This window comes from Lepidochelys kempii, chromosome 24 (assembly GCF_965140265.1).
Source record: "Lepidochelys kempii isolate rLepKem1 chromosome 24, rLepKem1.hap2, whole genome shotgun sequence".
Taxonomy (NCBI): domain Eukaryota; kingdom Metazoa; phylum Chordata; order Testudines; family Cheloniidae; genus Lepidochelys; species Lepidochelys kempii.
The window spans coordinates 5,870,737-5,933,891 of NC_133279.1; the positions used below are offsets into that span (position 1 = coordinate 5,870,737).

Genomic DNA, 63,155 nt, shown 5'->3' on the forward strand with positions numbered 1-63,155 from the left:
TGTGTCTTCTACAGTCTGGGGGGGGTGAGTGGGAACACATTTGCGAGTGTGCATGGATGGGAATAGTGACCATGTGTGTGAGCGTTTGGAATCAGAGCAATGTCGGGCTGGACGGGACCTCGAGAGGTCCGGTCCATCCCCCCCCCCCGTGCTCAGACAGGACCAGGTAAACCTAGCGCCTCCCAGACAGGTGTTTCTCCAGCCTGTTCTTAAAACCCTCCGGTGACGGGGATTCCTCAACCTCCCTTGGAAGCCAGTTCCAGAGCTGAACTCACCTGAGAGTTGGAAAGTTTTTCCTAACATCAAACCAAAATCACCCTTGCTGCAGATTGAGCCCATTGCTTCTTGTCCTGCCTTCAGTGGCCAAGGAGAACAACTGATCGTGGTCCTCCCTTAACACGTTGGAAGACTGTCATTAGGTCCTTCCTCAGTCTTCTTTTCTCAAGACTAAACATACCTGGTTTTTTAAACTTCTCCTCATTGGTCAGGTTCTCTAAACCTTTGGTCACTTTTGTTGTTCTCCTCTGATTTGTCCTCATCATTCCTAATGATCTCCTGTCTCTTACACACGACGCTCCTGTCAATACGCCCCAGAATGCTTTTCATCGGTTTTGCAACGGCATCACCTCGTTGACTCTAGTGATCCACTAGAACCCCCAGATCCTTTTTGCCCAGCCAGTTATCCCCCCTTTTTGAAGCTGTGCACTTGATTTTTTCCTTATAGAATCATAGAATATCAGGGTTGGAAAGGGAACTCAGGAGGTCATCTAGTCCAACCCCCTGCTCAAAGCAGGACCAACCCCCAACTAAGTCATCCCAGCCAGGGCTTTGTCAAGCCTGACCTTAAAAATATCTAAGGAAGGAGATTCCACCACCTCCCTAGGTAACGCATTCCAGTGTTTCACCACCCTCCGAGTGAAAAAGTTTTTCCTAATATCCAACCTAAACCGCCCCCACTGCAACTTGAGACCATTACTCCTTGTTCTGTCATCAGCTACCATTGAGAACAGTCTAGATCCATCCTCTTTGGAACCCCCTTTCAGGTAGTTGAAAGCAGCTATCAAATCCCCCCTCATTCTTCTCTTCCGCAGACTAAACCATCCCAGTTCCCTCAGCCTCTCCTCATAAGTCATGTGTCCCAGTCCTCTAATCATTTTTGTTGCCCTCCGATGGACGTTTTCCAATTTTTCCACATCCTTCTTGTAGTGTGGGGCCCAAAACTGGACACCGTACTCCAGATGAGGCCTCCCCAATGTCGAATAGAGGGGAACGATCCCGTCCCTCGATCTGCTGGCAATGCCCCTACGTATACATCCCAAAATGCCATTGGCCTTCTTGGCAACAAGGGCACACTGCTGACTCATATTCTCATATCAAAGTAGTACTTTGCACTGAGGAAGGAAAGTCTTGGTTGTGAACACGTAGGTGTGAGCATGGGAGCGAGCACGAATCGGCATGAGCGCACGAATAAGTGTGAACATGCGGGCATGAGCGTGTGTCTGCGATTATGTTAGCCTGTGGGGGCGGGAGCTCCCAAGTGTGTAGGTGTGTTTGTGGGGGGGGTGTATGTGTCTGTGCACTGTGTGGGGGGGGAGGAATGGGATTCCAACCGGATTCCATTGGGCACTAGGAGTCCTGGAATATCACCGAGGCTGATGCAACGTCCTGCTACTGTGAGCTCGCACGGGGGTCATGGCCTTATGATACCGTGGCACTGCGGCACGACGGGTCTGCATCCTGATGGGATCGTGCTGGCTCTGCGGCGTGGCACGACACCGATGCAAAACCTCATAGTGCAAAGGCTGCTGACTTCGTGACACCTGCCACGTATAGGCCACTCCCGGGGAAACCTCTTGTGACATGATCAGTGGTGGCAGCAGGGGGTGTGTGGGAGGGGGTGTGTACGCACAGGGTTAGACCATGAGGTGCTGCTGACCCTCCAGCCAGTCTGCAGCATATTAACAGTGTGGCCCACAGCTTCCCCACAGAGAGGTGGCAGGGGTGGGTCAGCAGGGCCCCACTGGAAACCCAAACAGCTCAGCCATCCAGCCCCATAGCGATTCCACTTATGGAACCTTTTAGGGATGAAATAGGATTTCCTTGCGGGAAGGCGTGGGGTGAGCTTGGAGCCCGCCATGGCAGGGGCCCCATGCTGCCCTATCCTGTTTCTGTTCAGTTTGGGTCTTTAAGATTCTTTGAAACCATTTAAAGAGGCTCCTTAGGGATGGTGAAAGGGGCCTTCATATATCTCACAATGCACAGTATGGGGCTGTACTGCCTTCAGAATAGGGGCAGGGAACGTGCAGTGCTTCCTAGAGTACCCTGTGATTTTCACCTGATCCCAGGTACCAGCAACCCATATCAGACCTGCTACTTAATGAACTACAGGAGCTAAAAATTCCTGCTCAACACCAGCAGCAAGGCCAGCATCCCAGCTTTCCAACGCTGCCAGGTGGCACCTTCTACCGCAGATGGTTCATGAGAAGTCAGACACCTCATTATACAGACTATGCTCCCACGCTGCATTTGTATAATGATACCACCACCTAGCTCTTACCTAGTGCTTTGCATGAGTCGATCTCAAAGCACTTTACCAAAGAGGTCAGTAATTATTATTTCCATTGTACAGATGGGGAAACTGAGGCACAGGGTCAGTCAGTGACTTGCCCAAGGTCACCCGCCAGCAGAGAAGGGTGTGAGGTCTCGTGAGTCCAGGTCTCGTGAGTCCACATCCAGTGCTCTGCCCACTAGATCACACTGCTCTGAAGACGAACCAACCATCCTACAAACCAGAGAAATATAGCTTTGCAGGAACTGTTTACAAGCAGGTGGCTGCATCTCAGTGCTGGGGGAATGATCTTTGTATAAAAACCAGCTGCCACCTCCCACCCCAGAGGTGACTGCATTGTAGCTTCAGAGGCATTGGTGCTGGAACTAGGTTGTGCAGCCACACCCCTCGTTGAAATGGTTTCCGTCATAGACAGGGGTTTACAGTTTGGTTCATTGGCTCTCAGCACCTCCACTACACACATTGTTCCAGCCCCTCTTGCTCAGGGACGCAATCCCTATGTAAACACCTGCCACATCCCACCCCAGAGGTGACTACATTTCAGCAAAGCGTTGACTGATCCTGTATCCCAAGGGTTTCTTTGGGATACAAAGCCCTACAGAAATGTGAGAGGGTTTCCAGAATCCCAATATTTCTGACCCCTCTTCTGAGCAGTACAAACATCTACTCCCTTGCTTAAAAACAACAACAAGCAACCCCACACAAACGATTCATCTGCACTCAAGTGCATCTACTTCTGGCCTGGAGCATGACCTGCTCGTTAAAATCCATCCAACCTAGCTGAAGACTAATTGTCAAGCAGTCCAGGTGTCAAGTGGGAGTGCAAATGGAAAGCTTGTTTGCAGAGCTCTCTGGAGAAGGAGTGAGAGGGGGGAGAAGAATCAAATTCCTAATTAAGAAGGAAGTAAAGTCAACAAATCAAAGGAAGTGTTTCAAGGGGAACTGAGGTTCCTCTAGCAGGACCGGCACAGGCGAATGCAGCTAGGTTGATAGGAAGCACCTGTGGGGTGGCAAAGCCAGGCATGCCCCTCTGACTTCCAGCACTTGTCTTTGCTTTGCTACTGTAATAGGACCGAGGAGGCATTTCACGAGGGATGAGGCCCAACGCGGACAATGGTTTTGGTGGAAGGGAATGATGGTCTTTCTGGCTGATGCACTGGAATGGGAGTTGGGATGTCTGGGGTCTGGGCCCAGCTTCGGGTGTGGGAATGGGGGTTAGACTAGTAGCCTGGAAGTCAGGAATCTTGGGTGCTAGAGGGAATGTGGGGCTAGTGGTTAGAGCGGGGAGGGCTGGGAGTCGAGACACCTGGATGCTGCTCTGGACTTGGTGAGGGAGTGTGGTTTAGTGACTGGAGTCAGACTCAGGGGGTATGTTTACACTGCATGCTAAGCCCAGGCTCTGACTCAGGTTTGAGCCCAAACCCTGTTTCGGTCCACACACAAATCAGTCTGACTTGGGTCAACAACCACTCAGGACTTGGGTCTTAGCGTCTTAGTAGGGGGTGAGTTAGAGCCCTTGTCCCACTGTGACTCGGGTCCAAGCCCTGTCAGTTTGCAGTGTGGACGCAGCTCAAGCCAAAGACCCAAGTCAGTAGGTCTACGTAGTGCCATTTGGATGTGTTAGCACGGCTGGGAAACAAAGGTCCAGCAATTGTAGCCCAGGTTTACAATGCAGTGTAGACCTCCCCATAGCGTCTAGGGAAAGCAGTCTACTGATCAAAGAAGGGACTAGGGAATCAGGACTTCTGGGTTCTACCACAGATTTGCATGCCTTGGTTTTCCCATCCATAAAATGGGAACAGGAACATGGCCCTATCCCACTGGGGGGTATGTGTGTGTGTGATGAATTTATACAATTAGACAAGCTGGAATTGGACAGGACACCCAAGCTAACAACCCTGACTCAGGCAAAAAAATGCCCTGGGATCTTTAGTGACCTACAAGCAGTTAGCGGCTTGTGTTTATGTCTCCGTCAGTGGTGCAGCCCCATAACTTCATTCTCAGAGGGAAGAGCGCCCTCCCCCCCCGCACCTTACCACCATCACCACTCCCCACAGCCACCAAGAGGTTGCAAAACGCTGGTGGATTGCAGCATATGGCTCCAACCTCTCCCGCTTTCTGTTTTCACTCCCCCTCCCCACCACCACACAACCAGCCAACCGTGCGTCACCGTGAGCGCGTCTTCATTCTGCATCAGCCGTTCTCATGGAAATGATCGCAGGGCCACAACCTCAGGGTGAGGAATTGTGTGCCTGAAAGAGAAACGTAGCAGATGGACTTTGAAGGGGGAACGGTTCCATTTAGCCCTGCATATGTTCAGCAATTAGTCCCAATTGCAGGGGGAATTCAAAAACCCCACAAATTATGTTACAAAGAGGCAGCCACCTCGCTTTGCTTTTCTTTCTCTCTTTCCACAAAGTTATTTTCTGTCTTACGAGCTTTGGATTGGTGCAAAAGTTTCCTCAGCTACAGGGCTTTCTCTTTCGCCATCACCAGGTGCTTTTACAATAGGGAAGGATTTAAGCCTTCTGGCTTCTGTGGCGAGGTGGTGGTTGGTGAGTCAATATTGTTATCCCCATTTTACAGCTGGGTAAACTGAGGCACCGAGACTTGGCCAAGATCAGTGGCAAGGGTGAGGAAGAGAACCCAGGAGTCCTGAGGACCGGCACTTGGATGTAGTGGTGTTAGAAGTATTAGAATTCCTGATTCCATGATTCCATCTCCTGTGCTAACCCATCAAATCACACATCCCTCCCAGCTGCAGGAACAAAACCCAGGGATCTCTGACTCCCACCCTATCCTCTGCTCTAGCCACTGGAAAAGACTTCCATCCTAGAGCTGGAAATGGAACCCAGGAGTCCTGACCTGCTCTAACCAGTAGAGCACACTCCCCTCCCAGAGCTAGGAACATAACCCAGGAATCTTGACTCCCAGTCCTCTGTTCTAGCCCACTAGATCCCCAAAGCTGGATGCAGAACCCGGGTGTCCCAACTCCCAATCCTTTCTTCTAACCAGTACATAGCCCTTCTACCAGGCCTGAAAGTCTTGGTTTTAACCAAGCCCAGTTTAACAGGTTGCTTTCCAGTTTGGTGGGTGGCACTTGGCAAACGTTCCTCCGCTAGAGACGATCTTATGCCAGAAACAGTTGAACAACAAAGTTAATGGAGAGGTGGGAGAGGTCACCCTCTATCTGCATAGCCCCCTCTCCCCCCGCCTTAATGTAGGACATGACATGGTGTAATTTATAAACTGCATTATGGAGTCACTAATCTGCTAATGGAGAAGAGCCTCCCCCGGCTAATCCTTCGCTCACACATTAAGAGAGCTAATACCATCGCAGGTCATAAATATGAGACCCTCCCATCCCATTGCTCTCTGCTTTCCTTAGAAAGCTGGATCCGAAACAGAGCTGGTTTCAAATTTTCCATCAAAGCATTTCCCCCCCCCACTGGAAAACGCCATTTTGAGAAAACCTGACATTTTGTGGGGAAGGGGCAAAATCGGATCGCTTTTGACAATTCCTGGTGGAAAATAAGAGTTTTGAAAACATCCTATTTCAACGTTCTCGGAAGGGGGAGCGCAGATTTTTCATTTCCAAACGACTTTTTGTTTCGCAATCGACTTCATAGATATGAGGATCAACGTCAAAAGGAAATATTGGGAATGGATCAAAAAAGCAATGTTTTGATTGAAAAATTTCAAATTTTTGGCTTTTCGCCTCAACTTGGGACCAAAAAAAACCCTTTGAAATCTCAATATTTTTTGGGGGGAGGGAGGAAGAGCCATTTTCCAGCCAGCTCTAAGCCAACCCTAAAAAGGGCCCAATCCTGTGTTGTCTCCTTATGGAAATGCAGCCCAGAAGGTTCAGCCCAGGGGGAGCTGTGGATTCTGAGCAGCAAACAGCCTCCAGTGTAAAGTTAGAGCAGCCACGGGGCTGCTCTAACTTGCATCAGCCTCCCTTTGCCTAAATATGGACCCAGAACAACCCCACACAGTGTGCTGCCCCTTGCACCCACACTAGCATGCCCCCAACGCTAGGGCTATGAAGTGGGGTAGCATTGCGCCATTTACATCAGCCCTACACTGCTCCTACACCAGGGGAATTCTCCCAAGGCCCCTTGCAACTCATTTATAACCTTTAGATAGCACAGGAACATGATGGGATGCCCTTAAAGGGCCAGGATCTTTGACTCAGTTTGGATCAGCACCTGATGTTCAGCTGCCTCTCTGCCCCCCCTCCCACCCCTGTGTTCTTGGATCTACCCGAACGAGAATCCTGCAGGACAAGCCTTTCCTCTGAGATTTTCCCCTTCCAGATCCCAGCAGCTGCAAGGAAGAAAAATGAGGGTAGGGGGAAAAAATTCTCAAGTGACGTCAAACTTTTTCAAACCTCAGGAAAAGTTTTGGGGGCTGGGTGAAGATTTGCCAGCTGGTTCTTTATGTATTTGGCTGCTTTGACCTGGCCTAGTGTTATTTTCAGTGTTGTGGTTGCCTGAAGAGGCCTGAATTGAGATCAACGCTGGGCAGAGTTCTGCACAGACACCCTGGGTATGTCTACACTACAGTGGTCGCACTGCAGCTGGGCCCCTGTCGTAACAGGTGTAGCGTAGTCTAGTGAGCTGTAGGTGCTTCTTACATCAGTGGGAGGAGTTTTTTTCCATCAATGTCATGAATCCACCTCTGCATCTACACTGGGGATTAGGTCGAGCTAACTACATTGCACAGGGCAGGTATTAGCAAGAGCATTGGAAGCAAGATACGAGCAGTCATTTGCTTCCGCTCTACTCAGCACTGATCAGGCTGAGGAGGACTGTGTGTAGTTCTGGGCACCACGCTTCCGGAGAGACGTGGACAAATGGGAGAAAGTCCAGAGAAGAGCAACAAAAAGGATTAAAGGTCTGGAAAACGTGAACTTATGAGGAAAGATTGAAAAAGAATTGGGCTTGTTTAGTATGGAGCAGAGGAGACTGAGAAGGGACGTGACAACAGTCTTCAAGTAAGTAGCGAGTAAGTATTATAAAGAGGAGGGTGATAAATTGTTCTCCTTAACCTCGGAGGACAGGACAAGAAATAACAGGCTTAAATTGCAGCAAGGGAGATTTAGGTTGGACATTAGAAAAAACTTCCTAATTGTCAGGGGGGTTAAGCACTAGAACGAATTAGCTAGGGAGGTTGTGGAATCTGTGTCATTGGAGGCTTTTAGGAACAGGTTAGACAAGCACCTGTCAGCAATGATCTAGATAATACTTAGTCCTGTCTCAATGCAGGGGACTGGACTAGATGACCTCTCAAGGTCTCTTCCAGCCCGGCATTTGATGTAGCTATGTCAGCCTAAGTGTTAGGTGTGGACCAGGCCCTACAGAGAGACAGCCCCAGCCCTGAAGAGCTTGCCATCTAAATAGACAAAGTGTGGGGAAGGGAAACTGAGTCACAGAGTGGCAAAGTAAGCTGCCTGAAGTCACCCAGAAGATCAGCAGCAAAGGTAGAACCCCGATCTCCTGAAGCCTAGTGCAGCACGCTACCCACTGGGCCGGGCTGCCTCTGCTAACAGCACCGAGCAAAACCAGTGAGACTAGTCAGCGGCAAAGCTGGACGCGAGCAGAACAGACACGGCGGGAGACAACAAAGGAAGGGCGAAAAGGCATGCTACCGCCCGCATCTCAAAGGTGGGGAATGGAGGCGCAGACATTTTAAGTGACTCATGTAGAGTGAACCCAGCTGTGTGTGCTCACCGCATGGCCCCTCAAGCTCATCTTTATTCTGTATTAAAACACACCCCAGAGCTGGGATTCCCCCATCCCATGGAACAAGGAAATGAATCAAACAGGCTCTCCCCAGTGATGGGCAGCTCACCTCAAGGTCAGCTCTGCCTCTGGAAGAATCCATTTAGCCTGGGTGTCTCTAAGCACTCACAGCTATCCGCCGTCCCCACTTCCCTAGCAGTGACAAGCCGCTCTTAAACCTGACCCCAATTAAAAGCTGGGGTGACTCAGGTTCCAACCTCCAGCCCTGGCCCATTTGGCTAATGGGAGACTCAGGCTCTTTCTTCTCCTACCTCCCTGGGCATTCAGTCAGGGTGGGGCTGACATGGCTGGTCTCCCCGAGCAGCGGATGATAAATTCTAGTGTAATCTATAAGCCGCCTGGCACGCAGTTGCCAGATTTTGTCTGGTTCTTTAATGTCAGGACTGTAAATTAGCGGCTGGCAAAGAGGTGACCTTGGAGAATCCTCGGCGGGCCGGGTTTTAGTTTAGAATGAGGAGTCGGCCGTTGTTCCCACTCCTGTGATAGCAACAGAAGAGCACGACTACTTAATACTGGCAGTGTAGCTGGGTAGGTAGCATGCTGGCCTGGCCACCAGAAGAGCTGGATTCTAGTCCCAGCTCTGCTATTGGGGGATGCTGAGCAAATCACCGCCCCTTTCTGTGCCTCAGTTTCCCCAGCTGTAGCGCAGGGCCGGTGACGCTTGCCTGCTTGGATAACGTGTGCTGGATAAGATGAACTAAGCTGAGTTATTAATGGGCTGGGGAGATCACTGCAGAGTAGCTGCCTGGCTCAGGTGGGGCAAAATCCTGAGATGATTCCTGGCAACAAAGATGGCTCATGCTGGATGCTGTCACTGTGGTCTGAACAGCAGTTATCTCAGGTACTTGTCTGGGCCCCGTTACCACAGTGGCTGAGCACCTCAATATCTTAAATGCCATTATTCTCCCAACCCCTACCCCTGCCGGTGGGGCAGAGCACGGTTATTATCCCCATTGTAGAGATGGGGAAACTGAGGCACAGAGCGGCTAAGTGAGTTGACCAAGGTCTGACCCTCAGGTCGGTATGTCCTAGGCTGGTACCTAACCAGTAGGCTATCCTTCCTCAATGGAGCACCTGCTTTCTGCTCCCAAAGCGTGTGCTCTAGTGGTTAGCTCATTCAGGACTCCTGGGCTGTCTTTTGGTGCCTTGCTTTAGACAGATTTTCCAAAGCCCCGAAAAAACATAGAAGCGGGAGCCCGCTGGGTGGCCGGTGGGCCAGATTCTACTGGCGCTTTTGAGAATCTCCCCTTGGGGATGAACATGGCAGCCTCAGCCTCTCTGCGTCCCATCTGTAAGGTGGGGGAGTCAATAGAGACCCTCCCTTTGGGGCAGTACGCTGGGATCAGCTGGGAAAGGTGCTCAAAGTCATGCTGTTGGCACTGAAAGCAGGCCGGTGCCGCAGGCCTGCATGCTGAAGGCTCCATCAGACGGTCCCTGTAGCGAGCCAAGCGTTAGAGGAACTGACAAGGATTCAGTGGCTGGCACCGGTAGTTACCACAGATTTAGCTGAGCTGGAATGCACCAGACGGCACCTCTGACTCCTCTGACCTCTGCCGGCGGGGGATTTCCTCACTCCCCGTGGCGGCAGGTAAACACCGCGGCTGGCACGGGCTTCAGAGTGCAGCAGAGGAAGGATTGCCTGGCTCGAAGCATCATCCAGACGAATGGGCGAACACCATGGTCTCCGATTAAAGGCCGTCAGGTGCATACTTCCACAGAGACCGGCAATGGAGGGCTCAGGATCAACTGCAGTTATTGTGCGGTGGTTGATATTTTGGGGGAACAGGGATGGTGAGGGGGAGACCTGCCTGGGAAGTTCAGATTGAGGTTAGGATCCAGATCAAGGCTTGGATCCAGGTCCAGATCCAGATCGATACTTGGATCGTAGACTCATAGAATATCTGGTTTGGAAGGGACCTCAGGAGGTCATCTAGTCCAACCCCCTGCTCAAAGCAGGACCAATCCCCAATTTTTGCCCCAGATCCCTAAATGGCCCCCTCAAGGATTGAACTCACAACCCTGGGTTTAGCAGGCCAATGCTCAAACCACTGAGCTATCCCTCCTCTGGTGCCAGGGAGAGCACGGAGGACCAGAGAGGACCAAAAATGTTTTTCACTAGAATTGCAAATCTGTTGAAACCAGACCCCGTTGGTGGGAAAAGGCCAGGTTTGACAAATTTTCCAACATGAAAAAATATTGGAAAAAAAAAAAGGTTTTGGAATCGTCAAAAGGTCCTGTTTTGACATTCTCAAAAGGGAACATTTCGCTTTTCTGGGTCAAACTGACTTTTTGTTTGGAAATTGAACTTAGTTGATAGGAAAAGAAAGATTCAGAAAAGAATCCAAAGTGAAACAAAAGATCTCAGTTGACCCAAACTGGACTCTTTTGGTTGGTTGGTTGGTTGGTTGGCTGGTTGGTGACATTTTTTGAGATTTTGATATCTGTCTTGATTCAGGATGGGAATTTTTTTTGGAAATCTCAAAAATTTTTGCAGGACAGGAAAACCATCCCCCACCCAGCCCTGCTCAGGCCCCAGTAAATACGGGGGGTCGGATTCATCCCCAGTTCCGGCGGCAATCACTACATTGCTCTGTTAGTCGAGTCACTCACACTTTCGACAAGCTGTCCCAACCGTGACTGGAACGCATTTCCCCTCTGTTGCTTCTCTCAGCCCTGGCTCACAAAGAGTTAAGGGTCTTAGCTTTGATACCCTGGCGGTAGAAGAACCTTTCACATAGCATCTAGCTACTGACCGCAAACTTACCCCCAAATTATCGATTGTCTTCCAACACCCCGTGTAGCAACACCCTCACTCGCATTGCAACTGGCTCATTAAGACACAGAATCCCATTATCCAGCCGGTGCTGACACAAAGGAACCTTTGCATGGAGCTTATTCGATTTGTGTGTTATGAGTGTGTGTGTTGCATTGTGTGTCTGTGTGGGGTGCCAGTGGTGGTGTTGTGTGCATAAGTTTGGAGGGCTGTGACGGGTGGGGGAGTTGTGTGTCTGTGTGCGTTGTGAGTGAGTGTGTTGTGCGCACAAGGGAAAGGGGGTGTTGTGGGTGGGAGGGTGCGTGGTGAGTGGATGTGTTGTGTCCATGAGTATGGAGGGCTGTTGTAGGCGAGGGATGTTGTGTGTTGTGTGCACGAGGGTAGAGGGGTGTTGTGGGTGTCTGTGTTGTGAGTGGGTGTGTTGTGTGCATGAGTATGGAGGACTGTTACGGGCAGGGGGTTGTGAGTCTGCGTGTGTTGTGAATGAGGGTTTTGTGGGCATGAGTGTGGAGGGGTATTGTGGGTGGGTATAATGCTTGTTTGTGTGAGTGTGTCATGTCAGTGAATATGGTGTGTATATGAGTGGGAGGTTTTGTGTGTGTACATGTGGAGTATTCGTTGCCCCTGTGAGTCTGTGCTGTGCGTTGGTGTGATGGGTATATGGACTGTCCCATGCCAATCCAGGCTGTGAGGCCCTGCATGAGGTGCAGCTATCATGTGCGAACATCAGGAGTCCATTGACAGTATCCTTGCCAGGACCCTGTATTACACAATCAGAGCTGACTCGATGCTTGCCCTCTCAGTGCCGAATCTGCGCAGAATCTCAGCTGGAGACACAGGGAATTTTATTTTTAAACTCTCTGAAACTTTGTCCAGCCAACACTGGGTCTCTCCTTTTCCTCCCCCAGTGCATCCTTCTCTAAAAAATGCCGTCATTTAGTTTTCCAGTGGGCTGCTTTCCACTTTTGCAGATGGCACTGTTAATTGTCCGCCCAAGCACGCCAGGACTCCCAAAATAAACTAGTAGGCCAGCATTTAAATGGCTGCATGGGCCAGCGATAGAGGTATTAAAGCGGTGATGAAATCCGCCAACAGTGGCCACAGACAGCTAGCCCTGGCTCGTGAAACAGAACATCCCCTTGCTGAGTTGACAAACCTGGAATCCACCAGGTTGCAAGATGCTCCCTCCTGGTCAATTTCTTGTGGGAAGAAGTAATGGGACTTGACAGTTCGTTGCTGATATCAGTGTCTTTACTGATTCCCTTTTGAAAATCTGGATGAGGGGGCCGGGAGAGAAGGGAAGATAACAATCTCATTAGGGAATCTTGCCATTTTCTTTTTTTTTTTTTTATACTGACATATAAATTTATTTTTAACAGATTTTACTGACAGGCAATTTTCACTCTCCCCCCACCCCTTAATTCCACTGACAGTAAACTTGCTGACAGATGGAAACCAGTCATCATGGGATGGGATAAATCAGTAAGGACTGGCGAGACGCTGGCTCTGGACAGAACTCTCTAATGTAATCGAACGGTCTAGCTAATCTATCGATCTAGATACTTTTCTGCCCTCCGCCCCATCAGCAAATTGTCGGAGCGACTCTCGAGTATCTAAAATTAGAAGTATCAACGATATGCTTCCTGCATCGCTTTCTTACTTGCCTGGAGGAGCAAAAGCTCCATGGTTTATAGGCTGTTTGTTTATGTTTGCATATGTGAGGGAGTGTTTTGTATGTCTGTGTGCGCGTGAGCTTTGTGAGTGGGAGTGTTGTGGGCGGGTGTGGATGTCTGTGTGGGTGTGTTTTGTGCGTGGAATTGTTGTGGGTGGATATGGATGTCTCTGTGTGTGTTCTGTGAGTGGTAGTGTTGTGGGTGGGTGTGGATGTCTGTGTGTGAGTGTGTTGGGTGGGCGTGGATGTCTGTGTGTATGTGTTTTGTGAGTGGGCATGTTGTGGGTGGGTGTGGGTGTCTGTGTGAGTGGGCTTGGCAATGGGGGAGCATTGTGTGTCTATATTGAACCTGTTTTGGGAGGAGGGGGTTGCTGTGGGTCTGCGAGTGTGTTTTGTGAGGGGGTGGGGTGTGTCTGTGTGAATTTATTTTGTAAATGGGTGGGCTGTGCCTTTCTCCAGATGTGTGTGTGTGAATCTGGGTTTGCTGTGTGAGGGAGTAAGCGAAGGGGCACCGTGTGTAGGAATCACTGATGGGAAGCTAACTCAGCCGCTTTAGTGGCAGGGCCCAGGCGAATGTGACACCTGGTCATGATTTGTGTCGTTTGAACCTTGGCGTTTTGCCCAGGATCACAGATTCTGCACCCGGAATCACAGATTCTCACAACTAGAGAAAGCCCCACACCAAACCCCTGAACCTGACTCCTTGCAACTTCAGGGAGTCAAAGCCCTGATCGAAGAGAGATGCCACGCCAGGGTTGTCTGGGAGAGCAGAGTACTGGACTCCATGACCCAGGCAGTCCTTCCCAGTCCTCTGCTCCTATGTAGCTGTGGCTCGGGCTCATCTCTCTGTGCCAAGCTCCTAAATCTTAATTTTGCAGCAAAAGCGGGGCCTCGGTTAATGGTCCCTGCTGGTTTTACAATCTGTTAGATCATCTGGTCTGACCTCCTGGATAACACAGGCCAGAGAAAGTCACCTGATTACCCTGGGCCCCGTGTAGAGCCCAGTATTTGTGTTTGACTAGAGCATCTTCCAGAGAGGTGTCTACTCTGGAATTCATCCACACTTCCGTCCTTTCCGTGTGCTGGCACCGGTAACCCCACTGAGTTATAGAAATCATATAAATGTAGGCCTGGAAGGGACCTTGAGAGATCATCTAGTCCAGTCCTCTGCCCTGAGGCCGGGCTAAGTATTATTTAGACCAGTGGTTCTCAACCAGGGATCTGGGACCCCCGGGCGGGCCACAAACAGGTGTCAGGGGGGTCCACCACGCAGGGCCAGCATCAGACTCCCTGGGGCCCAGGGTAGAAAGCCGAGGCTCTACTGCATGGGGCTGAAGCCCAGGGCCCTGAGCCCTGCCGCTGGGGGCTAAAGCCAAGGCCTGAGCACTGTACCTTTGTGAGGGCCCCTGTGGCATGGGGCCCCTGGCAATTGCTCTGCTTGCTACCCCCTAACGCCGGCCCTGGCTTTTATATGCAGAAACCCAGCTATTGTGGCACAGGGGGGCTGTGGAGTTTTTATAGCAGGGGCGGAGTGGGGGGGTGGGGGTTAGAAAGGAAAAGCTTGAGAACCCCAGATCTAGACCATCCCTGACAGGTGCTTGTCTGTTCTTAAAAACCTCCAGGGGAGAGCCCACAACCTCTTTAGCTAATTTGTTCCAGTGCTTCACCACCCTGACAGTTAGGGAGTTTTTCCTAATGTCCAACCTAACCCTCCCTTGCTGCAATTTAGGCCCATTGCTTCTTGTCCTGTCCTCAGGTGGTTAAGGAGAACAATTTATCGCCCTCCTTTTTATAACAACCTTGGACGTACTTGAAGACCGTTAGCATGTCCCCCATCAGTCTTTTCTCCAGACTGAACAAACCCAGTTTTTTCAATCTGTCCTAGGAGGCCATGGTTTCTGGACCTCTAATCCATTTTGTTGCTCTCCTCCGGACTCTCGCCAATTTGTTCACATGTCTACCAAAGTGTGGTGCCCAGAATTGGACACAGTCCTCCCGTTGAGGCCTTGTCAATGCTGAGGGGAGTGGAAGAATTACTTCTTGATTTATTGGGTCTCAGTCCAATTCCCAATCCACATGGGAATGTGTTGCATCCTGCAGAAGGCACTAGCAGGCACACACTCTAGGCAGGATAGTAATCTCAGGTGTAGGTCAAGACTACCTAGTTGGACTACATATGCCTTTATGCAGGATAGTCTACCATCTTGGATATGGGAGGTGGTGCCTCATGGGCGTTGTTGGTCATGGGCATCATGGGAGATGTAGTTTGGCCCCCAGGGGACATGAGACAACAGAACTACAGTTCCCATGAGGCACTGTAGCCACATTTCCAAACCAAACTATGCAGCTTTTAAGGCATTTTTGGTGTCTGATGAAAAATCAGAATCTCCATGTACATCTTCGTTTGATGAAAAACCCAATTCCCCATCAAAAAAGCAGTTTCTGTGGAAAAATTCCAATCAGCCCTAATCAGCTTTCATTTTTTTTAAAAATAGGAGTACATTTCTAGCCCTTGCATTTGCAGGGGAAAGCCCAAAAATGGAGCCCCTCAAGGCAACGACACCAGGAGACAAAGATCCCCAAATTACCTTTTTTTTTTTTTTTAAAAATCTCATGATCTTTAAGCCAATCTCATGATTTTGGCAGCAACACTGAATAAAGGCAATGCCAGCTAATCCCCCTCTTTTGGGGAAGGTTCTGCTGAGGCATCTCTGGACACTCACAGACCAAACCGAGCGTAACCTTCATCTAGGTCCTGAACCAGAGCTCAAGGAAGTTTGCAGGTCCCAGATCCACTGAAGCTCCAAAGTTCCATTCATGCATAATCACCTCTGAGGATCTGGTCTGTTGTGACTTGGTTCTCACTGTTTTTTCCACATTCTCTCTCTTGCTGTCCTTCTCTTGTTCCTCCCCCTGATCTAAGCTTCCCATGTCCCTGACTTTCCAGATTTAGAAACTCCCTCTCACTGCCCCAATATACTCCTGACCCCACATACATGGTGGCTGCTGCCGCTCAAGGGGGACTTTGGCATTTAAATCCCTTCAAAGATCTGAGCCTAGGAGCCGTTCTCTTTATTTCTAGCTAGCTTTTAGGGTTTGGATCAGGCCCTTAGGACTTTGAGGAAATCCCCTGATGTCCTTTGCTTAGCCGCACTCTGCTGTTCTCTCTCAGGGAATTGCTTCACCTGTGATCTTTAGCTCATCAGGGCAAACACTTCCCAGCCCAGGTGCACCTGGAGGTCTCCCCTCTGCCTCTTTGTCTCTCTCTCTCTGCTGAGCCCTGGAAATGCAACAGGTGTGAATGGCAGCCAGCAGCAGTGTTGTCCTCCTCTTGTAGCTGCAGTTTGAGAATGGGATTTCGGCTGAAGATCCAGAGAGCTGGGGCTGTAAAGTTCTGGCTGCCACGGGTCTGGGGGTTTGCTATTGTAGGGTTGCTCATGTGCTGTGCCAGCTCCCAGCAAGGGACAGTCAGTGCAGTCGTCCCAGGAAGCCCAGCCAATGTCCGCTCTCGCTGTTGCAGAGGCAGGTCTAGACAACACCTGCTGCTGCAGATGCCAATGGGGCTAAGTGTAGCCAGGCTTGCGACACCAGTGGCCGTGAATGGAGCAGCTCGGGAGCTTGGAGCATCAGCAGGAAGGGAAGCACCCATGGTGACCTGACCTAGCCAGAGCTGGTAAGTGTGGGGAGGAAAGCCCCATGGCAGGGGGCAGCTGTAAGAGGGGTGGGAATGGCCATGCAGGGGTGGTTCTGCTTTTACCTCTTTCTCTGGGCCCTGCAAAACTTGACTGCAGACCTGGGCTGCACCTAAGGGTTTGTTGTTGTAGCTGGGGCTCCCCCCACGGCATTGTTGTTGTAGGGTTGCTTGTGTGCACTGGGGTGCTGGGCTCTGGATTGTTGCTCCTGAGCGCTGGGGCTGCATGCGCTGGTCGAGCTGCTCATATCGCTTTGCTGTTGTACAGTTTGTGTGGATGCTAAGTTTTCTGACCTAGTTTGTTATTTTAGGGTTGCACATGGGTACAGGGCTCCATGCCCTGGTTCATTATTGTAGGTTTGCTCAGAGATGCTGGGACTGCTCATGTGAGTTTCTTGTTTTACAGTTGTCTGGAGGGGGCTGGGTTTGCTGACCTAGTTCGTTATGGTAGGGTTGCACTTGGGTGCCATGCACTGGTTTGTCATTGTAGCGTCACTCATGAACACTGGAGCTGCTTGTGAGTTCTGACCTTTTCTGTGGCCCACGGCAAATTTCTTCCCTGCCTTGTGCCTCAGTTTCCCCTTCTACCTTTTATCTATCTTACCTGGTTAGCTTTTAAGCTCTTTTGTGGGGGTGGGGGAGTCTCTCTCACTATGTATCTATGTAACAGCTGGCTGTGTGGACCTCTTGGCTTTACGTTAATACAAATACATATGTAGAGAAATGGGAGAGGATTCAGAGATGAGCCAGAAGAATGATTAAAGGATTAGAAAACCTGCCTTAGAATGAGAGACTTCAGGAGTTCAATCTGTTCCACTTACCAAAGAGAAGGTTCAGAGATGGTTTGATCACAGTTATAAGTACGCTCATGAGGAAGAACAGGATAATAATAGCGGGCTCTTCAATCTAGCAGCCAAAAGTCTAACTAGACCGTATGGAAGGTAAAGCTAGAAAAACTCAGACTTGGAAATAAGATGCAAATTTTTAACAGTGAGGGTAGTTGACCATTGAGACAACTTACCCAGGATTGTGCTTGAGTCTCCATCGCTGGAGTTTTTTAATCAAGACTGGATGCGTTTCTACGAGATCTTCTGTAGTGGAACCCTAGCTATTGGACTTGAAGCAGGAATTAATTCAAAAGTTGTGTTCTGCATAAAATCAGACTAGATTCTCATAATGATCCCTCCTGGCCTTAGCCATCTTTGAATCTGTGGGGATAAACATCCCTTGCACCTCCCCAAGCTCCTGTCTCAGTGAGTAACTCAGTCAGCAAAATGATTTCTCTCCCCAATCAGATTTCCTTTTTCCTCTTGACGGCATCCCGTTAAGGTGCGCAAGCGATCCGGATCCCGAAAGACATTGATGGGAAAATGTACAGTGGCAACGTGGCAACGTTATAAGAACTAAATGGTTGCTCTCGATTATGACTGAGTTAAAATAAAAGATACACTAATGGATTTAAAGCTGCCTCAAATTGATGTTGGAAATATTGTCACGTCTGTATTTACTGGATAAAGTGTTGCTTTAAAACCCGCTGAATTCCCAATGTAATGATTAGATAAAACCTTAAGTAACTTGGAATGTTGGAAGGGCTTTTACGGAATTGTGTGGTTTTTTTTTGTGTTCCCCTCTGCTGTAAACAACACGCAGGAGGAACTAGTGATAAAAGGAAGTAAGATGCTCAGGCCACTCACAGAGTGGGGTCAATACATTTCTAAGGCCTCATCTACACTTTTCATCTACACTTGAAAATTAATTTGGCTGTGAATTTTAAAGCACATTAGCTATTCGGGAATAACTCTGTACATAGACTCTCTAATTCTGCAGTAAAAGTGTCTTGAACACGGTTAGCTTAATCCACAGTCAAAGAGTAGCTCCATGGGTAGATGTAACCTACTGGTGATCGTGTATGAGAGAGTCTCCTGTGCTGATCTACGGAAGGTACGAGTTGGTACAGCCCCTTAGCTACAGCGTTCTGGCTCTTTGTCTCAAGCTATAGCAGCTCACACTTTGAGTTTTTCAATACTCGTCCTCCAAGGTACACAGATTTTTCCATTGTTCTAGTTCTTTGTCTCTGAGTTTGAGCTTTACCTCTTTCTCTTGTCCTCCAATCGCTGTAATTTTTTGTCTTCTCCGTGCTAATTTTCAATCGGAATGTTCCGCTTTCTCAGTCTACCAGGTCAGTTATTCTCTGTACAACCTCCTTGCCCAGTGCAGTGAGCTCGATAGCGTCCACAAATCTAAGGTCATGCACTTCCTGCCACATAACATGACACCTCCCATTTCATCTCTCAATGCTGCAGCCATTGTTGCTTCCGGGACCGAGCTGAACCAATCTGGTGACAGCGTGCGTCTTTGTCTCCCTCCTGCAGGCGTCCTGGGCCATCTTGTCAGCGTCTTCTCCACTCTCCCGGCACTTGCTACCAATATTTTCTATCAGCTTGATCGGGTTTTCGGGAATGCCAGATTGCCTCGCAGCTTGCCACAATTCTTTCTGCCGAATGCTATCAAAAGCCTGTAAAGTGGTCGTAACAGGGTCAGTTATGTTCTGTGCTCTTCTCTGAGACTTGTCTTATTACCAATAAACCTGATCTATTGTCCTTCATCCTCATCTAGATCTGGCCTGTTCCTCTGCAAATCCTGCTTCCACGTATCTCTTCATTCTCCTCTGCAACCTCTCGGGGAATGCTTTCCCCGGCACGCTCAATAAGCTGCGTCCTCTGGAGTCCTTTCCTTATCTCCTTTTTCTAGATCGGTGCTGTCAGTGTTTCCCCCTAGTTCTCTCGGCACTTGCTCTTGTTTCTAAATCTGGTCAAATAGCTTGCGCATCCCCTTTGGCATGCGTTCCCCGCCCGCTTGCAGCAGCTCCGCACATACGTGGTTACTTTCTGGCGCCTTGTTCCTTTTAAAACTTTCGATTGAGATGTTTATGTCTTCTGCTAAGAAGCCCGGCATTGCCTCTCCCTCATTTGTGGCCGGGAAGCTTCTCTGGAATCGTTTACTCGCCTGTGTTCTGCGCTTTGTACAGCTCTTCAAAATAGTCTTTCCATTTCTTAGTCTTTCTTTTTCATCTTCAATCATTTGCGCGCGCTTGTCTTTCACTGCTGACCTCTCCAGCTCATCTGTGCCATTCAGTTCTATTGTCTTGCCAAGGAACCCCTGTGTTGCATTGTTCTGCTTCTTTACGTTCTCAACTTATCCAGTTGTTTCTGTCTCTCTTCACTTTCTGTTTTATCTCTCTGGTCAGCCTATCGCCCAGCTTGTAGACTTATGTCTTCCTTTTTATTCTCCTTCAGCTTCCACACTCGTCATTCAGCTACAGCACTTATCCACCTTGACAACTTCGCTTTGGCCTTGTTCAGCCTCTCTCATAATCTCTCCTTTTTTTTACACCATTCCCCGTCTCATCAACATTCATTTCTTCTTCCAACAGAGACATGACGTTTTCCCACACGGCTTCTTTGTCTTCTTTGCTGATATCTGGCTCTTTCAGTTTGTCTGTGTCCTAGATATTAGTTATTGGCACTTTTTCTTAATTGCTTTCAGGCTCAACATCATTGATGCTGGCACTAACTTATGAGCTGCACGGCAACACATTTGATTTCCACCCGAGATTCACAAGCATAAAGTCTATTAGGTTAAATCCATGTCCACTTCCTCTGCTGACATAGCGTGTTCGTTATCACCAGGTTGTTGCTTAGGCTGCTAAATTTCTGACTTTCTCCTCTTTCGTTTTCTTCATCTCATCCAGATTTGCCTATTGCTCCAGCCCAGGAATTCCAGCCCAATCCTGCTTTTGCATTAAAATCTTCCACCACTCATTAACACTTCTTGCCTTGAAACATCTCACATTGTTCACTGTATAGAGTTGTAAAATTCATCCATTTCTTCCTTGGGCGCTACTGACATATGCTGTTGTAACTGCACTGGATTTGAATCTGGATTTGAGTCTGGCTCAGACCCACTCTCCACACGAATCCTATGATCCAGGTCCTGAGTGCTTCCACACCTGAATTGGACAGGTTTGTGCGTGTACAGAGGGCGGGGAGTGAAGGGGGTTGAGTTCAAACCTGAATCTGAGCTTGGGTTTACAATGCAGTGTAAATATACCCCCTCTGGCCTGCTGGGTCACCTTGGGCAAGTCACGGCCCCACTCTGTACCTCAGTTTCCCCATCTGTAAAATGGGGATGGTGATACCGACCTTCATTGTAAAGCACTTTGAGGTTGACCAATTAAAAAGCTCTATATAAGAGCTAGGGATTATTACTGGTATTGCAGTATCACATAGAGATCGCAACTGAAATCAGGGCCGCATGCACTGGGCACTAGGTATAGGGTGACCAGATGTCCTGATTGTTATTAGGGGCTTTGCCTTATATATGCAAGTGTACCCCCCCCCCAGAAAAAAACGTGTACTGATCTTTCACCCTAAGTAGATAGGCCCATATAAGGCCTGGTCTTTTATTCAAAGTTGCATTGGTTTAACTTTTATTGTTGCTATTATTATTATTATTTATTCATGTGTACTCCGGTACCACATAGAAACCCTAGTCAGGGCCCAGCACCCATTGTGTTAGGGGCTGTACAGACAAAGAACAAATAATGGCCCCTGCCTGAAAAAATTGACAACCCAAGTATCAGCTTCAAAACTGACTTAGCTAAATGAGTGCCAAGCTCTGTGTAGACACTTGGAATTCAATTTAAAATCAGCTTATATCAATGTATCTGAACTTGATATAGATAGACGTTAATTGGCTCCTTTTTATCCGAAGGCCCCGCTTTGGGGCCTGATCCCATTCCCTAATTCTCTACAGGGCTAGGTCACTACGGAAGAGATTCCCCCTCATAAATTACACAACCTTGTGCCTGAGTGAGATGGATAATGCAGCTTTAACACACACTTATTTGTCACCTAAGCAACTGGGGAAATCAAATCAAGGCTTTTTAAGCTCCTTCAAATTGCACACATTTATTATTGTCTCTCTCTCCCCGCTTCCCTTCTCTTCCTTTCTGATGTCCTGAAGATGTGCTAATTACAAGCTCAGGTTAGTCTATTATCATTTGGCACTGCGAGCCGGCTCCATAAAAGCATGACAGCGAACATTAGAACTAAGGGATGCAAAGTTTTGAGTTGACAACACCACGGGGAGAGTTTCGTTGCTTTTAGATGAGGCACGAGGGAGCTGACAATTCAAAATAGCCCCAGGTGGATAGCAAAAGACGGCAATTTTACACTTTTTCTGGACATATTATCGACTATTAAGGAAAAAAAATGTATTTTTATGTGCACTAAAGGGGGGGAGGGACATGTATTTTACTAATAGGTGCTTGAATATTTAAAAGTAGCATTCTTTTTATTTATTTTAATTTCTTTTCTGTTTGGTTCCCCATTTTTGTTTTGAAGGCCATCTCTCCGCTCCACTGTTTGACACTGATTGACAGCTGTACTGATCATTTTAAATGATGCATTCGTTGAAGTAACTTTTTTATTTAATATATATAATAATTATCATAAAGACTCTCTTTATGCACAATAATTATTATAAAGACTCTCTTTATGCACAGCCACCCCTTGATGGAAAGAAAGTTCTGATTTTAAATGGCAGGCACAGATAAATGCAGGCACAGGTAAATACGAAAACAGAAAACTCAGTAATAATGGGAAATTTCAACTATCCCCATATTTCAGAGTAGCAGCCGTGTTAGTCTGTATCCGCAAAAAGAAAAGGAGGACTTGTGGCACCTTAGAGACGAACCAATTTATTTGAGCATGAGCTTTCGTGAGCTACAGCTCACTTCATCAGATCATGAAGTGAGCTGTAGCTCACAAAAGCTTTTGCTCAAATAAATTGGTTTGTCTCTAAGGTGCCACTAGTCCTCCTTTTATCCCCATGTCACTTCTGGACAGGATGCAGAGATAAAATTTCGAGACACCCTTAATGACTTCTTGGAGCAGCTAGTCCTGGAAACCTCATGGGGAGAGACAATTCTTGATTCAGTCCTAAGTAGTGCACAGAATCTGGTCCAAGAGGTGAATATAGCTGAACCGCTTGGTAACATAATACATTTAAACATCCTTGTAAGGGGCAAAAAATACCAAAGAAACCCACCACTGTAGCATATAACTTTAGAAAGGGGAATGACACAAAAATGAGGAGGCTAGTTAAATGGAAATGAAAAGCAACAGTCACAAGAGTGAAATGCCTGCAAGCTGCATGGAAACTTTTTTAAAAAAATACTATAATAGAGGCTGAAGCTATATGTATATCCCAAATAATAAATAAAAACAGTACGAAGACCCCCCCCCAAAAAAAATGCCACCATAGCTAAACAACAGAGTAAAAGAGGCAGTTGGAGACAAAAAGACATCATCTAAAAATTGGAAGTAAAACCGTACTGAGGAAAATAGAACGGAACGTAAGCTCTGGCAAGTCAAATATAAAAGTATAATTTGGCAGGCCAAAAAAGAATTTGAAAAGCAACTAGCAAAAGACAGAGCAAAAATGTTTAGAAGCACCAGAAGCAGGAAGCCTGTCAAACATTCAGGGGGGCCACAGGACGATCGAGGTGCTAAAGGCACACTCAAGGAAGATAAGGCCATGGCAGAGAAGTTAAATGGATTCTTTACATTGGTCTTCGCTGCTGAGGATGGGAGGGAGATTCCCACACCTGAGCCATTCTTTTTTGTGACAAATCTGAGGAACTGTCCCAGACTGAGGTCAATAGGGGAGGTTTAGGAACAAATTGGTAAATTAATCTGTAATAAGGCACCAGGGCCAGATGGAATTCACCCAGAAGTTCTGAAGGAACTCCAGTGCGAAATTGCAGAACTAACTGTGGTATGTAACCTACCATTGAAATCAGGCTCTGTACCAGATGACTGGAGGATAGCTCTGTAACACCAATTTAAAAAAAGCTCAAGAGGCAATCCTTGCCGTTTCAGACCTGTAAGCCTAACTTCAGTACCAGGCAAATTGGTTAAAACTATAGTAAAGAACAGAAAGATCAGACACACAGATGAACACGATATGTTGGGGAAGAATCAACACGGGCTTTTGTAAAGGGAAATCATGCCTCACCAATCTACTAGAATTCTTTAGGGATGTCAGCAAACATGTGGACAAGGGTAATCTAGTGGTCATAGTGTACTTGAACTTTCAGAAAGCCTTTGACAAGCTCCCTCACCAACGGCTCTTCAGCAAAGTAAGCAGTCATGGGATAAGAGGGAAGGTCCTCTCATGGATCAGTAACTGGTTAAAAGATAGGAAATAAAGGGTAGGAATAAACAGCCAGTTTTTACAGTGGAGAAAGGTAAATAGCGGGGTCCCCCAGGGATCTGTACTGCGATCAGTGGTGTTCAACATGTTCATAAATGATCTGGAAAAAGGGGTAAACAATGAAGTGGCAAAGTTTACAGATGATAGAAAATTACTCAAGGTAGCAAAGTCCAAAGCAGACTGGGAAGAGTTACAAAGGGATCTCACAAAACTGCGTGACTGGGCAACAAAATGGCAGATGAAATTCAGTCTTGATAAATGCTAAGTGAGGCACATGGGAGAATATAATCCCAACTATCCATACAAAATGGTGGGGTCTAATTAGCACTCAAGAAAGAGTCGTTGTGGATAGTTCACTGAAAACATCTGTTCAGTGTGCAGCAGCCGTCAGAAAAGAGAACAGCATGTTGGGAACCATTAGGAAAGGGATAGGTAGGTAATAAGACATAAAATACCATCATGCCTCTCTATAAAGCCATGGTGCGCCCACACCTTGAATACTGCAGGCAGTTCTGGTCATGCCAGCTCAAAAATATATATTAGAACTTGAAAAAACAGAGAAAAGGGCAACAAAAATGATTAGGGGTATGGAACAGCTTCCGTATGCGGCGAGATTAATAAAACTGGGGCTGGTCAGCTTAGAAAAGAGACATCTCTCCCCTTAGTCAACACAGAGATCTATACAGTCATGAACGGTGTGGGGAAAGTGACGAGGGAAGTGTTATTTACCCCTTCACGTAACACAAGAACTAGGGATCACCCAATGAAATTAATAGGCAGTAAATTGAAAACAAAGAGAAGGAAGTACTTCTTCGCACAACGCACAGTCAACCTGTGGACAGAGGCGGATTAAGCTTTTGTGGGGTCCTGAGCCAGAGCAAGTGGGGGCCCCTCCCCATCCCTTCCACCTGCAGTTCCACCCGCCCCTCCCGTGCTCCTGCCAGGGAGCGTGGTCGAGGCGCAGGGGCTTCCCCCGCCTGCCTGGCGCTCTGCCAGGGAGCAGGGGAAGCCTCTGTGCCCCGACCCTGCTTCCCGGCAGGAGCACTGGGTGGGTGGGTCCCCCCAATTGACCGGGGCCCCTGGGCACAGGCCCTGTTGGCCCAGTGGCTAATCCACCACTGCCTGTGGAACTCATTATCAGGGGATGTTGCGAAGGCCAAAAGTATAATTGGATTTTAAAAAAGAATTAGACAAGCTCATTGAGGAAGATCCATCAATGGCTATTAACCAAGATAGGCAGGGCCACAACCCCATGCTCTGGGTGTTTCTAAACCTCTGACTGCCAGAAGCTGGGACTGGACGACAGGGGATGGATCACTTGATAAATTGCCCTGGTCTGGTCATTCCCTTGAAGCATCGGGCACGGACCACTCTCAGAAGGCAGGATGCTGGGCTAGATGGACCATTGGTCTGACCCAATATGGCCGTTCTTATGTCTTATGTTCTTAAATCATTATTGGAACTAGGTAGAAACTTTCTAGCTCTTGATTCTTTGCGTCTGATGCTCATTTACACTAAGGACTCCTCTGCACGGCTCAAAGGGGCCTTTGAGTAGGCGTATATAGCTAGAGAGGTGTAAGAGCCTGAGCATGAAGCCTTTTTCTTTCTTTTCTTCTTTCATGCAGATAGGTTTGATTATTGAGTATCATCTCCCCAAGTGCTAACTTTTCTCGTGGCCTTTCCAGATTGTCCTTGAATTAATTCCAGAGGACGCCCTCCTGTTGATGTGTGTAACATATGTAATTCAACTTCCCGAATGTTTGTTTAAAATATTTCCCCTAGACGTTATTTATAGAAGGGTCAAACGAAGCCGCACCAATGTCCTTTGGTTTGAAAAGGCCATTTTTGACTTTTCTCTAATGGGCTCTTAAAAACCTGTAATAAAACATCGCTGCCTTCTGTGTGGCGATTTCCCCCCGCCTGCTCCTCCCAGCCTTTGATTTCTAAGAAGGCTGTGGGTCCTTTCTGCTCGAAACATAGTCTGGGCAGACAGGCTGTGGAGGGGAAGGATGGTCCAGTGGTTATCGCCTACTGGAGACAGTGAGAGCTTGATCTATCCCAAAGCTATCTATACTTCTAAGGCAGGGAGTGCCAGACTGGCTCAGACCTAGGGTCCATCTGACGGAGTGTCCCATCCCCACCATCTGCTTCAGAGGATTGCGCAATAGCCTCTGCAGTGATGGGATAATCTGCACCCAGGGGATGTCTTCCTCCTGACCCCATCAATTCGAGGTTGGCTTTATGCCCTGAAGCATGAGGGTTTACAGCCTTTGGGGGCTTTTTAAATCCCTGTGATCATACCCCTGGATCGTCCTGTGTGTCCTAACACTGTCCCATCACTCTGGAGTTCAGGCTGCTCAGCATCTTGCTAAATTAGGTCCTAACAGAACAGCCCGAGGCCTATATTGGCCGATAATTGTTTGGTGGGGCGTGGGTGTGTCATCAGTTCCCTGGCTCTCGGTCCAGCCAGTACCTAGTAGCACAGTAGGTCTGAATTACTGCAGAGACGACACCGGTGACACAGCATCCAAGTCCGTGGAACTGGCCACGGGAGCAGCTAGGTCAGACCTTGGCTGAGTCCAGGGGTTGCAGTCGATTGCAGGGTCGAAGCAATCTGTTGGTTTGGTGGAATGCAAATAGGCCTGCATCTGCGGACTTGCATCCTCTGCTGGGCAAAGGTTTTGTACTGAATCCAGCTGCTACGCTTTTCTCTCTTCTCTTCTCTCTGGGTTCTTGTACCGTCCCTCAGCACCACTCTATCTCCACTCCTTCCAGTTGCGCATTAAACAACCGGTCTAACGTTGGCCTTGTGTCGTTCATTCTCTCATCCTCACACCAGCAGGAGAGTTTTGTGTGCGTGGTGGGGTGATTTGTTTTGGTAGGGTCTCCTGTTTTAGAATGCACTGCTGTGTGTTTATATTAGAAAAGGCAGGTCAGAGACGTGCCCTGTGCACTTAGATCAGCCCTCATCCCATGACTTGAGGCTTTTATAGATATGCAGGGTGACCCCAGGACCCCGGGCACGTATGAGACAGGCCGCCGGGTGATCCCAGCAGACAAGATCTCTGAATCTCCCTTGGCTAAAATGGCTTCTCTCTTACTGTTCATCTCCGCTGCATCTCACCCAGACGTCCTCGGGCTTCCTGGCTCAAGACACCTGTGTTCCGGCTGCCCCCCCGGCCGGTGCCCGAATCGTGCTCTGGGGAGGTTTTTTAAGCCTCATTCAAGTGCTCAGGAGATGGAGAATAACAGATAAACAAACAATTAGGCTATTGTGGCTCCCGGCTGACAACAGGCACGAGGGGTGGAAGATTGCTGCGTTCGGCTTGATTGTTCCCAGTGGAGCCTGCCCCTGGCAGCAGTTGCTGAACAGATGGATAATAAGATGATGAGTTCCTAATGGGTTACGCTTGGTACAGAGAGAAGTGTTTGCAAACCCCACATTGTTCCCCTATTAGGAACCTAAAATGGAGGCCTTGGGCTGTCAGTTTTGCAGCCCCCAGAGGCGATGGATTCAGCCGGAGCTGCGACACCGGCTTGAGGACTCAGCTGCGCTGCTGCAGCGTCTTTGGGAGGGGCAGCGTGGCCTTGTGGTTACAGTGCTAGACAGGGACCTGGGTTCTCGTCTGGGCTGTGCGGTCCCATAGCTCTTGATTTTGTTTAGCAGAGTGAAATGTGCAGGGAAGACAGCATGGTTTAGTGGGTAGGGGACGCGGTGACCTTGGGCAAAGCTCATCACTCCTCTGTGCCTCAGTTTCCCCTCCCACCTTTTGTCTACTTAGCTTGTAAGCTTTTCAGAGCAGGACCTGTCTCTCACTTTCTGTCTGTGCAGTGCCTAGCACAATGGGCCCTGATCTCGGTTGGGCTTTCTAGATGCTATAATATTTCTTTTTGTAGTCCCTGTATCACTGTCCCACTCAATGGGGCTGGCTAATCGGGATCTGTCATCTGCATAATGGGACACCTGGTCCAAGAGTTGACGACACCACTCATTGTTATATGCTCAGCACTGAACCCTGTAACCAATGCATTGAATGAAAGGTGGTAATTCCTTGGTCCCCAAAACAGCCAGATCTGGGGTTCTGGTTCAGGCCACGCTAAAGAAAAGATCCAGTGATGCAGCTGAGACCCAAACCTCCCCAAGGGTCAGTGGCGTTCAGAGCTATGGGTTTAGTTTGAGTACATCTCAGTGTGAAGCCGGTTCAGTGAAGCATGAGCATGCAGGATTCAGGAATGACACTTACACGCTTGCTTAAAGTTAAGCACGTGCTTAAGTGCTCTCCTACAGCAGCACCTGGAATAAGTCTCACTCCCTGAATCTGCATCACCGGCCCTGTCTCCTTTACATTCTTTCCACCAAGGTAACATGTAACAGTCGCGGTTGGGCTCGATTTCCTGAGACATGTGCCCCATCTCACTAGGTGGGACCATCTGTCTCCGCCGCCGGTGGCTGGCGAACCGACAGCTCGGCTTCCCAAATGCGCAGAGCCCCGGGGCGCTCTAGCAAGAAGAAGAAGAAAACCTGGAATGAGTTCAGCAATCATCAGTTTTAATTATAATGCCAGCTCCACCAAAAAAAAAAAAAAACTGGTTTTTTTGTTTTGTTTTGTTTTGTTTGTTTCCAAAGAGAAATCCACAATCCACAGCAAAATATCTTTACAAAGGAGAAGGGGGAAATTAAAAACAAAAGGAGATGAGAGGGGGGATATACACTTTCATTTTCAAGGGGAGAACAGAAGAATTTAGGATATAATATAGGTTTATTTTATTTATAAATAGTCCATGCCTCAGGCCTCTCTTATTCCAAGGGGAATGGTAAACTTTACCCCTCCCCTCCCCATCCCACCACACCCACACACGGGCAATGAGATTGCAGGCTCGGCTTTGTGTGTGTCTTACCCTCCCCCCGCTTTTTTGACAACCCTGCTGCCCCCACCAAAAAGGGAGAGAGCAATTTGTCGCGTGATCAAGGCCACTCCGGTAATGAGTCCTCAGTTCTCAGCTGCCGGATACCAAATGCTGATATAGTCAAAGCCCGAGACAGGCTCGTGTGGTCTCAGGTGCCCAGCCATAGGATTCGGTACGTGCAGGCTGCCAGGAAGTGGCAAGTCGTTGGGCATTTGGAAGCAGAGCAAAGTCCCACAGATAGGGTGCAGATTGTCCCTGGTTTGCAGAGTCCCCTCGCAGGCCGGGAGAGGAGGAAGGTCCAGATTTTTTCAGTGCGTACAGGTCAAACAGAAGCAAACGGGTAAAGGTAGCTGCATGATTAAATGTGGTTATGTCAGTGTCACGCTGGTAGAGTAGATCGGGGATGGGAGGGGGGCAAGTGGGAATTCCTGCCCCATTGGAAAGGGAACAGGAAGGGCCTTTTGAGAATCAACCCCTTCAAGAATCAGTTCCACTCCCCTTTTGTTCTCCGGAGTCCAGACGCTGGGCCTCACGCCCCATGCCCCAACGTCATGGGACCGTCAACCCGTCCCGGTGAGTCCTGCCCGTTCCTCCAAAGCAGGGAGGGCTCACAGCGATCCTTCCTGCTCCGGATGGAATCCAGGGGTGCGTCTCCGCTGCCCTGGAAAGCCCAGCTCCTCCTGCCGCCCTCCTCACTGCATGGGGATGTAGGGCCAGTTGAAGCTAGATCCCGACAGCAGCATGTCCCGGATTAAGGTCTCGATGGGCGTCTTGCCCACCAGGCGGACGAAGAACAGCTGCTCGATGACGGGCGCGGAGACGATGCGCAGGGAGGGCATGCGGAGCAGCAGCCTTCCAAAACGGCTGGGCTGGTTGGGGTACTGATTCCGGACGTACTCCTCCAGGGCGCACTGCGACTTCTCCTGGATACTCTCCACGGGGCCCAGATCCGAAAGGCCCACTGCGTCTGCAAGGAGAGCAAGGGAGGAGGCAGGTGAGGGAACATGGCTCTCAGCTGCAGCCTGTACGGGACAGTTCTGCAGGGCAGGGGCAGGGTTAATCTGCGGAACTCCCTGCCACAGGTCACAGTTGGGGCTAATTTAGAAACATAGAATATTGGCTTGGAAGAGACCTCAGGAGGTCATCTAGTCCAACCCCCTGCTCAAAACAGGACCAACCCCAACTAAATCATCCCAGCCAGGGCTTTGTCAAGCCAGGCCTTAAAAACCTCTAAGGATGGAGATTCCACCGCCTCCCTAGGTAACCCATTCCAGTGCTTCACCACCCTCCTAGCGAAATAGTGTTTCCTAATAGCCAACCTAGACCTCCCCAACTGCAATTTGAGACCATTACTCCTCTTCTGTCATCTGCCACCACTGAGAACAGCTGAGCTCCATCCTCTTTGAAACCCCTCTTCAGGTATCAAAACCCCCCTCACTCTTTTCTTCTACAGACTAAATAACCCCAGTTCCCTCAGCCTCTCCTCGTAAGTCATGTGCCCCAGGCCCCTAATAATTTTCGTTGCCCTCCGCTGGACTTTCTCCAATTTGTTCAAATCTCTTCTGTAGTGGGGGGCCCAAACTGGATGCAGATCTCCAGCTGTGGCCTGACCAGTGCCAAATAGAGGGGAATAATCTCTTCCCTCGACCTGCTGGCAATGCTCCTACTAATACTAATAACTTGTAGGACTCCCTGCAACAGCAAAGGTTAACCTGTGGGTCTCCCTAGCACAGTCAATTAACCTGTGGGACTCCCTGGCAATGGGGATCAAATCGATGACCAGAAGCTTGTTAGGCACATTACAGGCTGATCAAACAGACACAGTACCTGCCTCCAAGCAGTTCCCAACCCAGTTATGCACGTGATGTAACAAACAACAGAGAGGGGCTGGATGTGGAGAGACCAGAGAACATGGGAAACTGAGGCACTGATAAGTCAATTGACTGCCACAAGATCTCAGGTGGAACTAGAACCCAGAGAGGCCTGAATCTCAGTCCCCAATTTTAGCTGCACGCTGGTTGTGGTAAATGAACGGGTTTTACAGTTTGTATAATTCCTGAACCAAACTGCTAGCCACCTGGGCTCATTAGTTCCGTGACCTTTGGCCGAGGAAGGCAATTCGCATCAGAGTCTTGTTTAAACTGCAATATGCTACACAATGTCCTGCCAAAAGTCCTGCCCCCCAGCATCAGCTGGACACCAGCGCTAAGGGAAAGGTTCTAAATGAAAACTCTTTGGGGGCTTAAAAATGGCCATTTTTGCAGTAACGAAATCCATGGCTACAGATTCTGGGCTTTTCTTTCTCCGTGGCACAGTTTTACCAAAAGCCAGATTCTTTCATAAAGGAAAATCTTCAGTGATGATTTCAATTGTTAAACGACCCTGGGGAACATCATTTTCCGGGTGAGAAATGGGTCTGTTTCAAACCCGGCCCAACGGAAACAGCGGGCACTTCGGTTTGAGGTTTTCAACTCTCTGTGCTGCGTACGCTAGTTTTCCCTTCCGGCCCTAAAACGTGCGCAGCGTTTTTGTGTGCTGTTCCAAAAACTGCCACGTCCCACCCCAGCAGTGGCTGCATCGTAGCAGCGATTGCCGCAATTTCCTTTCTCGAGACCCTTTGGGATGGAAGGTGCCGATAAACATCTCCATGATCAAAGAGAAGCGAGCTTTCCATTCCTCACCTTTCCAAACCCCTTCGCCCAGTGCAGCCTCATCCTCAATCCCCAGGAGGCTAGATTCGCAAACTCCTCCCTGCCTTGCCCTCTACATCTCCCATTGGCCTATTCTCTCTAGAGCAATGCTCACCCCCAGGCTCCTTCCAAACACATCTCCCCAATCCCAGCCATTCATCCTCAAAGGAGGAGCGGTTCCCCTAGAGCCCAGTGTGTGAGGAGCAGGGTGAAGATTGGTGTTTCCCACCCTGCAATAAAGGATGCCCCCAGCCCAGCTGAGTTTGCTCAATTCACGGCCTGAATTGAGGCAAAGGAGAAGGGGCTCCTTTCACGGCCCTGAATGAGTTCTCGCCATTCAGTCGGGGGCCATAACCACTATTGACAGCTCTGAAAGGGGGCTCGGAGCTAAGACATTCACACCCGCAGCCTTTCAAACGCAGCCCAGCTATTACACAGACATTTAGCCCGGGCTGAAAGAATGGCTCCAACGCTGCTGACAATAGCTGGCTCCTAAAAACGCTCAGCATGCCAACCTTCCTCCAAAGGCCACCAAGGGGCTGGGCGGGTGGGGTGCCTGGGAGGTGCAGTGAGGGAGAGGGGCCGGGCGGTTTGTGCCTCAGTCCGTTGGCTGCCCTAGGGGTGTCTTGCAAAAATCTCCCCAGTGCGGTGGCTTCGTTATTATGGCAGCTCCTAGAGATCCCAGCTGAGATCAGGGCCCTACGGTGCCAGGCGCTGCACATCCAGCCTCTGCTCTGCAGAGCTTAAGTCTCAATTGACAAACCCGACCAAATGTTGGAGTGGAAGCAGAGGCATAGGGACCCGTCCCCCAACGCATCCCTCCCCCGTCTGAGATCATGGCCCCATCGTGCCAGGTGCTATACATACACTTAGCAAGAGACGGATCCTACCCCCAAGAACTTGTCATCAAAATTGACCAGACAGACCAAGAGTGGGTGGGGAAACGGAGGCAGGGAGTGGCAAAGTGACTTACCCAAGATCACACAGCAGGTCAGTGGCAGAGCCAGGAATAAAACCTAGGTCTCGTGAGAGCCCTGCCTGACCTTAGCCACTAGTCCACGCTGCCTCCTTCTTACTGGTGTGAGCCACCTCAGGAGCCCTAGCCTAGATGAGTCACCTGCTCAGAGCTGTTGAGCTGTCGCCTGTCTACACTAGAGCGCCCAGCGGCGCTACCGTGGCTGGAGCTGATGTTGGCCAGGGTGGGAAATGTCGGCTCAGTTTCCCTCGTGGCAGGGTAGGGGCTGTTGGGATCTGAGCTGATGACAGGAGAGGGTTAAGAGGAGTTATTTTTACAGTCCAGACTAGCCGGAGAGCCGCAGAGCAAAGTCTCTCACGTCGCACGCTGCCTGGACTCACGGCCCAAGGGAAGTGGCGAAAGCAGCAGGCCAGGCTCCAGGTTACTCATGCCATTTGGCTCTGCGGATGCAGCTTAGTCCTGTTCCGCGTCCCACCCTGCTTCCCCCACAGAGCTCCACTGATGGCCCTTAGTGCAAACAACAGCTCTTGCTATTCCACCCCTAGGACCCCCTCTCCCCACAGTTCTGCCAATGCACCTCACTCCTGACCACACCCCATCCTGCTCTACCAGCCATGATGTTCCCCTTGATGCCCCTCAATTGCAACATGCAGCCCCCTGCTATTCCAGCCCTCGTCCCCCCCACAGCTTGACTGATGTCCCTCAAGCCTGACCCGCTTCCTCTTCTCTTCCAGACCAGGCCCCTCTGACTCTAGCACAGAGACAGCCAGGCCAATGACTGGCAGCAACGGTTTTACAACGGGGCGGGGGGGGGGGCAGGAACTTAGCTGTGATCCCCAAGCTTGCTGGCCCGGAGATGTAAAAAAATAAATAAATCTGAGGCTGTTTTTTTATTTCCCTTCCACTTTTCATCCTTTAGGGGAGTCACATTTTCAAGCTTTGCTATGCTCCCACAAGGGCTAGAAACTTTGTGGTTTTGGTAATTGAAAGCCGAGACTTATACATTGTCACATGACTCCAGGAGCTGGGGCTTCAAAAACCAGATGAAATATCAGGAGACTTGCGATAAAACCACAAGAGCTAGCAGCACTGGGGGAAAACTCATTGTGTGTGTGTGGGGGGGGGGCGTCCCTGAAAATGAATCCCACACTAGGAATTGCTTGACAGTGAAAATTTATTTGGGAGGAAAGTGGGGATGAGGGAAGCCTGGGAAGTTCCCCTTCTAAAAACCAATCCACGTTCTGGCCCTAAATGGTTAGGGGAATTAACTCGAGTTGAGTAAGACCGGCTGGCTCAGGGGATGGAAAAGGGGGTACATGCAGCCTGGCCCAGATGGGGTCGAGACCAAATGTCACTGGTCAGTGGCCTGGAAACGGAGCTCTCTTCTCGGCTCGTCTGCCAGTCAGGGCTGGCAGCGTGCCAGGGCAGAGGGCAGTGTACGGCTGCTGAGGCCGCTTGCCCTGCTGCACGCTCTGCCTTGACCGGAAAAAGGGGTCGATTCTCTGTGTGCCCTGCATGGTGCTATCTATCAGGCTGGAACTTGGCCCTGGTGTGAGCGGTTGTGCACAGCGTGGGACAAATGGCGAATCGGATCGAGACAGGAGATGGGATCTGTGAAGTGGCACACAGATGGAGCACAAAGAGTTGCCCTGGGGCAGCAAAACGCATGGTCACTGAGGCTGGGGGGCAGAGGCCAGTAAAGGCAGTGTGGTCTAGTGGTGAGGGACGTGGTCTAGCAGACCTGGGTTCTATTGCTGGTTTTGCTGGGTGGCCTTGGGTAAATCATGAGGTTATAAGCTCTTTGGGGCAGGATCTTTTACTAGGCATGGTACAGCACCTAGCACGATGGGGCAGCAAGAGCAGCTGTGGCCTCTGGGTGCTACTGTAATAACTGGCCCCTGGGAGGCTGGCATCAAAGGATGACAGGGCCCCCATGAAGCAAACCTGCCCATATTTCACACTGAGATGAGCCTGATCAATGACATTTGATGCAGGTGCTCCAAAGTCCTCTCTCTAGCTGTCTTCGTATGGCTCCCATGGGGATTGCCCGGGGTCAGGCATGGTGTGATCGCTTGCGTAAGGGGCACACTGGTGGCTATTCCCTGATGGAGGGGCAACCATGCCAGCCCTGAGCTTCAGCTCTCAAGGCTTCGCCATTCCTCTCGCGACAACAGCTGGTTTTCCTTAAAGCTCCAGCTCCTGGCATCAGAGGATGATGGGAGAATCTCAGCTTTCATTCTTTCTTCTGCTTTTTAATTTTTTTTTTTTTAAGTACCTTTCTCACCCTGCCGGTTGCAGTTAGAAGCTTGAAAACATGAAGCCCACATTTGCCATTGAAAAAGAAATCACCACGAGGGAGAGGAAAGCGGGGCGGGGGGGGAATGTTCATTTCTGTTTTTTCTTTGCCGGGTTTTTGACTTCCCTGATTCAATGAACCGCCTTAGTGTCACGGTCTGTTTTTAATCAGCTTTGCTTTCTCCTGAACTCGCAAAATGCTGGCATTCTGTCAGGTTTCCAGCACTGCAAGAGAATTGTGTAAAACCCCTCATGGTTTTTTAGCCAATCTTGTAATTTAGGCAGAGGGGATTTGACTCAAGATTTTCAGTGATTCCTACCTGTCAGTAATAGAACAGACCTATAGATCACTAATCCACCCAGTGGATATCATCCCTTCCTGATTAGAATCAGATGGGGGATTTTAACCTTAATTTAGAAGGGCTGATTCTTCACTGGGTTTCTGCTCTAAAACCCCATCCGTAGGTGATCAGGGGTCAATCTATCCGCCGACTCGAATGTCGCAGCTGACTCTTGGAAATGCAGGCCTGAATTGAGTGCAAATGTCTAGACTTTTTTAAGGACATCTGCTCTCAGATTAATTTCCCTGTGTGGTTAGGAATACCAGACTTGCCAGGTCTATTGATCCATTGATCCTGCTTTTTGCCAGACCGGAACAAATGTCTAAGCTCTCCAGTCTGCAGGTCACCTGCCTACCGTGTCCTCAGAGACTTATGATCCAGCCCTCTTCTGCTGGAATAGACCAATAACCCATCCATATTTCTCCATCTACAACCAGTGCTGGAAGACCCAACCTAATTATATGCCTCGCTGTGCAGTTCAGTACAAAGGGAGCGTATGCCAGATTCCACCCTGACCCCAGCTAGCACGTCCATGTGGATTTTCCCGCACCAGAGTGAGCGTGGAAAATCAGAACAAGGAAACGCCCCCGCCCTCTTGTGCTGCTGTGGGTAGTCGTTTTTTCTAACGACTGCTCCTCATTGAACGCCAAGACGCACTCCTGGTTCTCCCACGCAGCACGGCAGTGAAGTCATACCTCTCTGTGCTTGTGACCTCACAACCCCCTGCGTCGGCAACGGCTGATGTCACAAGCCCAGCACAGTGACTTTGCTGCAGGTTCCGCGCGGGGCAAACCTCCGAGTTCAAGGAGAGTCGCCTAGCGAAGAGGAAACCAGAGCTAAGCCCTGGATTCCTGTGTGGATTGAGGCCCCTGAGAAAAGAGTCATCAGTGCAAAGTGAGTGTAAGAGGCTCCTGGATCAGAACGGTAGTGGTCTGCATTCACTGTGCATCAGCCTAAATAACTGCGCAAGATGCAGGGCAACGGAGAATGCCCAAAGTCATGGTATTAGCTATAATCCATCCTATGCTCACAGCGGGGCCAGAAAGAGTTTTCCTGAGCCACGCAAATTTTTGAGATATCAAAAAAAAAAAAAATCGCATACCCTGAATCAGGATGTAAAATCGAAATCTCAAAAATGTTTGCAAACCAAAAGCTTGGGGTGGGGGGGAAATTGGGTCAGGTCAGTTGAAACATTTTCCTTTGATCATTTTGAAATGTTTTATTTCCACGCCAACCTTTTTATTAAAACATTTAAAAACAAACAATTGTTTCGTCTCGGAAAACGGACTCTTTTTGGTTTTGCAAATGTCAGAAATGAAATATTTTGACAATCTCATCGGTTTCTTTCCCTAGTAATTGTTTGAGTTGGGATAGGATGACCAGATGTTCCGTTTTTATAGGAACAGTCCCATTTGGGGGGATTTTTTCTTATATAGGCACCTATTACCCCCACACCCCCGACCCCCGTCCCGTTTTTTCACAGTTGCTATCTGGTCACCCTAAGTTGGGAGGTTCATCGAAACAGACCCCATTCTGATAACAATTTGGGTTTTGATGAATTGCCGTTTTTTTAATCAAATAAATCGTGTGTCTCAAAATTCCGCCTGATGAATGTTAATTAAGGCGAAAACTACCAAGAGCCAGATTTTCAAACAGACTCAGCCACCAGCAGCGTCTATTGAGAATTATAATCCAGTAGTTTCCATAGAGAACAATGCAAGCTACTGGGTGCTCAGCGCAGTCTTGGAAATCTGGCCCCTTTATTGGTGTTTAGGTGCCTCAATGAGAGCTGCTGGATGTTAAATATTTCTGAAAATCTGGAGGAAGGATTGAGAGAAATGAACTACAGCTGATTTCACTGCTGGATGCAGCTCATGGCCTGATCCATGGAGATGGGGCACTGAACACACAAATCAGGGTTTAACTTTTTTTTTTAATTTTTTTTTTTGCTTTGAAGTTCACCTTTAGAAAGACTGTTAGAACCCCATGTGTCCAAAAATCATAAGTCAGATTCCCCCCACCCCCACCTAACCATGAGATTGGCTTCAAAATAAGATTTTTTAAAAGAGAATTAATTTGGGTTTCTTTGCATTCACCCTTTGTGCTTTGGTTTTTGTCTTTTGGGGCTTTTTACCCTTTAGAGGTCGTGGTTTCCAAGCTTTTTTTCTGCTACGACAAAAGAAAAGCTGAGAAAGAATAAAGCGAAGAGTCTCACATAGTCACATGAGTCCAGGAGCTGGGGCTTTAAGAAAACTAGCAAAAATTGTGAAACTCGCGATAAAATCAAGAGCGTTGGCAACACCGCACTGTCACTTTAGTTCCAACCTCTGCAAATTAGGCTTGTGTTTTAAAAAGGAGGAGATTTAACAAAACCTGATATTAATGGAAACATTTCATGACTTTTTTTGGTGCAATTCTCTTGTGATCCTGAAAACCCTAAGGAGCACCAGCATTTTGCTCTAGCAGGCAAAAGTGAAACTGACCAAAACAGCAGAACGTGAAACAAACGCGGCCAAACAAGGTGAACGTCACCAGCCAAGTAAAATCCTGACACTGAAAACAGAAATGAACATTTTTTCCACCTTTCCTGCCCCACCCTGTTCTCTCCCTGGAGGTGAAGGGACTCCTCAAAGCCAAAAGGTGACGGATCCCATTGAGAAAATGTCAAACGAGGTGAAAAATTTGTGCTGAAAGCCACAATGAAAGATTTGTCACCAGCCCTAAGGATAGGGAGGAGGCAGCTACAAACGGGAGACAGACCTGCCCCCGTCCCCCAGCACAACGCCCCTGGCATGCACAAGGTGACAGCTTTCAAAGACACAGGTCACCTGCTCTAGCCCCGTCCCTGCCCCTTGCTGCAACTCACCTGGTGCGAACAAGGGGAGGGGCTTGAGACAGGAATCACCAATGGGGGGAGAGATCTGCCCCAGCCCCGCCCCTGAGCCCCGCTCACCTGGTGTGAACAGAGCGATGGCTTTGAGGCAGGAGTACTCCGCCGAGTCGACGTGCAGGGCCTTGAGCTTCTCCACCTGCTCCTGGAAGACCCGGATGTGGTCCATGAAGGCCACCACCCGGTCGGCTGACATGGGCGAGGCGTGGAGGCCGGCGGCCGCCAGCAGCGGGGCCACGTGCAGCGGCATAGAGCACTGGGCGGCATTGAGCACAAAGAGCTCACTCCAGGTCATGCGCAGCAGGGACACCTGGTCGGAGAGCTGGAAGTCGGGGAAGAAGGGGATGTTCTTGGCCCACTCGATGGCGCTGAAGAGCAGGCGGGCGGCCAGCTCGCAGATGTTCTCGATGCCCATGATGTTGGACTGCAGGCACTGGGCCCCGTAGCGGGAGGTTGGATAGGGCTCAGCCCTCAGCAGCAGGGAGATGAAGCCGGTCAGGTAGGAGTGGCCATTGTATGGGTCTCCGTTGTTCAGCAGGTACTGGCCGGGGCTGGTCTGCGTGTGGGCCATGCGTCCCCGTTGCACGGCTGCGGTGGGTGGGAGGGAAGAGAAGAGACGGGATCACCATAGGAACAGCGGCAGGGAAAGCAGGGGGCTAGCAGAGGTGCTCTGGTTCTATCTGTAGCCACCTGGCCTGAGACTCGGATAACTTGGTTCTAATCCCAGTTCTGCCCCTGATCGGAGCCAAATCACTTCCCTTCTCTGGGGACTTGCAAGACACCACGGCTGCAATGATTCCCCGTCAAAGAATTGGGCCTTGTGACTGTCCTGGCCCAGGCAAATTGCTTCTCCGCTCTGTGCCTCTGTTTCCCTCGCCCACCCTTTGACCACCTTGCCTATCTAGATTAGAAGCTCTTTGGGGGCAGAGGCATCTAGCTGGGATTCTGATCTTGGCTGGGGGCCTCTAATCTAATACCAATAAAGAAAGAAAGAATCACTGGGTTGCGGGGGCATTAAGACAGGTTTCAGAGTAACAGCCGTGTTAGTCTGTATTCGCACCTTGATTATCATGCACATTGTAGGGAGAGTGGTCACTTTGGATGAGCTTTTACCAGCAGGAGAGTGAGTTTGTGTGTGTGGTTTTTGGAGGGGGGTGAGGGGGTGAGAGAACCTGGATTTGTGCAGGAAATGGCCCACCTTGATTATCATGCACATTGTGAAGAGAGTTGTCACTTTGGATGGGCTATTGCCAGCAGGAGAGTGAGTTTGTGTGTAGGGGGGTGGAGGGTGAGAAAACCTGGATTTGTGCTGGAAATGGCCCAACTTGATGATCACTTTAGATAAGCTATTACCAGCAGGACAGTGGGGTGGGAGGAGGTATTGTTTCATGATCTCTGTGTGTATATAAAGTCTGCTGCAGTTTCCACGGTATGCATCCGATGAAGTGAGCTGTAGCTCACGAAAGCTCATGCTCAAATAAATTGGTTAGTCTCTAAGGTGCCACAAGTCCTCCTTTTCTATTTGGGGGCATTAAATGGGCTTTGAACGAAAGGCGACTGGGGGAGGGGGCCGAGATGCAGATGACACTTAGGGCAGGGCTGGCTGGAAAGTAAGGCCAGGGACTCGGACCTTGGTCTCCCACATCTCAGATGAGCTCCCTCCCCACATGGCTACCTGGGGTGGGTCACTCTCTTGGAATTTTCCGTATTTATTCCCTCCCCCACAAAATAATCAGAAAACAAGCAAAAGAACAGCACAGTAAAGGGCTGGGCTGGGCTGGGAGGGGAAGGGGGCTGGGAGAGGGAAGGTGAGTGACATCTTGGTTTCCATTTACTAGGGATCAACCAAAGCTTCCTAAAAAGTCAGACTAAATCTTTGCTGCTTTGTCTAAGGTCTCTTTTCTCCAGCATGTTCCCAGCTTTTTAGCTGCGGGGTCGGCCGAGTCTCAGGGCCAAGCTCCTGTCCCTGGAGGCAATGGGCTTTTTCCTCCCTCTGCATTTTCTGATGCAAATCGTTTGGCCGGGAAGTTCCCAACCAGCTCTAGTTTAGGATTCGGGAGTTGTGTTCAGTGAGGAAGCTTGTGAGATTTGGGCCCAAGCTGCCAAGGGCAGGTAATAATGAGGTTGCTGAAACTCTGTATAATCAGAGGCCTGTTCCTACAACCTTCGCAATGTCTCAGGCATTCATGTCGTGAGATTTCAGCGACCTCTGAATCCTCTGTGCCCTAAGGGGTGAGATTTAATCACCCTGGCACAGGTACGACACGTCTTTCTGAAACAGGCCAGGCCACCGATCAAAAGAGAATTAAGTCAGGGAGAAATCAACTCATTAAAAGCAACTAATCAATCAAATGAGTCTAGAGGGAGAAAAGAAAAGAAGGTCACGAAGACGATAAGAACCACAGTGGGGAGGGGGGGAATCTGACTGCTGAGGTGGGTAGATTTATACCTGGTTTAGATGGTGGTAAATTTATAAGGGCTATAAACTCTCCGGCTTCAGGGCGTGAGCTAGCCACTCCCTGATGAGGTCAGGAAGGAACTTCCTCCAGGAGTAGGTTATTCCACCGATGTCCACTAGGGGGTGTCCTCTGAGGCATCTAGCCCCAGATGCTTTCGGAGACAGGATACCAGACCAGAGGGACTCAGGATTCCTGTGTTTAAGGTCTGAGTTTTTTTCAAGAGTGCTGAGCACACACAGTCCCTGCTGAGGCCTCTGGGACCTGCAGGTGCCATTGCTGTAAACGTGGCCGTTGATCTTTATTGCCCAAGCTCTGAGTTCAGGGCACCACCGCAGTCTAGCATTCCCTGCTGCCGCCCCTAGGAAAATGAGAACAGCCGAGTCTGGTCACAGCAGTGTACCTCTGTGGGCTTCCTTGGAGTTGCTCCAGATTGACACCAGCCTGGGGGGAGAGCTGGGTCCAGACTGGCGTGTTAATTAGAAAAGCAAAAAGCAAATCTTGTCTGATTAGGAACACAGGCATTGCCAGACTGCATCAGACCCGAGGTCCATCTAGCCCAGTGGTCTGTCTCCCGCAGTGCCCAGCACCTGCTGCTTTAGAGGAAGGTATAGAACCCTGTAGAAGGCAGAAGTGGGAAAATCTGCCCCCATGAAGGTCTCATTCTGATTCTTAATAGTTAGAGCTTCGTTTGAACCCTGAAGCCTGGGGTTTAATCATTATTATTATTATTATCCTCATCCCTAGCTGTTGTACAGCACTTTTCATCCATAGGTCTCAAAGTGCTTCACAAAGGAGGATCAATAGCATTATTCCCATTTTGCAGATGGGGAAACTGAGGCACAGAGCAAGGCAGTGACTTGCCCACGGTCACCCACCCAGGCCAGTTGCAGAGCTAGGAACAGAACCCAGGGCTGCTGAGGGCCCCGTCTTCCATATACTCAGCCACACTGCCTTCTAGATGGCTTGCTAGCAATAAACATTTAAAACTCAGATTCTCCCCTGCCCTGCACCTTGTGCTGTCCTTGCCCCTGGTGCAAAATGCTACCACACCAGAATGGCAGAGTTTCACATCGGCGTTGCACTAGTGGAAATGACTGCACAAGGTGTAGGGCAAATGGAGAACTAGGCTCCTTCTACAGGAGACAAAAAAAATCTTTTGTTGACTAAGACCTGAGATGATTCAGACTGAAAGAACTTTTAAAATTAAATTTACTTTTCACTATTGATCCTGTTTTATTTTCTGGCATTTCTCCCAGCTCTCACAGGAACATTATACTGTAATGGAGGGGGGTTGGGGGAGAATCTGGCTATGGAACAAACTCCCTGGGGAGATCAGTCAAATCCAGAGGCTGACTGTCTTAGCACTGCCTCTTCACACTTGCAACGCTGACGCCCCATCTACCCCGGAACCCCAACACAGACACCCCATCTACCCCTAATACTGACCCCCAGTCTGTCCCTGAATCTCAATGCAGACACTCCATCTACCCCGAACCAACACAGACACCCTGTCTGCACTCAAACACATACAAACCAAACAAAAATAGGAAATTAATAAAATCTGAAAAAACTCTAACCCCTAAAAGCAGCCTGCCCCAAGTGGAGTTTTGACCCCTAAAAGGGAAAAGTGCCAGGGACTCCATGAAATCCATTAGGGGATTTTGCTCTTGCTATAGATTTTAAATGGAATGTGCCCAGATATTGCGATGATGCGCAGCCGTGTAAAACCCTGAGCTAGACAGAGTGACACTGGTCAATTTAACTTTGTTACGAGTCAGTTTCACCCTCAAATACCCCTGTAGTAGCCCAAGGATCTTGGCTTTGAGATTCCAGCTAGAGCTGTGTATGACAGGTCTTTTGGTTTGCTGGCAGGTCTGAAAAGTTGGGGGGAGAGGAGGGGGAATTGTTTTAGCTTGACACGCACATGACATTTTTCAGCATTTTCAGCAAATCGGAAAAAAATTCTTTTCAGATTGAACAAAATGTTTTGTTTGACTCGAACCAAAATGTTTCCTTTCAATTGCTACCTTTCTAAGAATGGCTTTGCCCTTTTAAGTAAAAATCTGAAAAATGGAAACATTGAGTTACCAAAAGATCAAAAAATGAAACCTTTTGACTCTTTCACCAGAGGAGACAGGCCTTGTAGATGTGGCTTTGAAATCCCACGTGTCACTTAGCAGTTAAGAGAGCCTGCCTGTGCCTCTTAATCGGGCGAGTTTGCCAGGATTCAAAGATTCTAGTAGCCGGAGAGCTGCAGCGTCCACTGTGGCCAGATGTACCATGGTGCGGTCCTTTAAAGGAGGCAGTGTAGGACAGCAGGTAAGGTACCGGCGTGGGGCTCAGGAGATCTAGGTTCTAGTCGTGACGGCTGGGTACCCTGGCTGAGTCGCTTCTGAGTCTCCTTCCACCTTTTGTCTCGGTCAGTGGTTCTCCACCTGAGGCCCCCGGGCCGCTTGCGGCCCAATCAGCACAGAGCTGTGGCCCATGTGACCTCCTCAGGGCCATACAGGTAGTATGGGATGCGGCCCACGGTGGTAAATAGGTTGAGAACCACTGGAGTTAGATCATGAGCCCTTTGGGGTCGGGGCTGGCTGGCTCTCCCTGTGTCTGTGCGGCATCTGGCATGACGGGGGCCCTGATCTCAGGGCCTGTAGGAGCTACTTCAGCGATGGTGGCCAATTCCCCGCAGCAATTTGACCATTTACAGCACTAAATGGGAGGTGCGATGCCATGATATTGAGTGGGACAGATGGTTTCATCCTAGGAGAGGTGCAAATGCCCCCTCCCACCCATTCTGGGGTTTGGTTTTAATGGCAGCAGGCTCCACCCATGGGTCAAGTGCAGCTGAGTGGGGCGGGAGGGTAACTTGGGCAAAGAGGTTTGTGAATGAAAAAGTCGTTCCTTGGCAATAGGAAGGTGAAAATATTTGACACTGTGATAACACTTGGCATTTCTATCGCTGCTGCCCTCTAAGGGCCTGAAACCACTGACGTCAATGGGTTTGGGACCCAGTCATAAATAATGTCTGAGTGTTAATCTGTACCATGTCATGGTGATGTATTACCAATAGGGAGACTAAGGCACAGCGGTGGCATGTTCTAATCACGCACATTAGGGACAGCGGTAGGAAGCCCTGCCTCCTAGCGGCCTGCTTTTACCCCCTTCCCTTCCAGGAGCAGGACTAGAACCCACGTGTCTTCGCGCCCACTCTGCTCCCTAGAAAACAGCCTGGGCTCCCTGTTTGCTAGGAAGAAATTCTCCCCTGCCATCTCGAAGCTCTGCAAATCACTGATGATGCTTTCGCTAAGCAGCTAAATCTGTCTTTCGAAACCATATGGGCACAGGTCACAAACCTGCAGCTGAAGACCATTGGTGCAGGAGCGGTTTGCTATAGAGATCCACAGCTGACAAGCTCTTTATAGATGGTCACTCTCATGAGGCATTCTTGTTGTTATTAGTGTTTCTATAGTTAAAGCTAAAAGTAGAGCTGGATGGGAAAAAGCATAAGAACGGCCAGACTGGGTCAGACCAAAGGTCCATCCTGTCTTCCGACAATGGCCAAAGCCAGGTGCCCCAGAGGGAATGAACAGAATAGGTCATCACCGAGTGATCCATCCCCTGTCACCCATTCCCAGCTTCTGGCAAATGATTTTCCCATCGTGGGAAAATGGCTGAGATTTTGGCATTTTTTCCCATCCTGAATCAGGAGGAAAAGTTGAAATTCCAAAAAATAAAAATTGCTGACTGAAAAAAAAAATCTTTAGATCGGGTCAGTAGAAACATTTTGCTTTGATGATTTAGACGTTTCATTCTGATTTCAACCATCTTTAATTTGTTTTAATTGTGCTATCTTTAGTTTGAATTGGAAAACAAAATGTCATTTCAAACCAGGAAAAAAAAATGAAATTTTTCCTTTGGAAAATGTCAAAGGGTCCTGTTTTGACAAAAAAAAATTCAAGTCAAAAACTTTGTCCAAACCCACCTTTTGCTGCAAAAAGTTTCAGCTTTTCCCAACAAAAAACATATCCTCGAGACCTCAGAAAATTCCCTACCAGCTCGAATGCCTTTTGTGCCTAATTCCTACCCCTTTCCTCTGATAAAACACTCCCTCTCCGTTGGCCAGGAACATGTCCTCCACAGTCCTGGAGTGATTTAATTCAGCTAGACAAGGTGGGTGAGGCACTGTCTCTTATTGGACCAACTTCTGTTGGTGAGAGAGACGAGCTTTCAAGCTTACACGGAGCTCTTCTTCAGGTCTGGGAAAGGTCACCGCTCCATTCAGGGTGGAACAGATTGTTAAGCGTAAGGAGTTAACACGTGCTGCAAGAGACCATTAATTTAGCTAGTCAGAAGCAAATCAGCCAAGCCATTTCTGACATGAGGTGGGGAAGGGGCAGATTTTCAAAAGCTCTCATCACCCGAGAACTGCCTGGCTCTCAGAGAAAGCTCTTGGAAATCTTATCTGGCCACTTTAAGTAGGTGCCTATGGGGAGCTAAGATGTTAGCCAGATTTCCAGATATTAGTCACCTCCCTTAGTGCATGGCTGGAAGGCGCTTGGCCAGTACAGTGAGGGCAGGATTAGAACCCAGAGCAAATGGATGGAGCTTTTTCAAAAAATCAGTCCCCAGTTGTCGGTGTTTTAGCCGTTGGAATTCTGGCCCTGTGGTCCTCACGGGAGAAGAGATTTGATTTATTTTAAACGAGTCTCCTCTACCCTGTTTTCTAAGAGACAGGATCTAATGCAAGCCCCACAACCCTGATCTCTCTTGCTCTGCAGGAGTTCACAGAGAGATTTTTCTCTGCCTCTTACTCAAATAAGTTCTTCCCGCTCCCGCACTGTGAAATCCGGGTTCAAACGAACTCCAACTTGCTAAGCAACAACCCAGCATCTGCTGGTTTGGAGTCTGAGTGACAGGATGTTTGCATGTCTCCCGTGGGCCAAAGGAAAAGCTGTAGATCAGCCCAGAGGCAGCTGGGCCTGGGCTCTGGAGAGGAAGGGTGGACCAGTGCTAGCCAGGAAAGCTGCCTTTGGGTCCCTGCTCTGCTACAGCTTACCTGTGAGACCTTGGGAAAGTCACTTAGTCACTCTAGCAGGATTATAGCACTTCCCTGCCTCACAGAGGGGTTGTGAGGGCAAATGCAGTGTGAAATGCTCAGACACAATGGAGATGGGGGCCAGGTAAGTACCACAGACAGGCTTAAAACAGTAGGAGAATAAACTTTTTGCCCAGCACCTCTGATGAGGATTGGGGCCCCATTGTGTTGGGTGCTGTATAGACAAAGATCCACAGGGAGGAAGGCCAAAAGGGACCACTGTGATCATCTAGTCTGGCTTTCTGCATAGTAGGGGGCCATAGGACTTCCCTGAACTAATTCCTGCTGCAAGTCCAATGGCTGTTCTTGAACCAAATCATGTCTTTTAGGAAAGCACAGATAATAACAACAATGCCTCCTGGCTCTATCATCAGTGGATCTCACAGTGCTTTATAAAGGAGGTCAGAAGCATTGTCCCCATTTTACTGATGGGGAAACTGAGGCACAGAGAGGGGATGTGATTTGCCCATGGCCATCCAGTAGGCCAATGGCAGAGCTCAGTTGGGTCTCCTGCATCCTAGTCCAGTGCACGATGCACAACGCCTCCTTTCCCACCATCTACGTACCCGCTCAAAGACACCGACCAGGTGAAGCTGAAGGGGTGGGGCACGAATTGGCCTCGCTTCGTCAGTGACGCGCTTTTTCGTTTTGTTGAGTAATTGGAGGGAGGGTGGGGAACGGTCCCACTGATCTTTGTTGTTGTTCTCCGGGTCCCAGCTCCCAGAATCATGGGAGAATCTCAGCTTTCATTATAAACAAGCAAAAAACCCGAATGGTCCGGTCCCTGTGGCTGCAAAGAAAGGGCTGGAAACCTGACCCCTGAAAGGCTCAGAGAAACCAGAAGGCAAACAAAAAGAACCCCAAGGTTGATTGGCTTAAAAAGCATGACATTTTATAAAATAACCTCAGTTTTAGTGGAGCCCTGACTCCTGATTTCTGAACCCTTTGGATCCGCAATACTGAATTAGTGAGAGTGGTCTGTTCGTCCCCTTGTACAGTCCAAGATGGGAGCTCCTAGATGCTACCATAATACACCTAATGGCAATAAAAATCTACAGCCCATAGCACAATGAGGTCCTGGTCCATGACTTGGGGCACCAAGGCAGTACCGTAATGCACCTAATAGCAATAAAAAATGTATGTCGCCTAGCACAATGGGTTTCAGGTTTCTGGTTCCATGCCTAGGGCTGGTAGGTACTACCAGGAGACGATGACATCAGAATCATAGCAGAGCAATGACGCACGCCATAGATTTTTTGGCTCCAGACCCAAAGCTGAAGGGTGTTTTGGATCTGGGGATGCTCTGTGCTTTGCGGTTTCTCTTGCCATAGAGATCCGAGCAGACGGCACCCCATGAGTCCAGCTGCAGCACAGTGGCTAAAACAGCCTGCAATAGCAAACACAGCAGCCTTGTCTGCTGCATGTCGTACTGAATTCTGCTGCCCCGTAGCTAGTTGGGTGGATCTGAGAGTGATAGATTCCTAGGACTGTTGTGATCAGCTAGCCTGAACTCCTGTGTAGCCCAGGCCCGAGAACTTCCCCACAATAATCCCTAGAGCAGAGCGTTTAGAAAACCAGCCGATTTTGATTTCAAAATTGTCAGCGATGGAGACTCTGCCGTGATCCTTGGGACGTTGGGCCAGTGCTTAATGACACTGGCTGTTAAAAATGTACACCTTATTTCTCGTCTGAATTCATCTCGCTTCAACGTCCAGCCATTGGATCATGACATACCTTTCTCTGCTACGTGGACGAGCCCGTTATTAAATATTTGCCCCTCTTGTATGTACGTACGTACATACAGACGGTAATCCGCTCACCTGCTCTTTCTTAAGAAAATGGATTGAGCCCTTTGAGTCTGTCACTCTAAGGCAGATTTTCTAATGGCTCCTCTTGGCTCCCTCTCCAACTGATCAACACTCTTCTCGAATGATGCGCACCACAACCGGACGCAGGAGTCCAGCAGCAGTGGGGCTTGCGATAGCTTGATGTGATCAGTTTAATTTGATGGGGCAGCTTCACAGGAAACTGCCTCGCGCCTGGCTGTGGTTGTCATCGCCCGGCCGTGCATTAAACGGTGAAGGAGACATGCATGGAATATACCATTGACCGATCCTGAGCGCACCCCAAACACCTGTTAGCACGACAGGTGCCCTCAGGATCAGGCCATTTGGTCTTAAACACCCCAACTGAAAGGGTGCAAATCTGGGCCTTGTTGTACAGGTAGAACCCTATCCCCCATCTCGTTCAGAGCAGCAGGTTGCTGGAGGGCTGAATACGATGCCCAGATGCAGCTACTGGCCCTATAGCAAAGCAGGGGGGAAGTTTAGCAAAGGATGGCAGAGGGCTGAGACAGTACGTATGCAACCCACTGGGGAGCGTGTATGACAAGCAATGGAGTCTTTGGTTTGGTGGCCAAACCAAAAATTCCAGAAAAAATATTATTTTCCAGTCAATTGGAAACAAAAATTTTCATTTTTTTCCTCACCAAAATTTTGTTTCATTCACTGCTCCTGAACTCACAGGGAGCCGTCCACTTGGATCACCGGGCAAAGAGAAACCACAAGACACGGGATACCCCTCGATCCAAAACACCCTTCGGCTTTGGATCTGCAGCCAAAATTTGCAGCTTGTCATTTCCCTGCTAACTATTTGTTATTTATCATTTTATCTGACCAGAAAAAGAAAAAATTGCATTTTGTTTTCTGGTTTTTTTTTTAAATCCTTGTTTGTTCGTTTAAAATAAATCTAGCTAAATTTCCAAATGAAATGACAGTTTGAAATGAAAAGTCCATTGTAAACAGCCATTTTCTATTTACAGGTTTCAGAGTAACAGCCGTATTAGTCTGTATTCGCAAAAAGAAAAGGAGGACTTGTGGCACCTTAGAGACTAACCAATTTATTTGAGCATGAGCTTTCTCCGATGAAGTGAGCTGTAGCTCACGAAAGCTCATGCTCAAATAAATTGGTTAGTCTCTAAGGTGCCACAAGTCCTCCTTTTCTTTTTGCGAATACAGACTAATACGGCTGTTACTCTGAAACCTGTAAATAGAAAATGGCTGTTTACAATGGACTTTTCATTTCAAACTGTCATTTCATTTGGAAATTTAGCTAGATTTATTTTAAACGAACAAACAAGGATTTAAAAAAAAACCCCGAAAAGTCCATTGTAAACAGCCATTTTCTATTTACAGGTTTCAGAGTAACAGCCGTATTAGTCTGTATTCGCAAAAAGAAAAGGAGGACTTGTGGCACCTTAGAGACTAACCAATTTATTTGAGCATGAGCTTTCGTGAGCTACAGCTCACTTCATCGGAGAAAGCTCATGCTCAAATAAATTGGTTAGTCTCTAAGGTGCCACAAGTCCTCCTTTTCTATTTTCTATTTAGTTTTTCCTGGCTGGAACTATTTGCTGAATTCGACCCAGATTTGGAATAGTTTCATTGACCCGAAACTGCATTTTGCAGTGAATAAACTATTTGACTGAAAAATATGGCCCAACTCCTGAATAGATCCTGATCTACTGAGGATCTGAATTCTCACTCCTTGCCGTGGAGTTTTAGCTTGAGCTGCCGCAGCTCCTGGTTTTAGCTGTGTAGAAGGTCCCCAGTTTGATCCCCAGTGCATTGGCCAAGAGGGAAACCATCACACATGCACGCCTGTGAAATGTCCCTATGCAATGGATAGCAGGGCAGGCAGCTATAACAGTGGGTGCATGGCTGTTTTGTGCATCTGCCCTTCTTATTAGCATATGGGAGCAGAGAGACTGGTTCAATGAGCTCAGCCTTGCAAATAAAAAAAAAAAAAAAAAAAATCACCCTACCAGCGCAGACACAAGATCTGCTCATCCACCTTCCCACCAGTGATGGAAAAATTAGTGAGACTTTGCTAACTTGTCAAAAAACTAGCTCCTGACCCACCTGCCTCGGTGAGTAGGCGCAGAGAATATTTTGCAAAGCTGGGTTAGCTAATCTATCCTGCCGGAAAGGAACGACTGAAAGGGGTTCCTGGGGACCTGAGAGCCAAAACAGCTGGGATGGGGAAATTCAGCCTCTTTTTCCCCCCCTAAACAACCAGTATCTATTGCCTGCCGTAAGGTTTAACCCGCACTCTAGCGTCGTACAGTCGCTCTCTAGAACAATCTCTGCTAGCACCTTTCCTCCGACGCACCCAAAGCGTCCCCTAAATACAAATGCCGCCTTCCTACACCATTCCACAAGGCAGGGAGCTGTCTACCCATTGCACAAGCAGGTAAACTGAAGCACCGAGAGGAAATAACTTGCAGCCAGTTGCGTAGCATATCTGTGGTAGCACTCAGAATAGAACCCAGGAGTCCTGACTCTAACCACTAGGCTCCAGTCTCCTTCCAGAGCTGGGAACAGAAGCCAGGTGTCCTGACCCCCACTCCCTGCTCTAACAATTAGCTCAGACATCTTCCCTAAGGTTCACATGTGGCTCAGTTTTTCAAAGACCTTGACTGCTATTTAGGCAACTCAGTAAAGGCCAGATTTTCCAAAGAATGCAACATTTGCGGTGCTGGGCTCTCTGGATTATTTTGGTGGCTATATGGGAGCTAAGCTGTTGTGAAGAGCTGGTCCTTAGGTAGCACCTGGCTCTGATGGAGCCCCCATGCAAGAACTGCAAATGTGACATCCCACCATATCGAGCAGGGTTGCTGTAACAAGGACACTTCAATCCTGGGTTGTTTCTTTGGCCAAAACAATTGTTGTGTTTGTTCCGCTGTTCCCCAAAGAACAAACAACACGTTTTACCCCAATCGCGCTGGCCGGGGATGCCTGGACGTGTTGCACCTTTGAGAATATGCGGAGGGTTTCCCTCCCTGACTTATCCACCCGCCAGGCTTATCACAAAACAAATGTTTGTCCTTCTTCCACTGAGCATCAAATAGCCCCAGTCTGGTGGACAAGGGCCAGATCCTCAGCTGGTGTAAATCAGCATGGCTCAAAGGAACTCCATTAAACTAGATGAGACTCTGACCCAGATGTTTTTTTTGCCCTCTGGTCCAGGATCAAATTGATGAAGTTCGCTCATGTCTCGTTTGGAATGCTGTCTGAAAGCCAAGACCTGCTCTGATCTGCCAGGATAAAACCGAGGTGTTTTTCCACTCTCCATTGCTAGGCATATTGGAAAGGTGGGGGTCAATAGATTCTTCCATTTTTTGGTGTATTAATTAAAAGAGCTGTGAGAATAATTGAGAGATTGGTTCACTGGCCATTCTGAAAGGAATTTTGGGTCAAATTGAAAAGTAAATTTCAAAACAAAAAGTCACTTCAAATTGAAACATTTCATTTCAAAAGCATCAAAATGAAACTTTTCGATTTTTTTTCTTTGTTTTTCGGCCAAAAGAATTGGACAAACGTGAGACGAATTTACGCAACGTTTTGGTCAACCTGCACCTGCGTTTTGGTCAACCTGCACCTGCATTTTGGAGGGGTTGGGGAAGGTTTCCGCCAGCCCTAGATTTAACAGAAAAGATAGAACCCAGGACTTGGATCACGGAAAACTTTCGAGGCCACCGTCAGCTGACACTGGTTGATTCTCATGCCCACTTTGCTTTGGGGTGTACAGCCGCAGAAGGTGCAGGAGAATCTTGACTCTGTGGATCTGGGATTTGGAGTGCGGGTAATAATGTATTTGTGAAATTCCTAGAGGGAGGTGTTTATGTATGTGTGAAAAGGGGTGGGGGGGAATATGGGACAAAGCCCCTGCTGCTGCTGACAGAGGAACCGATCAGCTTGCAATTTATTTAGCAAATGATCATGCAAACCATCAGAAAAATGGGGGTGGGGAAGGGAATTTGTTTCCGTGACTTGGCAGAGATGGTGTTTAGAACTAGGGAGGAGTTTAGAGGGAGCCATTTGACTTTAGCACCCATAGTTTAGATTTTTGTATTCAAAAGAAACTGATTTGGTCGTGCAGCTCTAGGGGCAAGTAAAGGAGATGGGGGATTTTTCTTGCTCTCGGCCAGCCTGCTCCGCATCCCAGCAACAAACGTCCAAACCCAGTAAGGGCCTGAAAAGCTGGAAGCTGGTTTTAGACTGGTGGAAAACACCAAAAAAGTAGCTTTTCTGTTGGGCCCCCGCCCTTGTGCTATCATTACACCAAGCGCTAAGTGGATAGAAAAAGCAACCGGGGCAGAATGGGTGGACCTGGTTTTCACTTACTCAAAAGTGTTGTCTTCATGGGAAAGTTTTTTCAGGATAACCTCAGGTCAGGTCTAGGCTACAGACTTCTTCCAGCATAGCTCTGTCAGTCAGAGAGGTGTGATCCCTGACCAACAGACCCAAGCTGGCACAAGCCGCTGGCGTAGCAATGATGAGTTTTTACCAGTATCACTTGTTTCGCTCGGACTAAGAGATACTGTTTTGCTGGTCCACACTAGGAGGGCTTTGCCCGTCTAGTATACTCTAGTGTTCCTAGATTAGCCCTGGCCTAAAGCAGATGAGAACTTTTCCTCCAGTATCTGAAGGCCTTGTTTTGGTTTAGTTCACATCCCTTGGGACGGGGGGTTAAACTGAACTGAAAAATCCCACTCTTATACCAGAATATGGGATTATCTGAACACGGAATAGCTAGCCCCATACGAAGCCCTTGTAATATGGACACGATTATACTGGCATACCTCCATAAGGGATGGGGCATAGACCACACTGGTATAAGGCACCTTGGTACTGATCTCCACTAGGGATTGCATTGGAACGATTATACTGGTAGAAAATCACCGCCTAATCGTTTTAGCCCGAGAATGCACACACCGAGGGCACGCCATTGGTGAAAGACGCAGCCTCACAGGCCTGATTTGGACAAGTCTCCCTGAACAACCCATTGGCACTATGCCCTCCTAAGGAGGGCAGAATCAGACCCTTGCATCGTCCAGTGGATTGTGACTCAGCGAGGTCTCGATAAGGGCTCTCATCCCAGTTCTAGCACCAGCGTGCTGCGTGATGCAAGTCAAGTAGTCATGTCCCGTCTCTGTGCCTCAGTTTCCCCTCCACGCCTTTGTTTATCCGGTCTACTTAGCCTGTAAATCCTTTGGAACAAGGATTCTCTTCAACAACACCCAGCGCCATCAGGCCCTGATCTCATGTACAGCCTTCAGGTGCTACCATAACACACGTAATAACAACTCTTCTCCCAATGACCACCCTCCCTCTGAGGATCTCCAAGCCCTTTACAAACACTAACCCCCGTGGGGTTGTCATGGGGAAAACCGAGGCATGGAAAGGAGAATTAACCCATCCACGTTCACAAAGCCAGGAAGCAAAACCTTTTCCCCAGCTCAGTCCTCGGGATTGCGAGGGAACGGACTAACTTGACCGCTTCTGTATTTGAATCCTTTTCGGGTCAAAGCCTAAAGCTCCTGCCGTGAACTACAGCGCAGGCTGAGGGTCCAGCGAGCTGTTGCACCAAATGCTGTGAAGTTAGGTGGAAAAAATAGAAAGGATTTGTTCTTTTTTTATGTACCAAAAATGATATATACACGTCCGAAAACTCTTCCGTAGCAGAGAGCAACTACAATTCATTAGATACTAGTCGCTGAGGCACTGGGGATCTTAGAAATTGGGGAGGATACAGGTTTCATTGGATAGACAAGAGACAGAACTGGAGAGAGAGAGACAAGATGGAATTGGAATTGACTAAAAACAACCAGTGTCTTTCCTTCCGCGGCACTGTAAACGGGTTTTTGCTCTAAGCATGTACAGACCAGTCATGTTGTGCCAGGCACGCTTCCCCATAAAGCCATGAGAGTAATGCAGGAGGGGGAGAGAGGGGCTTTGTTTAATGAAAACGTGAGTGGTTTCTCTACCACCGCTGCCTCAAAAACAAGGGGCCCAATCTCCCAACCCTTACTTCCACGAGCAGTCCTATGCAAATCAATGACGTTGCTCAAGTGAATGAGAGTGGCCTTTGCATTTCAGGGGCCCGAGACCTGTGGTCAATAGCTGTCTTTGCCGCGTGAAAGGATTCCTAGCACTGGGTTTTTCCAACCAGCTAACAGGGCGACAAGGGAAGTTTAGGCACTCAGGGGCCCGATGGTCAGTCAATGTAAATTGTCAGTATGTAACACCAGAAAGAGAGGCTGACCGCTGCTGGCATTGAAGTCAATGGAGTGATGACAATAAACACCCGCTGAAAATCTGCCCCTCAGTTTAGAAGGCTGCTTCCCCTTGCCAAAGTCTCACTGTCTCGGGATTTCATAGAAGAAGAAGAAGAACGCATACACTGTTATACTATGGCGCAGATCTGCCGCTGGTATCAATTGTGATAGCTGAGTGGAACCATGACAGCTTAGACCAGCTGAAGAGATGCCTAAATCTACTATAAGACCTTGCACCTAAAAGGACCTCACAGACATTAACAAATTAAGCCTAACAACATTCCTGGGAGGTCGGGGACATGCAATACCAGGATATATCAGAGTTCCATGAACCGTCTACCTTCCACGAGTACCAAAGAGTCTCATAATTGATTTGTTTGCAGCTGTAGTAGTAACAGTTTAAAAATCCACCCGTGTCTCAGCAGTAAGGGTAAGCCCAGTTATCAACACGCTGGCTGAGAAAATACATGTCCCATGGAGAGCAATATTTTGTGGACAGCTTCTTCCACACAGGGAAAGAGAAAAAAAAAAAAAAAAAGGGCAGATTCTGATCTAAATGACACCGGCCTAAATCAGGAGTTGAGTTCAGCAGTGGATTTACACAAGTAATGCAACTCAGATCAGAATCTAGGCAGAAGCTCTACGTAAGTAGATGGGGAGTGCGGAAGTTCGCTTAGAAAACAAAACATGGCTCTGTGTCTATTGATCAGAAACAAGGAAGGCACCTTTCTCTTTGTCATGAAATACCATGTAAATTTAGGGGGATACAGCAATTAGTAATAGCAGTAATACAAAGAAGAGATATCTAAGAACTGAAAAAGAGGTGATTTCTCTGCCGTGTATTTCCTAGGCCCTGAGGGAATTGTTTCTAATCTTTGGTGATTGTTAGCAAAATACTGGTGACCACCCAAAAAATTGCTGATTTTTTATGCCTAAAATAATTCCTGTTTTATTTAAAAAAAAATCAAATGGCTTTGAAAAAAATCAAAGGGCTACACAGACACTCAAATTTAAAAAATCGAACTTATTTTTAAAATAAATGCCCCCTCTCTCTCCTCCCTAATATTACTCAGCTTTACAGACCAACTTTTCGAAAGAGCTCAGTTCCCATTTCGGAACCTACCTAAACCATCCAGGTTTCCACCAGTGCATCTCAATAGATGCCCGGCACTTCTTAAAATTCTACTCCCTCGATTATTTGTAAGCCAGAGAGAATTGTGACATTCTAATTCACTTTTTTGGGGCAGTGACCTCCAGTGTCACTAGTTTCTAGTCAATTTCACTTTCAGGCCCTGATGCACAGTGCTGCAAAGGGGAAGCCAGCAAGCCAAGGAAATGGTTGCTTGGTTAAAAAGAAAAAAAAAATTCCTATTCTCTCTGGAATTAAACAAACAAACAAATAAATAAATAAATCACAGAAACATTTCCATTATTTTGGGCCAAATTTGGTAGATTATCGCCGCGGTAGATTATTGCATAAATGCAATGTACCTAGTGAGCATGTAAAATCAGCCAGATACTGTGAGGGCAGATGCTTTAGAAATGCATTTAACAATAACAAACCTTCCTTATGACCCTGGTGGCAAATCCTTTAAACTGGGCGGTTAAACTTCAGTGAGATGGCTAATAGATTGCTAGCCGTTTGCCCACCAAAAGTGACAGAGGTGTTTAAATGGCGAAAGGGGATTTCTCCTAATCGTTATAATAATTAACAAAAGACCTAATCTGCGGGGAACGCAACGTGACCCGTTTCCAATGCCAAGTGCGAGGGGCAGAAAAGCAAAAATTCAGACTATTCTATTGCTGGGAAATGGATTGGGGAATAGAGCTATTGAAAGTTCACTCAGTGCCACTATATTCGGAGTGAATTCACCCCAATCAAATAATACTGATGAAACTAAAAAAAAATGAAACGTAACGTTCTGAAAATCAGCACATATACTGGACCATTCCCATACCCTTGTTCAATCTATTTGTTTCCATGTGCCCCTTTTTAAAGTTAAATGACTTTCCAGATGAAGTCATCACTCGCTACCAAACCTTTATGCAAGTCTATTTGTAATTAAATTTCCCTTAAATATTCTTGATCTGAGGAAGAAGGCTGCAATAAGAAACATCCCTTGTAAGATACAATTTGAATTCTATGTTTGGAATTCATTAATACACTCCAGAATTGTTCCGTAGAGCCCAGTTTTTGTAAATTGCATTTAAGGATTTGGATGGAAATTTGATTTTTTGTTTTTTGAGTGGGGTTTTGTGGGCTTTCTCCAGCTATCATTCCCAGCCTACAATAACTGGCAAAGAATTAAAATATCATTTCTGAACCTACGCTCAATAATTTCAGCTGCATGTGTGTGTTCTGCATAGAAGCAAGGGAATCATTCAAACAACTCCTGAAATCCTTTGAATCAAAAAATTATCCCAAATTTAAATTGGTATGGAACAAATTATATAATGTAGCATTACATAATCAGAAAAAGATAAGTAGATGTATCTTGATAGAGAGATGTCTTTGTTTATGTTCACCTAATAGTTGAAGCTTACTTGACAATGTAAATATTTACCTGGTATAAAATTCCAAGTAAAATGGATATTAAAAAATCAAAAGGAATACAGAGAAGAGAGCTGTTTAAAAATGCTTTTGAATCTCTCAACATAGATGTTTCAAATGTTGAGTAACCACTAAAAAAATTTAGTGTCCGCTCAACCAGAATTGTAGTGATCTAAGCTCACCTTGGGCTATAAAGACATGTTTGTTAATGAACACAGGCCAACAATTTTCTTATTATGCTACCTAATGCTGTGTAGGGTTATGACAGACGTCATGTTTAGCTCAGCAGTTCAATAAGTTACCTGACTCAGCTTCTCTCTCTATTTACAAAAAAAAAAAGAAAAAGAAAAAAAGACTTTGTCAAATCCTCAGCACATGTTGATTTCAGCCTAGCTGGACCAATTTACACCCAGTGAGAATCTGACCACTGTATGATGCGTGCATTTGGACAGCAGGCATCTTTTTGCATTAGCCCAGGGGTCCCTGCCTAACCACCACTAGAACGTCAATTTTATTTTAAAGAGATGACTTTTAAGGCAGAGGTTTCTGGGTGTGAATATGGCTCCAGACTGCAAGAACTTTTGCCCTGTGAAACTCTCCAACATAGCGTTTTGCCGGGTGCCTAGCACCATGTCACCCAAATGCATTATAAGGGCCTCAGTAAAGGGAATAATAGAGGTAAAACTGTCCCCTTTCTAACTTCCTTTTCTCAAAGCCATGCCCATGATCTGAGAAGCATTAATCGCCAGATTTGACAGAGGGCTTAATAAAGAAATTAACACACACAACTGAAAAGAAAATAAGGAGGGAAGGAAATAGATTGAGCTATCCCAGCTCCCAGCTGGATCAGGGATAAATCATAAGGATTTTATGCTGATGATTTGAATGGTCATTTATGCAGAATAAATTTATTAGCAGCTTTCTTGTGTATATATAAGTATATATAAACAAACGAGAGTAGCAAGAGTTGCTAAGATCTGCTACTAGTACCCATTGGAGATATGCAGTAATCATCTCACCAAAAGAAGATTAAATGCCATGAATGCATTATTGCAGCCAAATTACTGGGCATGTTCACAGAAAGGGAGGGGGCAAAGTTTTCAAAGAAAAATCTTACTCTGGAGAGTGGGGAGGGAAGGGATTTGCCTTGATGTTTTCTTAAATATGTCCCATCATGGGAGAGAAACTTTACCACTTTTTCCAACTCATTCCTTAACTGAGAAAATTAAATGTACAAGAGAAGTCTTTAATAGTATGGTTGAAATGCTGATCATTTGTGCAAAGTTCAAAAATAATGTGATTCCTATTTAAGTTGTATGGATTCTTGATTGTTACTAGTTAAAGAAGGTAGTTCGCATTATGAAGGAATTACCATACATACTGAGTATTATTGTTATACGTGTATCTTATACTGAGAGACTCCCATGCTGTCGCATGCTTTCTGCAATCCTACATTTGCGCGAGTGTAACTTAATAAAAAAATTTCTCCAGGGCTTTGAGATCTGATGAAAGATGCTATCTGAATGCTAGGTATGTTGTTGTTTCCGCTCAATATATTTGTGTGAGGAAACCATGCATGTTGCATCACTGCTAAATTCTAGTTTAATTTTAAACCCTGATAATGGTTAATATAAGGATGGTGAATTCAGTGTAATCAGCTTTGGCCCTTTTTTTTTTATTCCTATCACAGACATACAGATGCATTTTTTAAAAAAGAATATTTCTATTCCTACTGGTTTTCACTGCCTACCTAGTTCTAAATAAAATGAATATGGGCACAGTGAAAATTCCTACCTCTGCAGAGAAACTCTCTCTAAATCAAGCCCTATTTAAAAACCCAAGAGAAACTATAAGGTTCACTGGTTCGAAGGATTAATTTCACTGATCAGATAGTCAAGTTAAATATGAATTAGGGTTATTTCCCATGATCCTTTTGTTGTAATCTACAAGCAAAGGGTCTTGGGGAAATTTAGCCTTTTAAGGATTCTGCTTTTCTCTTGCTAAAGAACAATCAACAAATATCCAGGCTTTACTTTCTCAGGCCCAAATGGGGAAGTACAGTAGACAACACTGGGGAATCAGTATGCAGGAATGTTAAGGGGGAGGCTGATGAATTTGGGATTGGCAAAAAGGACAAACCATCTGATTTTGTGTAGATCAGAAATTTCAGCCAAAGGCTGGTGCAATGTTTAATTCAGTTGAATGAAAGTTCCCTGATATTTGCCCTGCAACAGGTATCTGAAGTTTGCCCTTCATTTAAAAAACAAAATAGCTACATGGAACAGGAAGGAAAACCAGTCTGAAATGCAGGGGGGCAGCAAATAAAACAGAGATGAGTTGAGAACTCGTCAAAAGCAATTCTGACACATTTCTAGCCTGTGGGTTTCCACTTTACCAGGATCCCTGTTAAGAAATGGTATCTGGAATTCTCTTGGCACTGGGGAGTATTTAGGATGGGAATGATACTAAGAACATACCAAGTCCCTAAGACGGCAGCGTAGCAACTGTAAACTCGCAGCTAGAGAGGAAGAACCCTGGCTAGGGCTTTGGGGGATAGATAGCAGGGTTGCAAGGAAGGAAGGAAGAGAATACATAGGGAACCACAGGGCTCCTGCAAGGAGGACTGTCAAGTGGAAGGGTGATGCCTGGTACACATGACCCTGTTGCCTTCAGTGAGGGGGAAGCTGATCAGACAGTTCCGCATAGGTGGGCATCCTGTCTAGAGAGCAGAGAAAGGATGGGATAGGAGAGAGTGAGAAAATAGAGGGAAAGAAATAAAAGAGAGATGTCATTAGAGAGGGGAGGGAGAGAGACATTTAGGGAAATAGAAAAGGGGATGGAGAGAGAGGAGGAGGGAATCGGAAGGGAAGAAAGATTTAGAGAAGGAAAAGGAAAGTAGTGAGAAAAGAGAAAGTGGATGAATGAGAAAATGGTAGAGACGTAGAAAAGAAAGGCATGAAGACATTCAAGAGTGAGAACGGGGAGAGATAAAAGAAAAAGAATTTAAAAAGAGAGATTTTCTTGCTCTTTTTCATTTCTCTGTCTTCGGAATGAGAGAGAGGAATGACCAGAGAAAGAAAAGCTTTCATTCTTTCTCCCCTTTTGCATTCCTTTTTTCCCCTCTGTCACTCCTCTTCCTGAGAAAGAAAGAAAGAACAGAGAGAGAGGAGAGAGAGATCCAGAGAACACAGAGAGAGAGAGAGACTAGGGAAGGAACATCGAAAGAAACCAGGGGAAAGAAAGCAAGATAACAGAGAGAGAGAGAAATGAAAGAGAAACACAGAAGGGATGAAAAGAGAGAACAAAAAGAAAGAGAAGAAAGACAGGGAGAAAGGGAGAGCAGAGAGGGGGAAGGGAACCCAGGAAGAGACAGAGAGAAGAGAAGAGAACCCAGAAAGAAAAAGACAGAAAGAGAAGCGAGAGGGAAGAACAGAAAGAAGGAGAAGACGGAGAAAGGGAACCCAGAGGCAGAGAGAAGAGCACACAGAGAGAAAGACAGGGAGGTCAGAGGGACGCAAGGGACCCCAGGAAGAGACAGAGAGGAGGGGACACGGACAGGGAGACCCCGGAGGAAAGGCGAGGCAGCCAGGCGAGGCTGGAGAGCGAAGGAGCGGCGGGGCCAGGGCCGGGCCGAGCCGAGCCGAGCCGGGCCGGGCCGGGCCGGGCGGGGGGCGCTCACCTTCCCGGCGCATGCCGACCTTGAGGCACTTCTTGAGGCGGCAGAACTGGCACTGGTTGCGGTGATGCTGGTCGATGGGGCACTCCCGGTTGCTGCGGCAGGTGTAGCTGAGGTTGCGGCGCACCGAGCGCTTGAAGAAGCTCTTGCAGCCCTCGCAGGTGAACTGCCCGTAGTGCTTCCCGCTGGACTTGTCCCCGCACACCATGCAGTCCACGCTCGGCGGGGCGCCCCCCTTCTCCCCCGCCTCCGGCGCGCCCGCGGCCACCGCGCCCTTCGGGGGGCCCGGCGGCGGAGGGGCCACGCCGGGCTCCGGAGCGCACGGCAGGCCCGGCGGGGGCTGGGCGCCGGGCGGGCCCCCGGGGATCTCCTCCTGCCAAGGGTTCACGACCATGGCCATACTAGCGGGGGGAGGGGCAGGGGCAGGAGGAGAGGGGGGGGAGAGGAGTCAGGATGGGAGGAAGGAGGAAGGAGCGGTGGAGGAGAGGAGTCGGGACGGGGGGAAGGAGGAAGGAGCGGTGGAGGAGAGGAGTCGGGATGGGAGGAAGGAGGAAGGAGCGGTGGAGGAGAGGAGTCGGGAAGGGGGGATGGAGGAAGGAGCGGTGGAGGAGAGGAGTCGGGACGGGGGGAAGGAGGAAGGAGCGGTGGAGGAGAGGAGTCGGGAAGGGGGGATGGAGGAAGGAGCGGTGGAGGAGAGGAGTCGGGACGGGGGGAAGGAGGAAGGAGCGGTGGAGGAGAGGAGTCGGGATGGGAGGAAGGAGGAAGGAGCGGTGGAGGAGAGGAGTCGGGATGGGAGGAAGGAGGAAGGAGCGGTGGAGGAGAGGAGTCGGGACGGGGGGAAGGAGGAAGGAGCGGTGGAGGAGAGGAGTCGGGAAGGGGGGATGGAGGAAGGAGCGGTGGAGGAGAGGAGTCGGGACGGGGGGAAGGAGGAAGGAGCGGTGGAGGAGAGGAGTCGGGACGGGGGGAAGGAGGAAGAAGCGGTGGAGGAGAGGAGTCAGGATGGGGGGATGAGGAAGGAGCGGTGGAGGAGAGGACTCGGGACGTGGGGAAGGAGGAAGGAGCGGTGGAGGAGAGGACTCGGGACGGCGGGATGGAGGAAGGAGAGAAGGAGGAGAGGACTCGGGACGGGGGGAAGGAGAGATGGAGGCGAGAACTCGGGATGGGGGGAAGGAGGAAGGGGCGGTAGAGGAGAAGACTCGGGATGAGGGGAGGGAGGAAGGAGCGGTGGAGGAGAGAACTCGGGATGGGGGGAGGGAGGAAGGCGAGATGGAGGAGAGAACTCGGGATGGGGGGAAGGGGAGGTAGAGGAGAGGAGTCGGGATGGGGGGAAGGAGGGAAGGAGAGGTGGAGGAGAGCCGGAGAGTCGGGATCGGGGAGAGGGTAGGAAGAAGGGAAGAGGGAGCAGATAAATCGACGGCGGAGGAGAGAAAGAAAGTTAATCCACCCAGCAAGGAAAGGAATCAATAAGAAGGGGGTGGTATTTTGAAGTCTCTCCCCTATGATCGCAATGGAATTCGTTCAGTTTCTTCGTGGCTCCCAAATTCTCCAGCAACCGAGAGAGAGAGAGACAATCAGCTCCTTTCTAAAAACACCCTCTCTTGCCCCCTTCTGTCCTGGCGTGGGGGACACGGGAGAAGAGAGGTTTGTTTAGATTAAATTCTCTCTCCCTGTTGGGTGTGTATCTAGAATAACAGATAATTAATATTTGCAATGTCGATTTGGTATTTGCAAAGAGCAGAATTATAATCGGGGGGGGGGGGAGGGGGGGAGGAAAAAGAGAGCTAAAATGACGAAGCCAGATTCCTGGAGGGTTTTATTGTCATTTCAGCCACTCCAAAAATCCACCGCTCTCGTCTTCCCCACCCCATTAAAACAACCCCAACAAAACTTTGCTGGACGCAGAAACTCCCAAGGGACTTCCGATTCCTTACGGATCTGGTATGGGGCGGGAGGGAAGACAGAGAAAGGGAGAAAAGGGGGAAGAGGGAAAAAAATCCATCAAAATGCTATCAAGCGTTAAGTATTTCACAATAAACTCTCAGCCAATTTGGACCCTGGCTTCTCTTCCAAACCCATCTGAATGACATGCCAGAGGCCGAACACACACCGCGCAGGTTGGCAACAGATCTAAAAAAAAAAAAAAAAAGATTCTCCCCAGATCCCCCTCACGTGCATCCAAATTTAAAAGCGATTAATTCCTAATCAACCCCAGAGAACCCTAATTACAAACACAACCGGTCGCCAAGATCTCAAATAAAACCACACGCCCTCCCCACGCACCGAGGGATCCTGCATACATTGGGAGAGCGGATGGTTCCTCGCTTGTCCTCAGTTAATGCAAACACAGGAATCCAGATAGCCCACCAAATTCGCAGACTAGGCTCGGGTCCGCGCTTTGTTTCTCTAGTCAATTTCACTGCCTCTGATCAGGCGGAAAAGTTGGGCGTAAAAGGGTAAGGGAACAAATAAAAATAACGTACAAAATAAGGCAGCGTTTAAATCATCTTGGGTTTTGCAGAGTTTATCCGTCTCCGATTCTCCCTTCCCTTTATAGGAGGGACTATCCCCGCGTCTCTTTCACACACGCGATTATCTGCCAATACTTCTGTGCAAGTATCGGGGTGTGCGTGTTTTGTTTGGTCTGAATCGGAATATTTCCCTTCGTTTTCCCTTCTCGCTTCGATTTCTAGCCGGCAACCAGACGGGCTTCTTTCTACTTTGCACCCCCCTGGCAATTTTGTTTAAAGTGATTTTATTTTGAAGGGGGATAAAGGTGTACCAAAATATGTAAATCGGAAAAGAAACGCGTCCAGAAGAGGCAAAAGTGGGGTGTGGGGGGGGGGGGAACAATGGGAGCAGAGCTAAATAGAGATCATTTAAAAGAAACGTACTGTACCTTGGGAAAGGCAGTGTCTTTTCTCTTCTGTCTCAGCCTTGGGGGGATGATGCTCTACAGTGTAGCTGCTGGTTTGTGTCTTTTAAAAGCTAGATTATTAATCACACGCACATTTCACAAGATTTTCTCTCCCCCCCCCCCCCCTTGGTGTGTGTGTGTGTCTGCGTATGACTTGCAGGCTCATAAAAGTCAAGATCTGAAATGAGATGGAGACAGATTCCACCTTTTGAATTTTCCTCTGTCTTCTCTTCCCCCTCCTTGGACAGAAGCAAGGGGGGGGTTGGGGGGGGAAGGTGGGGCTGGGGAAGAAGGGGGGGGGAAATCGCAACACACACAAACTTTTAAAGTGAAAGAATGGCCCTTTTGCTTGTCAATTCCCCCCCCCCCGGCCCCTCCCCCCGAAGATGTTCCCTGGGAGGATCACGTGGCGAGCGGCTGAACTCTGACAGTGGAATTCATTGACAATGTGGCC

General features: G+C 48.3%; 1 protein-coding gene across 3 annotated transcripts; it reads right to left on the bottom strand.

The window, feature by feature from the left end:
* Positions 1 to 28,326: 28,326 nt before the first annotated feature.
* LOC140902546 (nuclear receptor subfamily 2 group F member 5) lies at positions 28,327 to 60,190 on the bottom strand. 3 transcript variants are annotated; one of them, XM_073322722.1, is made up of 3 exons: positions 59,791 to 60,190; positions 37,951 to 38,475; positions 28,327 to 29,662 (listed from the first exon to the last, which is right to left on the bottom strand). In XM_073322722.1, exons 1-3 carry the CDS (start codon positions 60,185 to 60,187, stop codon positions 29,388 to 29,390), a joined length of 1,197 nt encoding a protein of 398 aa, XP_073178823.1. In that variant the 5' UTR covers positions 60,188 to 60,190; the 3' UTR covers positions 28,327 to 29,387. The 3 variants fall into 3 exon arrangements, with proteins under 3 accessions (XP_073178823.1, XP_073178825.1, XP_073178824.1); XM_073322724.1 differs by lacking the exon at positions 59,791 to 60,190 and adding an exon at positions 46,008 to 46,661; XM_073322723.1 differs by lacking the exon at positions 59,791 to 60,190 and adding an exon at positions 40,337 to 40,428.
* Between the last annotated feature and the right edge of the window lie 2,965 nt (positions 60,191 to 63,155).

Coding starts and splice junctions, on each gene's coding strand:
- LOC140902546 (XM_073322722.1), bottom strand. CDS start 60,187: ATGGCCATGGTCGTGAACCCTTGGCAGGAGGAGATCCCCGGGGGCCCG. Junction 38,476..59,790: donor GGTCGGCATGCGCCGGGAAG/GTGAGCGCCCCC, acceptor CACCCACCGCAG/CCGTGCAACGGGGACGCATG. Junction 29,663..37,950: donor CATCGCTCTGTTCACACCAG/GTGAGCGGGGCT, acceptor CTCTCCTTGCAG/ACGCAGTGGGCCTTTCGGAT.